Source organism: Cnephaeus nilssonii, assembly GCF_951640355.1.
Source record: "Cnephaeus nilssonii genome assembly, chromosome: 11".
In the NCBI taxonomy this organism is placed as follows: domain Eukaryota; kingdom Metazoa; phylum Chordata; class Mammalia; order Chiroptera; family Vespertilionidae; genus Cnephaeus; species Cnephaeus nilssonii.
The window spans coordinates 54,619,952-54,692,040 of NC_137082.1; the positions used below are offsets into that span (position 1 = coordinate 54,619,952).

The following is a 72,089-nucleotide window of genomic DNA, read 5'->3' on the forward strand; positions in this document are numbered from 1 at the left end:
TAACTCAACTCTTATATTTTTCTAGAACCTTCCCAAACCACTTAGCTTGCAACAATTCTGCCCTCTGTGCACCCTTGCTGCAGTTTTTGTTTGGACCACCCGTTTGATACTCACAGCATGGTGCCTTAAATTATTATTTATCTCTTTATTTATATGTTCTGGCTCAACTTGATTATAATAATCTGTGGGAATAGATTGTATCTTACAATCCAATATCTCCAGCAGGACCTCACACAATGCCCTGAAAAATAAATGCTACTAATGCTGAGACTGACTTTGTGGTGGCATGATCTGAATCAATGTTTATCAAAGTATATTTATAGGGTATTAATAAGCGTTATAAGAACAAAAGTGTTCTGTGTTTAATCAACTTTGGAAACCCTGGAGGACTTCTCTGAGTCTTTAAATTAGCCAACCTTCATTGCAAATCCTTAAGAGAAAAACAATATATGATTTCCCCATGCTTAAACTATTTTTAAATACATGGGTTGTTTAAACTACATAAAAATCCCATTGTCTAGGGCAGAGTGGGAGTGGGTTCAGGTTACAGATGGAAATACTACATGGTATGAGAGACACTTATACATGAGAGTTAAAATATTCACCACCTGAAAATCATTCATGAACATGTGTCAAACTTTGTTGGCTGTGCCAATTGAATCTAGAAGAGCTGATGGGATATATAGAGAAGGCAATATGGATAAAAACCTAAATATAAGGTCTGAGACAATGTATAGAAGAAAACATAGGTACTAAATTTATGGACCTTGGTCTTAGAGAACATTTTATGAATTTGACCCCAAAGCCAAGGGAAGTAAAGGCAAAAACAAATGAATGGAACTATATTAAGCTAAAAAAGTTCTTCACAGCAAAAGAAACTGACAACAAAACAAAAAGGCAACCAACCGAATGAGAGATATTTGCAAACAATAACTCTGACAAATTGTTAATATCCAAATGATATAAAGAACTCATAAAACTCAACACCAAACAGACACCTCTCCCAAAAAGACAAATGGCCAATCAAAAGTACAATGGGATACTAACTCACACCTGTTAGAATGGTTAATGTCAAGTAATAACAAGCATTGGAGAGGCTGTGGAGAAAAGGGAGCCCTCATTCACTTCTGGTGGGAATGTAGATTGGGACAGCCACTATGAGAAGCAGTCTGACATTTCCTCAAAAATTAAGAATAGAACTACCATACAACCCTGCAATCCCTCTTCTGGTATCTACCCCAAAATCTTGAAAACACCTATTTGCAAAGATATATGCATCCCTATGTTCATTGCAGCTTGTTCACGGTGGACAAGACATGGAGACAACCAAAGTGTACTTTGATAGAGGATTAGATAAAGAAGAAGTCATACATATACACAGTGGAATACTACTCAGCCATAAGAAAAGATGAAATATGGACATTTGCGACAACATGGATGGACCTTGAGAATATTATGTTAAGAGAAATAAGTCAGTCAGAAAAAGTTAAGAACCATATGATTTTACTCATATGTGGGATATAAAACTGAAACTCAGACACAGATAACAGTGTGGTGGTTACCAGAGGGAAGGAGATGGGACTGGTGGGGGTGGAGGGGGCTTAATATATGGTGACAGAAGATGGTTTTACTTTGGGGGTGTTGGGCACACAATGCAATATACAGACCTTGTATCATAGAGCTGTACAATTGAAACCTATATGATCCTATTAACCAATGTCACCCCAATCTATATATATAAAAGCCTAAGCAACCATTTGATTGTTCGACCATTTGACAGTAGCTATGATGCTCACTGACCACCAGGGGGCAGATGCTCCAACCTGTAGGTTAGCTTGCTGCTGGGGTCTGGCCAATTGGGACTGGGTGAGATGGGCCAGACACGCCCTGGAGCCCTCCCGCAGTCCCTCCCCAGCCTTGATAGTGCACCGGTGGGGTCCCGGATTGTGAGAGGGCACAGGCCAGGCCGAGGGACCCCACTGGTGCATGAATCCATGCACCGGGCCTCTAGTAAATTTAATAAAAAAGAAAAAACATAACAAACAAACAAACAAACAAAATCTCACCTGCTCTCTAATGATAAAAACTGATAGGTTAGCAAACCTCCTGGGTATTTTATATCATTTCTTAGGCTCAAATGGCTTAAAATGTCTTTGTAGGCTTATAAAATTTCAAACTTCTCATAGTGATCTTCACCCTTAACTAAATAAATACAAGGAGAGAAAAATAGCATTTTATTTATTTATTTTTAAATGGAGGAATTAAGGTAGAGAAGGATATCTAGTCTGTGGCAGAAGGATTTGAAAAAACTCCAACTCCATCTCCCTTCCTCTGCTGAAAATGCACCAAGGTCTAGGCCACAGCCATGCCCAATTGTTTTCTTCAAGACTTTATACCATTTTTTTGACTCTTTGAAACCTCAAGCCTCTTATTCTGTGTGCCTCTATTCTTGTAGACTAGCATTTTTTTTAGAATATGTTCCTTGGATTCTGTGAAGGTGATCCCTATTCATAATAAAGTTTGGGAGCCACTGCCTTGGTTTATCCGGTCCTTCAGTCTTCATTTCTTTCCCACCAGGCCTGGATTTTATGGATAGTCATAGTAATGTCCTTAATCCTTGCCCGTTCATCCCTGTACCCAATCAATCTTCCACTCTACATGTGCATGCCTCTCCCAGTGTTTGTGTTCTGCCGTCTATCTTAGAACTACTATATAGAGAAAGCTATGTGACCAATCAGATTGGCATTAATACAAACTCCTGCCAGGCCTTCCACGTAGCTCAGAAACCTTCTTACTTGTCCTTGGTCAGCTTGTTTTCTTTTCTCCCACAGCAGCTATTTTAAAATGTACTACTTTCTTTAGGAATTCTATTCCTTTCATTCTTCTCATTCTCAGCCAGCAATGTGTTCATAGTCCTTCCCTCTTCAAAGAGAAAATAGAGATCATCATCAGAAAGGCATTCTCTTCCTGTCTCCCTTAAACTTGCCTATGGCAGATCCTATCCCTTCTCATAGTCTCATAGGAAGAGGCATCTCCCTTATCTTAAGGTAACATCCCCCCACCTCCTCTATCCTGGGTCTCATTCCTCCCTCTTTTCTATCTTCCATTTCTCTCTTCTACTGGCTCTTTCTCCTCTAGATTTAAAAATGTCCACAAACTAAGAAATAACTTCCCTCACTTTCACTATCTCAATCTTTCCTGTCACTACTTTTTTCTACTTTAATTCCCTTTGATTCCTTAATTCATCATAGTTTGGCTTCTACCTCCAATGCAATTATTTAAAAATTTTTATTTATTGATGAGAGAGGAGAGAGAGAGAGAGAGAGAGAGAGAGAGAGAGAGAGAGAGAGAGAGAGAGAAAGAGAGATTTTGTTGTTCCACTTACTTATGCCTTCATTCATTGCTTCTGTTTGACCTGACTGGAAATTGAACCCACAACTTTGGAGTATCAGGATGATGCTCTAACCAACTGAAGATCCAGGCCAGGGCTCTAATGCAATTATTTTTAGTTTTATTTGAAAATTACTGAACAATCTCAAAAAGTAAAAGTCACCTATAATTTCAACACTTAAAAAACAAAATAAGAAATGATTGTTTCCCTCTCCATTCACCCCCATTAATATTATGATAGAATTGTAAAATGAATTAGGAAGCCTTCTATCTCCCCCCACCCTTCGCTGCCACACACACTTTGTAGTAGTGTGTAGGATAACATGAAATAGAATAACTATCATTGAATTTAGCGATAAATTGCCTGCAAACTTCCTGAATCTGGTGCCATTTTTGTGATAGAGCCTCAGTGTATATATTTTTTCAAATTCTATAGATGTTGGATTGTTTAAGTATTCTTCTTATCATTGAGTCAATTTGGGGAATTTATATTTTGGTAGAACATCTGTGTCCTTCAGATTTTAAGTTTTGTTGGCAGAATAAAAGTGGCAGATATTGTTTGTCAGTAATTTGTGATAGTCATAGAATATATTTTATGAGTAGAAAAAGTTACCATACAGAAACAAGAATAATTTTTAAAAAATTTTTAAATTGGCCTGGTCAGCATGGTTCAGTGGTTGAGCATTGATCTATGAACCAGGAGGTCATGGAGCAATTCCCTGTCAGGGCACATGCCTGGGTTGTGGGCTCGATCCCCAGTAGGGGACATGTAGGAGGTAGCTGATCAATGATTCTCTCTCCCTCTCCTTCCTTTCTGAAATCAATAAAAATACATTTTAAAAACTTTAAGTTGGATCATGTTGCTCACCTGCTAACTCTTCATTGATTTTTTTAAATTACACATAAAATAAAGTACGAACTCCAGACCATGGCCCACATGCCTGTATGAAGGTCTGGCCTCTGCTAACCTCTCCAACCTCATCTTGCGTCACTCTGTCCTATGCTTCAGTCACAAGGGTCATCTCTATGTTCCATCAACACAAGCTTTTAACCCCCATATGACATTTATACTCACTGTTTTTTCTTCAGAGTGTCAGGAATAAATAGCATGCTTTGCTGGAGAATAGCAGTGGGGATCATAATTTAGATAGGCCCTTTTGAGGAGGTGATATTTAACGTGTCACCTATAAGTTTAGGCAGAAGCCAACTATGTAAAGGTCAGAAGAGGAATGCTTTCTAAATTGTGATTTTCCATTGTCAGTCTCAAGGAACGCATGCATACTATTCAATTTCCTTTACAGGAATTATAATAATATAATATTTATTTAAAATATTTAGTAAGCTATGTAAATAACTAATATATTTAGTGCACTAATATATTCAGTATATTTACTAAAAGATTGAGTACGCTATGTAAACACTTACTAATCTCTTATTTCCATATGTATAAGGTGTTGTACTCAGCCGCTGGTACCGGCCAGATTTCCCTGGGTTTCAGGCTTTCCCGTGGTAGGCAGAAGTGGGCCATGGGGCCCTTTCCGGAAACTGAAGAGAAAGTGCGAGTGACAGTGCCATGCACCAGGGGTGGTCATATTCAGAAGTTCACTAAGAGCTTCACAGCCCCACCCATGAACACATTTATAAAATCATACATCGTACACCTCTGCATTTTCTTCTTGAATCAGGATTTAAGTTTTCATTTTGTTTCCCAGTTAGACTGTGAGTTTCTCAAATGTACAGATTCTGTTACACTATTTTGCTTTCTTCACATCAAGTCAGCATCAAGTCACAGTACAGAGAACACTGTATTTGAAGCCAGACAGCTTGTGTTGAAAGGCAGCTCCACTATCAGCTATGTGACTTTGGGCAAATTGGACTCTGTGGGCCTCAACTTCTTATCTATAAATGGGGTAATACTTATTCTATTAAGTTTTCATAAGGAAAAAATGAGATAATATTTATAAAATATTTTGGCAAAGAATAAAATATATAAATGTAAACTGCCATTATTATGTCCTTCATGAGTAATTACTGGTTATTATTGGTGTAATTTAAACATTGCCTGCAGAATGAAAGCATGGTGTAGAATGTAGTGCAAATTACAGTTTTTAGCCATGGGGCTCAAATTTTATTTTCATATGTAGTAATCTCAGGGCCAGCTACAAAATGCCATTATTCTGCACCTTAGTCATTAGGAAAAATCCCTGGACTCCACCAGGGAGGAATGGGGAGAAAATTTCTTCACTACGTGGGACATGGCTATGTTCTGGGTTTTGAAGCTTTCATTAGCCCCCAGGCAGGTGGGTTGGGTTCAAATCCTGGTACTGTCTATCTCTGTGTTATTTCCGAACACAGTCATCACAGCAGCCAGCTCAACCTTTCCGAAAGTTACCATAGTGCAAGGTTTAATGCCGTCACGAGGCCTCTACCTAAAGAGGGATCCAACAATAATATTTGGTCTTGATGTAATGAGGAAAAATTCCATCCTCTTCCAAGTTAAGCTCAAGAGTAGGAATGAGGTGCATATGAAGAGATAAGGAGAAATATAAAGAAAAAACTAACTGGGACAAAATGGGTAGAAATTAGCAATTTTATAGCAGGTATTATGTACCAGGCGCTATTTTAAGTGCTTTGCAAATATTGATTCATCTAATCTTCTACAATCCTATGAGGTTGTTATTTTCATTTTTGCTTTACAGATGAGGAAATGGAGACATGGAGAGGTAAGTATGCAGTTATTGGGATAACGAGGATTCAAACCCAGACAGTGTGTGTTCAGACTCCATGCTTTTAACCCCTATTTAGTGGAAAACATTAGAAATCAAGACTGTTTGCAGGTGGGAAAGTAGATAGATGGTGGCTCTTCACAAATTCCATAGCTACAGAGTGATTTTTATGTACTAACTATCCTTTTATTTCAAAGCAATGCAAAAAAATTAAATTAATTGACCGATTGAACAGCTGTCTGGAAAATATATATTTTTTCCAAGTACTACGAGGAAACAAGAAATTACTTACTCATATTTGACCCTCAGCAGAGTCAGAAGAACATGAGGCCCTCTAGAAAGTAGGTGGAATTATTTGTGAAATTTTCATGATTAAACTTGAGCTTCATACTCTCAATATTAAGATGGGCTCTATGGAAATTTAGGAGAGTGAGGAGAGAAAATAGTACCAGGTCATAAAATATTGTGGGTTCAATGATTGATTTGTGTGTGTGTGGGGGGGATTCTGTGGTCTATCAGTTCTCTGATCCTTTGTTTGTAGGTGAAGCAGTCACAAAGATGTGATTATCAAGTGAAAAATAGTGCGAGTAGCAACTTCCAGAATGTCTGGTGGTTTCAACTGATTCAGCCTGGGGTTGTGGAAACCCAGCAAGAGCGGCTTGGTGTGACAATCTGGAATATAGGGGGCAGGTGCTGTGGGTTTTCCCCAGTCGCGCTTACTTCTCCTGGATGGCACTGCGGACTTGAACAGGGGTGCCAAATCTATCAGTTTGCCGCCAGCACTATGCTCAGGGCTTGATTCATGAGGAGGAAGAGAAGGTGATTGACTATATGTCACAAATGGAATAGTACAGGGTCATTCTTTGCCTCAAAGTGCTTCTCTCCTGGGCAATGTGGTGTGGCAGGAAGAGCGCCTCCTGGCTGTGGAGGGAGATAGGCCTGTGCTCACCACTGCAAACTGTTGTCTTTGGATCAGGTTCTTAACCTCGCTGCACTGGTAAGGACTCTGGTTGCAAACAACATACACCCGATTTGAAAAAGAAAATAAAAGGTTTTGGAGAGATCAGAGTTAAACTGAGTTGGGCTCCTGAATTCCATTTCCTTAGTTCATTTAGAACCGACCACTCGGGTACATCTCCATTCAACTGTTTCCCTCTGCCAGGATCACATGGGTCTTGATTATTGTAGGTATAAACTAAGTCTTAACTTAGAAAAGAATAATTCCTCCCACTCTATTATTTTTTTAAAAAATTGTTTTGGCTAATATAGGTCCTTTACCCTCCAATATAAATTTTAGAGTAAGCTTGCCTATGTCTACAAAATTCGTTGCTGGGGTTTTAATAGGACTTGTGTGAATTTGAGGGGAATCAACATCTTTATTATGTTGCTCTTCCAGTCTGTGAACTTTCCAATTATCCCAGTCTTCTTTGATATATTACATTATATTTTGTAATTAAAGCACACAGATCCTGTACACAATTTGTACAGATCCTGCACAAATTCTTTCATTATATTTTGTAATTAAAGCATACAGATCCTGTACACATTTTGTTAAATTTATACCGAGGTATTTCATGTCTCTTAGGAACCTAAGAGGGTGAATTTCCACCTTGGGTGGAAATACATGCAGCTTGCAAAAAGATGACTGCTTTTTAAAGAATAGATTAAAATGTGTCTCTGACCTACTAGAAGAGGATATTTGAAAATATTTTGCACGAGGCTGGCTCTATAATTCTGTTTAAGTATAGTAGTAAAGGAATAGTCTAAGGAATACTTTGAGAGAAGAGAGCGAGAGAAGTCTGAACCTCAAGATGTGATCCCTAGAGCAGAAATCTCCCTGTGGTGGTAGCAGAGTCCAGAGAGTCACCCAAATAAGCAGTTAGCAGAGACCTAGTAAGAGAGGCTTCTGTTTGAAGGCTGTTTAATGAGGGAGCAGGGGTGTGCTTTTTCCATCACACCACATCACCAGGAGGAAGATATATGATTTTATGCAAAGTGTTTCTAAAAGAGGGTTTGAAGAGCATATATTGGTTTGAAGATGAAGAAAGTTGCCTTTCTGTTCACATAAAGTGTCAGGGTGCCCTGTCTCTATAGGTTTATGTGGGACTGTTCCCAGCATTATGACACTTCTTGAGAGCAGGCTGGTGTGATGTTCTGGAGCGAAGCGGGTGCATGTCCTGGGACTTTCTTTTTTCTTTTTTAAATATATTTTATTGATTTTTTACAGAGAGGAAGAGAGAGGGACAGAGAGTTAGAAACATCGATGAGAGAGAAACATCGATCAGCTGCCTCCTGCACACCCCCTACTGGGGATGTGCCCACAACCAAGGTACATGCCCTTGACCGGAATTGAACCTGGGACCCTTGAGTCCGCAGGCCGATGCTCTATCCACTGAGCCAAACCGGTTTCGGCATGTCCTGGGACTTTTAATGCCTAGCCACTTCCCCGGGGTGCTGCTGGTCAGGTGAGCCGGAGGTGCCAGGCCAATCAGTTTGCTGCCAACACCACGCCCATGGACAGCTTTATGGGTAAGCAGAGCAGATGAACTGAGTAGCACAGGGTGGTTCCTTGGTTCAATATATCTTCCTCCTGGCGATGTGGTGTGATGGAAAAAGCACACCCCTGGCTTTTGAAGAGGACAGATCTGTTCTCACTACTTATTAATAACATGATATTGGGGAAATTATTGTTATTATTTTATTGCTTATTTTGAGTCCATTATTATTTCATTTAATCTTCACAACAAACATAGGAGACAGTTGCTATTAATATCCCCACTTTTATAGATGAGGAAACTGAGGCACTGATAAGTACATGTGAGTCTGTTATGGACCAGGTGTGGGACACACAGAAGCATTTTGCCCAAGGAACCTACGAGGGCCTCCTGCCACCGAGCAAGGAGATCTCCCAGGAAAGAGGGTGGAGGTGCACGGTCAGATGAGGAGGCCGTGAGGAGGCTGTGAGGAACCCCCAGAGGAGAGACATTGATCTAATAGTGGTTCCGAAGGAGAAGAGGGATCACCAAGGAAACAGCCGCAGTGCCCCATGGGGAAAAGGAACAGTCATAAACACCAGACGCAGAGAGCACGGACACCGGGCAATGCTGGTACTTGTCAGGTACAATCTTTTCTGCTCCTTTCCCAACAACAGTAATGGTAACCTTACCTGCTGCCTTACTCCACTCTGGGGAGGGTTGAAACCATGAGTGAGTGGCAGGGGGGCAAGGAGCAAGTGGAGGCACCTAGAGAAGAAGGTGATAGTGACCCCCTTTCCCAAGGCAGGCTTCCTGCCTGAAGCAGCCCAGCTTGGGAATGAGAGAAGCATTAAGTCTACATCAAGACTGGGTTTTGATTTTGACTGTTGTATGGGACTGGATATTTAAATTATTGAAATGCGTTGGTTTTGCGGATAAAAGTGACAGCATGACTTTTATTCTGATACTAGAGGCCCAGTGCACTGGAGGGGGGGGGGAAGGGGTGTCCCTCAGCTGGGCCTGCACCCTCTCACAGTCCGGGACCCCTCTCTCCTTACTGCCCACCTGCTCACTGCTCCTTAACCTTCAACTCGCTGCTCCTTAGTGCTGCCGAGGAGGCGGGAGACGCTCCCGCCACTGCCGCTGTACTCGCCAGCCATGAGCCCGGCTTCTGGCTGAGCAGCGATCCCCCTGTGGGAGCGCACTGACCACCAGGGGAAGCTCCTGCATTGAGCGTCTGCCCCCTGCTGGTCAGTGCACATCATAGTGACAGGTCGTTCTGTTCGTTCTGCCATAAAGGTTGCTTAGGCTTTTATTATATAGACTAGAGGCCCGGTGCATGAAATTCGTGCACGGAGGGGGGGGTTGTCCCTCAGCCCAGCCTGTACCCTCTTCAATCTGGGACATCCCTCTCACAATCCAGGACTGCTGGCTCCCAACTGCTCGCCTGCCTGCCTTCCTGATTGCCCCTAACCGCTTCTGCCTGCCAGCCTGATCACCCCCTAACCACTCTGCTGCCAGCCTGATTGATGCCTAACTGCTCCCCTGCCAGCCTGTTTGCCCCAACTTCCCTCCTCTGCCGGCCTGGTTACCCCTAACTGCCCTCCCCTGCAGGGTTGATCGCCTCCAACTGCCCTCCCTTGCAGGCCTGGTGCCTCCCAACTGCCCTCCCCTGCTGGCCATCTTGTGGTGGCCATCTTGTGTCCACATGGGCGCAGGATCTTTGACCACATGGGGGCAGCCATATTGTGTATTGGAGTGATGGTCAATCTGCATATTACTCTTTTATTAGATAGGATAGAGGCCTGGTGCATGGGTGGGGGCCCGCTGGTTTGCCCTGAAGGGTGTCCCAGATCAGGATGGGGGTTCCCTTGGGGCGTGGGGCGGCCTGAGCAAGGGGCCTGTGGTGGTTTGCAGGCCAGCCACGCCCCCTGGCGACCCAAGCGGAGGCCCTGGAATCTGGAATTTATTTACCTTCTACAATTGAAACTTCGTAGCCTGGAGTGGAGCCAAGCCTCCTGCTCGCTCCATAGCTGGCAGCCATTTCTGTTGGGGTTAATTCACCTTCTATATTTGAAACTTTGTAGCCTGGAGTGGAGGTCTAGGCCAGCCAGGGCAGGTGGAAAGCTTGGCTTCCTCCATTACCGGGAGCAACCCTAGCCTGCTCTCTCCAGCTCCGTGGCTGCTATTTCTGTTTGGATATGTTTACCTTCTATAATTGAAACTTTGTAGCTTGAGTGGAGGCTTAGGCCTGCAAGGGCAGGTGGAAAGCTTGGCTTCCTCCATTGCCTGGGAAACCTTGCTCTCTGTGGCTGTAGCCATCTTGGTTGGGTTTATTTGCATATCTGCTCCTGATTGGCTGGTGGGTGTGGCTTGTGGGCGTGGCTTGTGGGTATAGCAGAGTTAGGGTCAATTTGCATATCACTCTTTTATTAGGTAGGATTTTTGTTATCTCTCACCTTCTGGCAGAAGAGACCTTGGGTTTTCAAGGCACAGAGACCTTTTGCTCTTCCTTTTCTTCTAGCTGTTCTTGTGGTTTTCATGCTCCTAGCTACTAGTTGTACAGTTCTGAGACTGGTCATGATGTCAAGTATCAGAGACAGCAATTTTCTCAGAATTAGAAAAATACCCTCAAACAATATCTGAGGAAACAAGGCCTGTAGGTCTTACTGCGCTCTCCCATCCCACCCGATATTAGAGGGTATAACATAAAGTGAAGGGGGACACAGCACTTTATCAAATACATCATAATGGAAATCCAAGCATTAAAGAGACATGCCCTGAAAACATTTTAGGTAAATAAATTCCTCACTTAGTTTAACCTCAGAAGCTTCTGTCTTTACAGGTCTTAGGATTTTTGCTTGGGCTAAAAGCTCTTTAGATTTGTGTTTAGGGGTTCCGAGTTGGGTTTGTTCTCAGCACATCATTCCTCTGAAAGGCCCAAGTATGGCATTACTTCACCCTACAGTCCCCACAGGGTCTGGGCAATGTTCTTGAAAACATTAGGATGATCTCACCCAGTTGGAAGAAGGGTCGCATAATAAAATAATGGTACTTCTCTCTCTCAGGCCACTGCACACTGTTAAAACATACTGCTTCTTGCCCTTTTGGCTAAGATCCCATGGAGAACAACTGAAATATTAGCTTCGTGTCAGCTTTATCACCCTTGAGGCTATAATTTCTGACAGCTGTAAGAGATCTCGTGCTTTTGGGGGCCCAGATGAGCCCCTGTGTGATAGCTGGGCTTGTCCAAAAAGGCTGGACTGTAGACTGTCCAGCCCAGTAATCCATGTCACGCTGGAGTCCTCACTGTGCTGTTGGCGGGCCTCTCCTGGCTGGGGTCGCCCTGCCTGGGCGTGAACACCACCAGAGAAGGTAGGAAACTCAGCGGCAGCTGATCCCCTCTTTGCCTTATTATCTGGCTGACTAGAAAATGTTTTTTCTCCTGTTGAGCTGAAATCTGCCTCCCTAAAACAAGCTAATTAATTTCACTTCTTCCCCCATGGGTCCATGCATAGTAAGTCGAATCCCTTTTTAACTATTTGAAGATAGCTTCTTAGCTACTGTTTGTTCCCTAAGTCTTGTCTTTAGGCTCCTAGTCCCTTGAATACATTCTCTTGGAATTTCTATTCAGGCTCTCATACCGAGCACATCCCAAACATGCTTTAGTATGTGTACCCAGAGTTAAATTCAGTACAGAGTTACCACTTTCTCAGTCTCAATATTAGTTATTTATGAAAGCAACAAAAAGAGCCATTAATCTTTTTTGGAATCATAACACACTTTTGACACAGATTGAGTTTATTATTAATTAAAAATTCTGTTTCTAACGTATTTACTGCAACTAAACTTGGATAGTTAATTTTTGAACCCATGTATAGGATTTTGTATTTATTCATTCTAAATTTTATTTGTTAAATTTGGTCCATTGTTCTAGCCTCTCATGCTCTTTCTGAATCTTGAAGATTAATATTTTCTGTCCTTTCTAGATTGTTATTGCCAGCAAATTTGTTGAGCATACTTTTCATATTTGCATCTTAATCATTGGTATTAGAAGGGCAGAACATAGGAGAGAGGGAAAGTAAAAATGGAAATTATAGTCCAATAATGAAAGAACCTTACAATTTACTCTGATAATAATGAGTTCTAGGTCTAAGCAGAGCAAGCCCTTATGCAGTGTATCTGGTGTGGTGGGAGAGACTGATAATGTCTCAGTAATTTATACTCCTTATGCTGTGTTCTTTTAATTTAAAAAAATGTAAGAAATTAATGGCAGCCTTTAAAGCAAAAGGAAAAAACAGACATTGGTGTATGAAATTTAAAAAAAGGTAGCCCGTGATTTTATTTCAAGCTCTGGTCACTTACTGAAACCTCAATTGTTATTTTATTTTAGAAAGAAAACCCAAACGAAACAAAACCCTCAGTGCTCAATACCATAAACCCTTCAAAGTTGAGTTTCTAGATCATCTGGCTCAGTTAATTGGTGACTAAAGATGTGGTTTTGTATAAACAACCCCATATGTAGACTTTCAGCCCCTCCCCTTAAAACTAATTTTCATAATTCTTAACAGTGACAGAAACATGTATGTGAGAGATAGAAAGGAACTCAATTTCAGTTGGTGCATTCTGACTGAATCAAGAGAAGGGGTGGGCTTCAGAAGATATGCTTGAAGGATGAGTTGAATTTTCCAATTAGGAATGGGTGCAGCATGACTCTCCATGTTAAAGATTTCCAGGTAAGTTCAGGAGAAAATAACTGAAGCTGAATTCCATAAGGAAGTAATAATTCCTTTTCTGATTAATGACTGTCTGTGGGCAACACTGCCAGGACAGACAAATTGCTGCACTACATTCCAACTTCTAAAAAACTCCTTTCATCAGCTGGATGCTTAAACCTCCTTTAGTTTAGTCTAATTAATGCAATGCATGCCTGTATGAATGATCAGTAATGAGCTCACTGTCCTTTATTTTCCTTTTGTTTATGCAGTGTCATAGCTACATTTTTGGCTATGTTTTATGATGTTATGTCCTGGACAACTGCAATCAAATTCCTAGTGAAACAGTTGTTTATAAAATAATTTTGGAGTCTCGTTTGTTTTAACTTCTCATCTTCCTCTGCTACACACACACACACACACACACACACACACACACACACACACAAACACCATCTATCTCTCACATAATCACAAATAGCTTTTTCTAGCACAAATACTGTAACTATAATTTATTAACATTATGGCATATATATTTGGTGCTACCACAGTTTGAGCATAATGCTCAGCAAATATAATATTCATTTAAAATATATACTAGGGGCCCAGTGCACGAATTCATGCACCTTGAAAGGAACTGTGGGCCGAGAGTCTGCAGTGGGCACAGGGGTGGGTCTTGGCCCACCCTTGGCACCTCTGCCCGGCCCCTCCCACCGCGGTCTCCCCACCCCCCCAATCCCCTGTCTGCCAGCAGCCCCACTCCCGCCACCACAGTTCCCACATGCTGATGGCAACAGTGGCACCAGCCCCACTCTATCACCCCTCAGGAGCAGGGGGAGGTGGAGAAACCCTGAGGGGTGATCAGGGCAGCAGCTGCTGGTTGCACCTGCTGAAGGCATGAGCGATTAGGGCTGGTGCCGCGTCGGCAGCAGGTGGGAGCACTGGGTGGGACCGTGGTGCGTGAGAGCAAAGAATTTTCAGTAACCACCAGAGGCTCATCCCAATGATAGCGACCGGCACCCTGCCTTGGTCTGGCGCACCTGCTCACCTGCTCCACCATCCCGCTGCAGCCGATGCCCGCCATATTCCGTGCTCTGCTGCCTGCTGCCTACGCCCACCATGTTCTGCATGTGCCCTCTGGTGGTCAGCGCACGTCATAGCAACTGGTTGTTCAGTCTATTTGCATATTAGCATTTTATTATATAGGATATTTTATTGATTTCAGAGAGGAAGAGAGAGGGAAAGAGAGATAGAAACATCAATGATGAGAGAGAATCATTGATCAGTTGCCTCCTGCAGGCCCCACACTAGTGATTGAGCCCACAACCCGGGCATATGCCCTGACTGGGAATTGAACTGTGACTTCCTGGCTCAACCACTGAGCCATGCTGGCTGTGCCATATAACATTCTGTTTTAAAGTAGGAAGCCTTTCTTATTGTCCAGAGTAGAATAGGTGCTTGCACTATATATTCTCATAGAGCACTGAACTTTTCCTTTGCAGAACTTATCATATTTGTAACTGGGTATTTACTTGTGTAATTGTTTTGTGTCTGCTCCTCCTCTCAGTTATAACTCCTTGAGGGCAGGACCACATCTTTTATCTTTTATTTGTTTTAATTAAAAGAAATTCAATTACAATTGACAATTGAATATTATATTAGTTTTAGGTGTACAGCATAGTGGCTAGACATTTATATAACTTACAAGGTGATCCACCAACATTTTTTTTCTTATCGCCCTATTCTTGTTTCTGGCACAACGTCCAGCCCAGGACATTTCCTTAGTAAGTGAATGACCAATTAAATTAATGGATCCTTGTGAGAGAAATTGATGAGGAAACTGGTGTCCTTAGGTTTTAGTTTAATGTCAGGGGTTGCAATGGTGGGGGTTCTAGGGAAAGAGTGAGAATATAGAGGGCTTATTGAAAACTAACTGTACTACTAAAGGAGAGAGTGGGAAGAAGGCAGCAGGAGTGAGCATGGAGCCAGGAAGGACAGGGACCTGCTGAAAGGAGAGAGGTATGAGGAGAGGGTTTGTGACCCGAGATTGTGTTGATGGGCTACTGTGATAAAGGCCACAGGGAAGTAGGAGGCAGGCAGGATGGAGGTGATTCTGGTTTACCTAACCTTGGGGCTTGAAATAGGACTTTGGCTTAAAAATTTTTTTATGGTCTCAACAACTCCCTTTTCCAAAGGCAGCAGGGCTCTGTAGAAATAATTTTGCCTTTGTTATCAGACAAAACTGGCCGCAAAATGCAGCTACAACACTTAACCAGCTGTCTGACTTTGAGTAAGACATCTGACATTTCTGAGCTTCAGTTTTCTCATTTGTAAGATGAGGACAATCATTTACCTTGAAGAATTGTGTACAGTGAAATGAGATAAAGTTCATAATGCATCAACTCAGACCCTGGCTCAGAGCAATTACTGAACAAATAGTAGAAATTATTAATATTAACCAGACTTAACCTTTACAGAACTTTTGAATGGTTCTGTTCTTGGCCCCAAATTGTTCAGTGTTTTTAATCAATGGGTGAAAGCAGTCTTATCAAATTTAAAGAATACACAAAACTGTGAAAAATAGCTAATATGTTGGCTATCAGGCTAAGGAGCCATAGACATCTCAGCAACTGAGGGATGGGCAGAAACCAACATGATAAAATTAATGGGGACAGATTTAGATTCTTGCTTTTGTGTTTAAAGAATTAGCTGAAACCAGAACAAGGGAGACCTCGCTTCATAGTTTATAAGAGAAAAGCCCAAGGGTTTTAGCTGACTGTCAGCTTAACATTAGCCAACTGGGTGAAGGCTGCCAAAAAGCTCATGTGATCTGAGTCCTCGTGATGGAAATAGAGCATCCAGAAGAATCGGGGTAATTGTCCAAGTGTCCTTGTGCTGGGAGGACATTAAGGGAATGTGCTCAGTTCTTGGCCTGTGCTTTAAGAGAGATAGATCCAGAGGAAGGTTAACAAGAGGGTCAAAGTTCTGGAAACCATGTCATATGAGCACTGGTCAAAGGAACTGGGATGTTTAGTCTGGTAAAGAGGAGATTGAAATGGTGCAGCATTGGGGGCAGAGAGTGGGTGGCATGGAGCAAGCTGCAGCTTTCAAATGTTTGAAGGTTTTTGTTTGGGCAAGGAATAGACTTGCTCTGCAATGTTTCAAAGGATGGAAGAAATATTACAATTGGAAATTGGAAGGAAGGAAAATTTTGCTCAACATATGTCCAAGTCTACTTATGGGAGCTGACATTGATCAACCCTCGAAGTATGCAAGGCACTCTGTTAAGCTCTTCTTATATATTCCTCCCTTAATCCTTACATCAACTCTGCAAGGTAGGTATTAGTGTCCTCACTTTATAGATGAGAAAACAGAGGCATATAATGAAGAATTGATTTGCTACAGCTATGCAACAGGTTAAATGATGAAGCTGGAGCTCTAACTCAGGTCCCTTATGACTAGAAAGCCTGTGATTTTTAGCCCTATGGCGTATTACACCTAGCGTTTCCTGGGACACAGGACTTTCAGTGCTAAAACTGGACAGTCCTGGGCATATTAGATCTGTTGACCATTCTAATTTCATAGTGTGTTTCCCTGCACCCTCAGGTTGAAGGAGACGTTTGCTTCCTAGAAAGCTAAGGTTATAGCTCAGTGCCTCGTTTTGGCTCAAATTTCAAAGGCACTTTGAGAAAATGTTCACTGTTCAAATATGGGAATGGTCTGCCCTAAGTGGCAATGAACATCCTGGATGTAATCAAAGAGGCTGGGATGCCACTTGTCAGAGCTGCGGAGGATGAGGATTCTCTATTGGGCTTGTTGTCAATAAAGACCATTTCCACAGTCCCTTCCCCTGCTGTCATTCTGTGATTCAGACAGTGAGTGCTCCTTGCTTGGACCCTGATGTAATTCCCCAGGCTCTTTATCCAGAACTGAGAGCACACATGTAGGGCTGGTCTGAGATGGTGTTTCAAGAAGCCTGGGCCATGGACTCTGTCTCCCTTCCTGTGGTCATCGCCGCCTGCTCAATGTAGCCAAAAGCCTGAGTATAAATGTTCTCAGATCTTTGCCCTCGGAGCACACATGCTTTGCATTTTCAACCCCAAGCTCTTCCAAGAAAGATCCAGACACCAATTCATTATGTATAGGTCATTGATGTGTTTATTCACTTAAAAATCATTCCAAAGGGGAAACAAAACAGGTCTCAGTCCATCCTTTGGAAAGCACTCATCAGTGAAATTTTGTTTCTTCGGTAGTCTTTAAAGGCCTCATGGCCGAGTGTCTGGGAGCCCATTAGTATTCGGAGAAGGATTTTTAAACTGTTCTGGACCCTTGAAATTAGTCCTGTGAGTGTCTGTGTAGTGTTGCCTTGGAAAAGTCTTATTTTTTCTTGTTCCCTACACTGGAGTAAAACCGACACAGAAAAAGCAAAGTGGCCGTCATAACACATTTGTTCCACACACATGAGGACATCCTTAGTGACCCTCTGCTTCCTTTCCTAGAAAACCAATGGAGCAGTGAATGTGCATCTTCAATGGGGAGACCTTTGTCTCTCAGAGCATTTCTCTTGTCAGCTGAAGGAGATGCCCTCTTGTCGCAGACAATTTTGTGTGGGATGCAAGCCAACACGGGTGGCAAACACAGGGAATTCTCAGTGGAGAAAAGCGAGCACAGAGTAGAAATTTCCAAAGAAAATATGGTAACCTACAAAAGTCCACACTTTATCCCATGTATATCCTTATTCTGTGTATACCTTCTCTATGAGGGCCCAAGCAAGAAACAACAGAGTCATTTTTCATTTAAGTCTAACACTGCTCATTTCTATTTTCCTATATGCTCTACTATTTCTGTTTTCTTCACTAATAGCCACTCTCATTGAAGACCCATGTAGAGTCAAGCACTGTACTAAGTGTATTACATTATTATCTTATTTACTCCTCAAATGACTCTCTGAGATAGGCAAGGTTGCCCCCCTTTTTATCAATGAGGAAAGTGAGCCTCAGAAAGGCTAAATATCTTGTCTGAAGACACATGGCTAGTAAGTGGAAGAGCTGGGATTTGAGCCAGTTCTATCCAAAGCCTGTTTTCTTTTCATAATGCTTCAGTCTAACCTGAATCTGATCTACCCAAAGCCTACCTGAAATAGGAAATATTTTTTCAAGACTTCGTACTTGTTGACCACCTTTCCACAACTTGCTTTCACTGAGATGCTCTAATCCTTAAACCTCAGAGAAGCTTTCACATCAGAGCCTGGACCCTGCTGCCTAAAGGCCCTCACTGGGCGTATGGTCTCCCAAACAGAACCATCACTGTGCTTCTCTAAGGACATATCTGTATTTTCTCTGAGTCCTGTCCTCACGCTCTTCTCACTGAACTTTCTCACCCCGAGATATAAATATAATTACTTAATGTAAGGAATATATTTTAACACCATACCTCTCTGAGATATATTTTTGTCTCTGTTAATATACTTTTGTTAAATCTTAGTTTCTAAGCTCTTTTAAAAAATATTTTTATTGATTTCAGAGAGGAAGAGAGAGTTAGAAACATCAATGATGAAAGAGAATCACTGATTGGCTGTGTCCAGTAAGTCCCACACTGGGGATCGAGCCCACAACCCGGGCATGTGCCTTGACTGGGAATTGAACCCTGAACTCCTGGTTCACAGGTCGATGCTCAACCACTGAGCAACACCGGCTGGGCAGTTTCTAAGCTCTTTTTATTTTAATTTCTTTATTGATTAAGGTATCACATATTTGTCCTCATCCCCCCCATTCCCATCCCAAACCTCTCCCGACGTATGCCCCCCTGTTGTCCGAGACCACTGGTTAGGCTTATATGCATGCATACAAGTCCTTTGGTTGATCTCTCCCCCTTCTAAGCTCTTAAAGAACCAAATCTCTCCACCAGTAAGAGAAGGCACAGATTGACAGTGCTTTCAATGTGGCCTTAGCAAGCTGGTAAGCTTAAGAATTTTCTACTCCTTTTGGGTAATTGAGTGCAATTCTTGTCTATGGGGCAGTTAGTCTGACCTGTCCTGTTTGTCTACACCACCAACTGTGTGGTTGTCTGTCCTATGGATGGATTGGGTGATGGCTATGGAAATGTGTGTGGGTGAGACATCCAGAAGGTGTTGATAGGTGTTTTGTGTGGCAGGTGCAGGAGCTGGACTTTCCCCTAATGTTTCCAATTGACTTCTCAGTATGTTCGTTTAAAAAGCCTTATTCATTGGTATTGTGATCCAAGGCTGAATGTAGACAAAGTAACACAAACACCAGGCTTTGAGGATACATACGTTCTGTTCTTTCTATTCTTTGTTTCTCTACCCTCTTTTTTTCCCCCATGGATGGTGCACTGACAGGAAGCATGCAAACATTTTCTGAAATGGTCAGAACATTAGTCCAATTCATTTCTGAGCACCTACCTAAAGTGTGTGCTAACTGACCTCTTTTGAATGTATTAATAAATATTTTTAAGTATACAGGTCCTGGAAATGGAGGAATAGGATGAAACTTCAGAAGAAATATCAAAATATGTGAAATCTTAGTCTTTGGAAGTTAGTATTACCTCAGATACAACATTCTTACTTAAGTGACACACTGAAATCCTAAACCTTCTTTCCAGGGAACAGGCTGGGAGAACATTCCTTGATGCAATAGCTATGGAGTTGCTGATCTGTGGCCTGAGTTTTGGGAAATAAGTGATGTGTTAAATAGCTGGGACTCTAGGGATGGGGATGGACTGGACCAGCTGTGGACCAAGACTTGTTCAAGTCTCCTTATTCTGGGAAATTCAGTTTCTCAGCATGAGCAACGTGGAAGACAGTAATTTTCTACAGTAACTATCTACAATTAATTTTCTATAATTAATTTTCATTTTTATAACCTGCTATATTTGTACATACTATTTGAAACTTTTTATTGTTTTCATTTGTTTTGAGTGTTTTCATAATTGCTGGTTGAAGCATTTTTATGATAGATGCTTTAACATTCTTATCAGATAATTCCAACATCTGTGTCATCTCAGTGTTGGTCTCTGTTGATTGTCTTTGCTTATTCAACTAGAGATTTTCCTGGTTCTTGGTATGAAGAGTGATTTTCATTTCTATACTGGACATTTTAGGTCTTGTGTTATGAGGCTCTGGATCTATTTAAATATTCTATCTAAGCAGGCCTTCTCTGATTCCACACTGGCTGGGAAGGGGGTCCTACCTTGTCACAGACAAGTGGGGGTGTAAGTCCAGTTCCCCACTCACTTCTGTTGAAACTATGGAGGGGAAAGGACTCTGTTATTTCTGGAGGTGGGTGGTGTCAGGCTTCCCCCTCGGCCTTTGCTGATATCACCCTGGCTGAAAGGGAGGGGTCTCTTTACTGCTACCTACTTGACACTGAGGGGAGTGGGGACTACCATCTCCAGGAGGTGGTGAAAGTCCTGGCTTCCCATTCAGCCTCCTCTGACACCGTGCTAGCAGGTGGCTGGACCATTATGGCAGTAGTAGACTGCCATAATATAATCAAATCTCATACTTTATTCCTTTTTTTTTTTTTTACTAAAAAACTTTTGACATCTACACAAAAGTAAAGAGAAGAATATAATGAACTCCATATACCCACTGTCCAAGCTCAACAATTGTATTTTGTGAGTCCAGTTTTATCTGTCTCCCTCAAACTTTCTTTGTCTTGCTCATATATTTTACAGAAAATTACAGATATTATTTTATTTGGTAATATATACTTCATATGGAATTAAAAACATAATCTCTATTCCATTATCAATGTAGCAAATTAATAACAATTCTATAATTTCATTTTATATCAGTCTTCATTCATATTTTCATGATTGTGTCAAAATTTTTTTCACAGTTGTCTTTTAAAGTTGCAGCTCCCATCTTAAAAACAAACAAACAAACAAACAGACAGACAAACACTCTCCTTTTGGTAGTTGCTTCACATTTTCTTACCCCTCTTTTTTATGATCACATTCTGTAAAGGAGATGTCTAAACTTAGCTGTCTCTATTCCTTACCTATCATTTTCTATTCTTTTTTGTTAATCCTCACCCAAGGATATTTTTTTTTCCCATTGATTTTTAGCGAGAGTGGAAAGGAGGGAGGGGAGGAGGAGCAGAGAGAGAGAGAAAGAGAGAAAGATCAATGTGAGAGAGACACATCGATTGGTTGCCTCCCACAGGTGCCCTGATGGGGCCAGGGATTGAACCTGCAACCCAGGTACTGCCCTTGACCAGGAATGGAACTCAAGACCCTTCGGTGCATGGACTGATGCTCTAACCACTTAGCACACTGACCAGGGCTCAGTTTCTTTTAATTCACTTTGATCAGGATTTGTTCCTGTAAGTCCACTGGAACCATCCTAAGTCACCAATGGCCTCCATATGGTCAAATCTAATGGATCATCTCCAATATTCAACTTCCAAGCAACTGAGGAAGCTAACTTTTTCTCACTTGGAACACTTCCTTCACTTAGTTTCTGGGGCATTATGCTCACCCTGTTTTCCGATTTTACTAGCTACTCCTCCCCTTCTTGATCTCTACCTTTTGGAATACTCTAGGAAATGCTTCATCTTCTTTTCTTCAGTATATGCATATCTTTCTTAGGTAATATTCAAAGTTTGTATGTTCACCTACAACCTTTCCCTGACCGCCAAGCTGTATGTCAAACTAGCTGAATATATGTTTTCTCTTGGATATCAAATAGGCATCTTAAACTTATATTTCTAAATCAGGACTCCACATAAGACTGTGCTCCTCCCTGAATCTGCTTCATTTCAGTAAAAGGAGAGAGAGTAATGAGTTAACTTGGCACTTCAAACAAAAGTTGTCAGCAAGGCCTCTTTGAAGAGGCAACCTTTGAGCAGAAATCAGAATGATGAGGAGGATCCATTCAGGAACCAGTTCAGGTTATAAAACAAGGAAGAAGGAGAGAGGGAGAGAGAGGAAGAAAGAGAAAGAGATACATCTAGGAGTTATTATTTATTTTCTTACCCTCATATCCTTCTATCAACAAATCCTTTTGGCTCCACCTTCAGAACAAACCTGGGATCTGACCTGTTTTCATTGCTTTCACCACTATTACCTTTTCCCGAGTCACTCTCATTTTTCACGGACTACTGTAATACTTTCCCAAGTATCCTTCCACTGGAATGTAATGTCTCTCAGAACAATAGACCTGTTTTATTCACTGATGTATCCTCTGCACTTGCAACAAAGCCTGGTGGATACGGATGCTCAGTAAATTATTATGAAATAAGTAAATGGTCTCTCTACTTTTACCAGCTGGAGTGATCTTTCAATGAAATTAAGGCACTTCTGCTCAATAAATAGATTCTGATGGTTCTGTATCACATATTAAACTTAAAGTATGACTCTAATCTTACACAAACTGACCCTTACTTCTCTCCCCAGCTCATCTCCAACCACCTTTCCTTTTTCTTCCTCGACTCCAGTTACATTGGTCCCCTTGATGTCCCATAGGTATACTAGGCATGCTTCTACTTTATGGCCACCAATGGCTGTCCCTCCTGCCTCGGACATTCTTTCCCCAGCTCCTCATCATCCTAGCTTCTGCCCAAGTGTCTTCTCTTTGGAGCAGCCTCCCCTGACAGCCTTATTTTAGAGTGCCAGCTTAACTCATTGCATTCTTCCCTTTCACTATGATTATTTTTCTTCACAGTACTTATCATCAAAAGACATTTATTAGCTTAACTCTTTATAGTCTATTATATTTAGTAGAATATAAGATCCATGAGGCATCCCTTTATGTAACTATAACTCAACCACTATTGTTGAATTAAGAGATGCAATATAGCAATATAGTCTTCTTGCCTTACAGGTGAGGAAATGGAGGACCACAGAGGTGGAGTTACTTGCCCAAGTCTCTTGTCAAGTTCGTTGCTGAGCAAGGACTCCATTGCTGTCCTCCTGCCTCCAGAACAAGTTTTACTACATGACATTGCCATAGGCCCTGAGAATTCTATTAATCCCATTCCCTGCCCGTTGTAAATATAGAGCTTGCTGCGTGCTATTTCACCTCTTTAACAATAATGCTGGCACTTCCCAGGATTTCCCAAAGGGGCGAGGAGGAGCAGAACACCTCTGCTGGCTTCTCCTCTGAAATGGAGACTTTACAACGTCAGCCGCCGTGCCATTGTTGGACAACAATATGTGTCTCAGAGGCAAGGAAAAGTTCCCACACTCTGTGCTTACCAGACGCCCGGCTGGTGAGCTCTGGTCTCCCCGTTACTCCTGGGTTCCTTGTTTCTTTTTCCTCCCTCTTTGTTATGTCCTCTATTCATGACTGGGGCAAGATGCCATGCTATTCTTTCTCAATTCTGGATCAGTCTGTTATTAGCTATTCTCCTTGGGTGCCCTATTCATGAAAACCTAACCACCCCCAGTTGCAGTAGGTGAATTCCATGGAAAAGTGCAAGGCACATTTTTCCTGCTTGGTTTGTGCTTTTCCTGTGATTCAGCAATCTGCAGAGGGAGCTCTTCATCATAGTATGCCATCATGGCTTGTGTCTGCGGTTCCAGGGAAGAGAAGTCCAGACCAAATTCTGTGGATGTTTTCAGGGAATTCTAAAGCCAGGTTACAGCAAAGTGAATCTGTTTGGTGGGTTTTCCGGATCAATCTGTGGTTTTCAAGTGACCAAAAAGATAGAAATGTTCTTATGGTAAGAGGAGGTGGGTACAGAAGGTTAAACATGTGATGCTCAGGTCACTTTAAGTTAAAGTGACCTAATTCTTCTCCAGCTGCACCTTCTCTCCCATTCTCTCCACCCCCAGTTCTGCCCCCAGTTCTGTTACTTTTCTAGGATACCCTGATTTCTGCACATCAGTTTCTCTACTCAATACATAAGGCTCTGAGTAATAGCAACCTGATAAAAATCTGGTGTTTCGTATTTTGCTTTTAGCAAATTGTAGAAGGGAGCTGAGCCCAGGCAGAACATCCTTTCATCTGCAGAGCTTAAGTGCAGGATGTTGGGAGGTGGGACTTCAATTTATTTAACATGTGTTCGATCTTTCTGCATGTGAAGTCATATATTTTTTCCTAGATCAGAAAATATATATACACATATGGTGATTAAGAGCACAGAACCTGGGCTTTAGAGGCAGAAAGACCCAGTCAACTCCTGCCGCACACCTTGCATGCTTTTTGATTTGGACGAGGTTATGTTTCCTTTCTGAGTCTTGGTTTCCTTACATGCAAAATAAAGTTACCAATAATATCAACCTCATAGGGTCAGCATGAGGGTTAAATAATGATACGTATATAGAAATGTCTAAAACACTCAGTGTAGGTCTGATATATGGTAAGGGTTCAATAAATATTAGCTATAATTATAATTATTAATTCCTAGTAGTGGGCCGTAGAATCAGAGATAAAACTGGTTACTTTCTAATGTACCTTCTCTCTTTCGTATTTCATTGGTGCTTCCTATCTCTGCCTAATTTCATACCTTCCCCAAAACATCTTCATCTTCAACATTCAACTTCCAAGCAACCCCATTCATCCTTGAAAATGCATAAAACTAACCTAAAGTGCATGTGATGACCCCTGGGGAGGGAAAAGAAGCATGAAAGAGTGGGGAGAGGAAAAGGAATGTAGAGAGGGCAGTTTACCATTTGGACTGAATTTGGCTATGTGTAGCAAATTCCACGTAATGGTGCTCAGACAGGAAAAAATTTCTCTCATGTAGAAAAAGTTCGGAGGAAGGTGGGTAATATGGCACTTCCTGGTCTTCTGAGACTTTTCATATTTTCTTTCTATCATCCTTGTTATGTGGCTAAGTTCTCTTCATGGTCCATGATGGCTGCTTCAGTCTTCATGTCCAAATCCTTTGGAACATGATAAAAACATAAGATACAGGGTGCCAGTTAAATTTGAATTTTAGATAAACAACAAGTACTTTTTTAGTATAAGCATGGCCCAAACGGCATACCTCATTTTCTTGCACTTTGCTTTATTGTGCTTCACAGATATTGTACTTTTTACAAACTGAAGGCAAGACCCTCCACCAACAAAAAGATTCCAACTCACTTTGTTGCAGTAATCACTTTATTGCAGTGGTCTGGAACTGAACTCGCAATATGTCTGAGGTATGTCTTACTAAAAACATTATTTGTTGCTGATCTGAAATTCAAAGTTAACTAGACATCCTGTACTTTTATTTGCTAAATCTCACAACCTGACACATTCTAGGCAGAAAGAAGGAAGAAGGGAGGGCAGAAGGTCTCCGGGCTGTTCCTCCCAGTTGAGTAAGCTCCTTATAGAAACTTCACTTATAGCGCACTGGTCACCCTTAGCTGCAAGAGAGAATGAATGGGTGCCTAGAAGAAAACTGACATTCTGTATTTAGGGACGAAGGACAGAATGCATATTAGACAACCAGAAGTTTCTACCACTGGTGGAAATTTATTTCAGTGCTTTTTTGACCCCATTGATTTTTAGAGATAGTAGAAGGGAGGAAGGTGGTGTGGGGGTGGGGAGAGAAACATCGATGTGAGAGAGACACATCAATTGGTTGCCTCTCGCACATGCCCTGACCTGGGCCGGGCATTGAGCCTGCAACCAAAGTACGTACTCTTGACCTGGAATTGAACCTGAGACCCTTTGGTCCACGGGCTGATGCTCTAACCACTGAGCAAAACAGGCTAGGGCTATTCCAGTGCTTAGTATTCCAGTCATAGTATTTTTAGCTTTTGAAATTGGGGACATCTTAAAATCTTCCCTACAATCTCCACTTCTTTCCACCAGGCTAGCAATGTCAGAGGCTCCAAAGAGCACGAGGACATTGTCCATCTTCCTAACTTACTGCTTTAGAGCCTTTTCGTAAGATCTAAAGTAATAGTAATTAAAAGATAAACTACTCTAAGGGTTGTTAAGAATGTCCCTAACTTTGGGGAGAGAAAGGACGTATTTTGGATATATAGTTTTGGACTTTGTACTAAATATTGATCCATCTATATAGTTCTTCACGGCCTTCCCTTAGATAAAATTGTGAAACACAAACAAACACTGACCTTAGACTAGTTTAAAAGAAACCAACACGCTTCAGTGCAATGGAAAACAAAAATTGAACTTTCCAATTTGCCATACTTCCTATTCTCTTGGCTTTTTGGTTAAGTCAATTTTTGCTAAAAGATTTTTTTTTTCATAATAAAATTAACTTATTGTTAAAAAGCAAAGGAACTTTTATGTGCCACAGGAGGAGGATATTCAATATAGTCAAAGGCAACACTAGTCAGCAAACAAGAAAACAAATAAGCTCATGAAAATGGTGTATTTGAGCCCATGGGAAGTTCATGCCTACAAATGTCCAGCTTTATAAAGAACTCTGGCATAGATACAGAGCTGATATAATTTTGGCAGTGAATAATTCAGATGGTAGCTTTGAAGTTGGGTTATATCATACATTGGCTAGGACTAGGCAGCAGCAGTGGCCTAAGGGTAACACCACAGCATTCCTCCTCCATAAATGGTGGCCCAGCAACAAAAACATATAAATTGGGCTGGCAGGAGGAGGAGTGTGAGGCTGGGAGACCTGAAAGACAGTGGCTGGTGGTGAAGCCAAGCAGATAGAACACCTAGAATATCACTGTAAGAGGACTAGCCAGAGAATCAAACCAGGTACTTGCCCAGTATCTAGAGGTTTGCTTCAGATCTGTATGGAATGTGGGGACTAGAACATTTTATATGTGGATGGGAAGATGGACCAGAACATTCCTGTGGATGGGAAGATGCAGCTAAGAGCACTGTGCTGGTTTGGACAAGGGCCAGGAGGCACAGCATAGTGGTAAGAGCGAGGGTGGGTCTCATATGCCTGAAACACAGTCCTGGGACATGGGACTTTCCATGCAAAACTGGGACAGCCCTGGTCACCCTACGAAGAAAGAAGGTATTTGAATTCACAGGTGGACCTTGAGTTTGGTTGGCCTATACAGTGAAAGATCACAATTATCAGAGTTGAAAGGGATCTCCAGAGGCTAAAAGGTAGGCAACCTTACACATTCTAGGCAGAAAGAAGGAAGAAGGGAGGGCAAAATGTCTAGGGGCTGTTCCTCCCAGTTGAGTAAGCTCCTTATTAAAACTTCACTTACAGCGCACTGGTCACCAGTGAGCAAAATTTTAAACTCAATTTAAATCTCTCTAGACTACCTCCAACTGGCGGTCTCTTCCAGAACACTTCTGAATTTTTTTATTTTATTTTATTTTTTTTTTTAGCTATTATCCTGCTACTGGAGAATTTTTTAGATGGCAGGTTACAAGAAAGCAGTTCTCTTTTATTTTGCTCAAATTAGGAATAAAAGTCTGCACACATTTCAGTCCTGAATAACTAAGCACCTACTCATCGTGTTATAATTACTTAAATATCAATTACATAACAGAGATGCACTGGAAAGATGACAAGATTCATAGCCAGAAGTTGTGGGTTTGAGACGCTGCTCCATTATGCAGGAATTCTCTGACCTTGCCACATTAGGAGGCTCAGAGAGATTAGGTGGCCAGTATAGCAAAGCATCGCAACAAACTAGAATCCAAAGAATTTAAAGAGGCCCATATCTCGATGACATATCTTTTCAGCTAAAAAATGTGCATATTATTACTTTGCATGTGCAGCCCAGCCTGTAACTTCTCAGTTTACTTTAACTGCAGTCCCATGACTGACACAGATGTTATTGCTCCCCAATTACAGTGTTTTCTGCTTGGAGGCATCTTGTCTTCTGTAATATATCACGAGCCAGAGTCCCAGTGCTAAACATTAGCTAGTAATTTATGATCATACCTCTGAGGCAGAGAGGGCAGCCATAGCTCACTTTGGACTTGGAAAAGCACTCCAGGTTTTCCCTCAGCTTTTTTTTCTTCTCTTTTCTTTTTCTGCATTTGCTCATTACTATATCTTTTCAATTTAGGGATGGCCTGGTTCCTGCCATGTAAATCAAAGAAGAGAGGGTCTGATTCAGCCGCCTAGCCTGAGTCACCTGGAACCCATTAGGATACAGCATCATAAACACCTCCATTTTCCCTTCGGAGAGAGACCAGACCCACTGAAGTTAAGCTACCTGCATACGAGTTGAGTGTGATCAGCTGTACTTAATCTTTAAATGTCCAACCCACAGATAACCTTTGGTTTGCTTTGATAACTACGAAATAAATTCTCACTGCATTGGATACCAGCATTCTGATTCCTATTCAAGGCTGTGCTGCAGATGTCACGGAATCTTGGACTGGACAGCAGTCCTTGGAGATCTCTGGGGTCAGTTACTGGCTTTTAGGCACTTAATTTCTAAGCCTCCCTCTGCCAACTCTAAATTTTTCTCAGGGAATGACACGGCATTTGTGCATTACCAAGTTTCAGGTACTCTATGGAGGTGAAACCATTTGGAGGTGGGAGAAAAGGGAGAAAAAGAAAGAGCCATCAAATTCAAAGCTTTACAACATGGTATAACAAAAAGAACACTGGTCTAAGTTTCCAGCATCTATCTTGGGTTTGAATCGAACTCTTTTATTCTCGCCCGCCGCCCCCCCCCGCCCTCCCCCCCCCCTGCTCAGCTGTGCAATCTTGGGAAAATGATATTAATAATTTTGGCCTTGTTTATCTCCTCTGTAAAATGAGAAGAATGGTTAGTACTTCTCAAATTTTCCTGAAGATATGAATCACTTGGGGATCACCCAGATTTGTTGTGAAGATTAAGTTAGTTAATATATACAAAGTTGTAAGAAGAATGGTTGGCTCAAAATACTCTATAAATATCAGTTTTATTATTATTTAACATGACTTAATAGGAATTTCTTCATGCCATTTATAAATACTTCAGAAATATAACATTATCTAGACTCTGAAATACCCTCTAGTATGACTATACCTATAATAATTTATCCATTTTATATTTTTGTTTATTATAATGCTGTTTTAAAAAACTTTGTATGTGATCCTTTGCTCATAGACATTGATTTCCTACATGTGGTCGAAAGCAACTCTAGTAGGTTTCACTACAAATCATTGGTAGTGATAACATTAACTTTAATTTCATTTCAACTTAACAGACATGTACTGTACACCCCATTGTGGTTCAGGCACTGTGCTGGGTACAGACTGATAAACAAGACAGACATGAACTCTGTCCTCAGGGATCTTATAATCTAGCAGTAAAAGCAAATGTTAAGAATATAATTACAACGAAGTGTGATGAGTGTTACACCAGGAAGGTACAGAGAGCACACAACAAAGGGACCTAACTCAGGAGAAAATGCTGTTTAACCTGAGTCTGGATGGATGAGGAGGAATTGGCTAGTGAAGGGGAAGAGCAGGAAGCTGAGAGAATAGTAGGTACAGAGATAATTATTCATGTATTTTGGTTTATATATTAACAGCTTATTTCTTTAGTTGGTGGCTGCTGTCTTAATTTGAGTCTGTTAGAACATCAAAACTCCTTGTTGAGTTTGTCAAAATAATAAATTATACTTCTCACTTTTGTCCTCCTCCAAAGCCAATGATAATTTACATAATGTTTGTAAGACTAAAAGTCCCTAATGGGGCAATTAAATAGATCAGGCAGTTAAGCAGATTAGAATCAAGTGTTGACTGGGCCACTCTCTAATGAAATGATGACCATCATAGACCCTAGCAGCAACATGTATGTGCCTTCAAAGCTATTAAAATAATAATGTAATTTAATTTTGAAGATAAAAGATATTTTGAGAATGCCTATAAATAATAATTTATTGGCTTTTGTCTTAGAAAATCAAGTAGCTTAGGCATCAGAGTTTGTACCATATCTGAGTGCAGTATCGTCATGTCACCACAGTGATGTAGCATCAGGGCTTTGAATCTTCTATTTTCCATTTCTTGGGATAAATTCTAGCTGATGATGGTTTCAGTTTTATGTGGTTATATATTCTTCATAATTATTTACTCTAATCAACTTGAGGGTTGAATCAAACTGATACATTACAGTTAACATTCACCAAAATTATAACAAAATACAGATTCAGAGTTCTCAATGCATATGTACACCCCTTTGATGATATTATTTCTGAAATTCAGGAATATTCAAGGCTCTGATTTGTTATTGATATTCCAGCCTGGGCTGGAAATGGAAGTGAGTAGAGGAGCTTATTTCTGTTTTCTTCTCATGCTAAATTATTGATTTATTCAACAAGAACCAAAGGGTGCTATGGGGCACCAAAAAAGACCAGTGCAGTATTATTCTTAAGTTTATCTTCAAGCTGTAAAGGTAAATTCAGAATAAAATAAAGCTGACTAGGTTGGAGTAGGAATCATTGTTGGTAAAAATAGGATATAAATTTAAGCTGAAGGTAATGACTCTACCATACATATCTAGCAAAAGGTCAAAGAATATTTGATAGATCCTCATGGTAGACATTTCTATTATCATCTGTGAGCAATTAATGTTAAATATATCCAGGCACTACCATAATGACTTAGTATTGGGCTAAAATAATCTTAATTTGTGTTCATAATTCTTCCTACAAATATTTTCATTCTAAATTGATATCAAATTATGGAGCCATTGTGGACTAGTAAAACTACAAGTATTACTTATTTATGTATTAAGCTTTTAATTGGTTTTTAGAAAGAGAGGAAGGCAGAGGGAGAGAGAGAGAAACATCAATCTGAGAGTGACACATCCATCGGCTACCTCCTGCATGTCCCCTATCTGGGATCAAGGCTGCAACCTGGACATGTGCCTTTGACCAGGAATCAAATCGGCAACTTCTGATGCACGGGATGATGCCCAACCAACTGAGCCATACCGGCTGGTTGGATTTTTTAGTCATACATACATCAGTTCAAATCCAGGCTCTCCACCACTTAGGAATTATGTGATCTTGAGGTAAATAAAAAATCCTGCAGTGTCAATTTCATTATCTATAAAGTGGATGTTTGTATGTGTATGCACATTTATGAATGCCTATCTATCTAATCTAATTTATATAGATATAAGTAGATATTCTTCTACATAGTAATTAAACTGTGTAATTAATCAAGTGTATTATTAGAGCAATTAGAATGCAGTCTGATATCTAAGAGACTATATAAGCTTGAAATTAGAAGTCTTTGCAATTGGTAAGTTAAAAAATGAATAGTAATGTGTTGACTAAATTTCAGTGATTTAATAATCAATCAAGCTACACTAAAACTTAACTAGTGCTGTAATTGATTTATATAGAAGCATGAAACCAAATCTGCTGAGCTTATTTTATTATAATCCCTGTCTACCTTGGTATCTAAAAATGGAATCAAATTCCTTTCTCTGAATCCATCTCTCTGTAATCAGCCTCCTGCCCTCAACTTATTCAAATGACTTCCCTGTATTTCCAGCAGGACCCTTCCATAATCAGGCCAGTCTGCTCTATGTTTTAGGATCTTCCCTTGCTCATTTTCATCTACATGTAGGTCTCTGTTTTCAGGGAGCTTATTATCTAGTAAAGGAGAAAGATATTAAACGAAGTAATTATTGTAAAGTGAGCTGAGTGTTATGTGAAATTTACAGGGTGCCATAACAACAGAGAGCAGGGAAACCTAATCTAGTATTCCTGAAAATTGCCATTTATACCGTATTCAACAAATATTTGATGCATACTTAGTATGGGTCAGACATGTATGAGGTCTAGTTGGGTATTTAAAGGAAACATAATAGACAATAATATTGTACTACAGTGATGTAAGTGACAAATATTGCTTCAATGTCAATCATATTACAATATATAAATGTATCAAAGTGACACACATACCTTAAATTTACAAAATGTAATGTCAAATTTATCAAATAAAAAAATAAAAGGAAACATAACAGACATAGTTTGTAAAAATGATGTTTAGGCTGGAACCTGAAGGATGAGCAGGAAATAACTATGTGACAGGATGTAGGAGAGGAAGACAGTTTTCAGGGGATAGCTGGAGGGCTGAGTTTAATGTGGGGTAAGAGCAAATATGAGCTGAGTCCAAGCTAGTCCTGGGATTCTGTATTGGGAAGCTGGGAGATGAGAGTGCCATTTACAGAAATGATGAATAGGAGTTTGGTGGGTGAGGGGTTGGATATTCACTTATTTGTTTATTTCACAGTTATTTCTTGATTATATTCTATGTGCCAGGCTCTGCTCCAGGCATTAGGAATATAATAATGCACAAAAGGAACCAAAATTCCTGCCAAGTTCTATAATATAGTGGAGGGAAGTAGATAATAAAAAAGTAGATGGTATGTTAGTTATTTATAAGCGTTATAAAGACAAAGAAATCAGGAAAAGAAGATAAGAAATGCTAGGTCAAAAGGTAGGTTGCAATTTTATATAGGATTTTCACGAAAAGCCTTACCAAGAGGCAATAGTTGACTAAAGTTTTCAAGGATGTGAGAGAGCAAGAGCTTCTACCTGGAAGAAGAGCAGACAGAGGAAAAGCAAGTGCAAAGGCCCTGGGATGGGGATGTGTCTGTCCAGTATGGCTGAGTGGTCTGAGGAAGGGAGAGTAGTAGGAAATAAAGTCAGAGGAGTGGAAGGATGGAGACAGATTATGTAGGGCCTTGGTGGCCATTATAATGCCTTAGGCTTTTACTTAGACAAGGATGGGTAGACATTTAAGAGTTTTGTGCAGATGGTGACATCTGATGGACATTTAAAAAAATATTACTCTACCAAGTTCAGCTTTGGAAATGATGAGTTTGAGGACCCATGGGCTATCCCCATGGGCAATTCAAAGGTAATTGACTATATGGGTCTGGAACTCAGGAAGTCTGTAGACAGACACATGTGCGGGTCATCAATGGTTGGGTGATAATGGCAGCCATGGAAATCAATAAGATCATCCAGGCAGGTGTAAAGAATGCAAGGCACATTGGTCTTGGGGTGGTGTCTGAAAGGGGTTGGTTGAGAAGGGGGAGTCTGTGACAGAGATGACAGAAGGCAATAGGAAACTCAGCAAGCAGTGGCATCAGGAAGCCTAGGAAAGGGCCCTGAGAAGGATGGGGGTAAACAGTGCCCTAAACATGCCCAGAGGGCATGAATGTAGGTAGGAGAGCATGAGGTGTGGGACAGAGTGGAGGGATTCAACTTGGCAGAAGGGGCACCTGAGGGAAAAACAGCAGAGGATGGAAGAGTGGTTGCTGCTTGGTGAAGTGCAAAGCCTTGGTAGTATTTTACCCACAGACGTAATTATTTCAGATATTTGGGGTGACATGTCTTTAATGTGGGTCAAACATGGGGAGTGGGTGGTGGCTAATGAGGCTACTGACTGTCCCATGATAGAGAGAGAAATGACTCATCTACCTCCCAGGGCCCAAGAGGATAGGTCTATTTCCCCCCCCCCCCCCATATTTTCTGTTTTATTTTTTCAGTATTATTTTGTGTTGGTTTCAGGTGTACAGCAAAGTGACTAGACAATCATATATTTACAAAGTGTTCCCCCTGATACTTCCAGTACCCACCTGGCACCATACAGAGGATGGATCTATTCTTGAGGGTGCCTTCTTTTTGCTTGCAAACTGTCAGGTGACCATCTACAGGACCTGGCCTAATACCATGAAAAGAAAAATCATTCCCATCCAATCATCTTGTACTGATTATTTCAATTCAACATATATTTTGCAATAGTGCTTTTTCAAGGATTGATATTACAGGCTCTTTTGAAAAAATTTAATTAAACTAAATATTTTTTACAGAATTTTTACATTAACTTTTGAAACATGACTAATTTGTTAGCTCTATTTATGATTCAGTCAAATGGAATTATTCCCATTTTTCTTTCAAACCCACTCAAAATATGAATATAGCTTAGCAAAGTATAATATATCCCTTCTTTTTGATGCTTCAAAGGTCTCACTTCAACAGATGTAGAGAAGAAAAAAATCTAAATTTAAATGTAAACTTGAATTTGGTTAATTCAGATTGTTGATAAGTATTTTTAATTACTTGGTCTGTATTTTTAAAAATAAAACTTTATTGTTCAGATTATTACAATTGTTCCTCTTTTTTCCCCCATAGTTCCCCTCCACCCGGTTCCCACCCCACCCCCTGCCCTTACCCCCGCCACCGCCACTGTCCTCATCCATAGGTGTACGATTTTTGTCCAGTCTCTTCCCACACCCCTTTACCCCTGAGAATTGTCAGTCCACTCCCTTTCTATGCCCCTGATTCTATTCTATTCACCAGTTTATTCTGTTCATTAGACTTTTTATTCACTTGAGTTTTTAGATTCACTTGTTGATAGATATGTATTTGTTGTCACTTTGTTGTTCATAATTTTTATCTTTACCTTTTTATTCTTCTTCCTCTTCTTAAAGAATACCTTTCAGCATTTCATATAATACTGGTTTGGCGGTGATGTACTCCTTTAGCTTTTTCTTATCTGTGAAGCTCTTTATCTGACCTTCAATTCTAAATGATAGCTTTGCTGGATAGAGTAATCTTGGTTGTAGGTTCTTGCTATTCATCACTTTGAATATTTCTTGCCACTCCCTTCTGGCCTGCATAGTTTCTGTTGAGAAATCAGCTGACAGTCGTATGGGTACTCCCTTGTAGGTAACTAACTGTTTATCTCTTGCTGCTTTTAATATTCTCTCTTTGTCTTTTGCCCTTGGTATTTTAATTATGATGATGTGTCTTGGTGTGGTCCTCTTTGGATTCCTTTTGTTTGGGGTTCTCTGTGCTTCCTGGACTTATAAGTCTATTTCTTTCACCAGGTGGGAGAATTTTTCTGTCATTATTTCTTCAAATAGGTTTTCAATATCTTGCTCTCTCTCTTCTTCTGGTACCCCTATAATTTGGATGTTGGTATGCTTGAAGTTGTCCCAGAGGCTCCTTACACTATCTTCATATTTTTGGATTCTTTTTTCTTTTTGCTTTTCCGGTTGGGTGTTTTTTCTTCTTCGTATTCCAAATCTTTGACTTGATTCTTGGGATCTTCTAGTCTGCTGTTGGATCTCTGTATATTATTCTTTATTTCAGTCAGTGTATGCTTATTTTCCAGTTGGTCCTTTTTCATATCCTTGAGGGTCTCACCATATTTCTTGGAGGTTTCTAGAAGATTCTTGAATAACCTTATAAACGTGGTTTTGAACTCTATATCCAGTAGTTTGCTTTCTTCCATTTCTTTCATTTGTGACCTGTTTCTTTGTCTCCGCAATTTGGCTGTTTCCCTGTGTTGATAGAGTGGCCTTGTGTGCTAGGTGTCCTATAGGGCTCAATGGCTCAGCCTCCCTAATTACCTGAGGTGGACATTCTTGGTGCACCCCTTTGTGGGCTGTGTGCAGTCTTGTCGTAGTTAAGCCTTGATTGTTGTTGGTATCACTGGGAGGAATTGACCTCCAGGCCAATTGGCTGTGAGGACCAGTTGTGTCTACAATGGGAGAACTTCTGTGCTGGAGACACCCTTATGGGGCAGTACTTGCTTCAGTGGGGCTTTGGCGCTCACTAAGTCTGCCCCCTGAGTGTGTCTCTTATGGATGTGAGGAGTTGTAATCTGGATGGTCTCACTCTGACCACTGGGTACACTGGCTCTTGGATCTCCAAGGAGGTGCAAAGTCAGACACTGCCTGAGGCCACCCAGCAGGAGCTACAGAGAGATCTGCAGATTCCTCTTCTTTGTTTTGGGTTTGGAGGTGCCCAGAGGAGGCCCAGCTGTGAAGCAATGCAAGCTTCTGTCAAGCCTTGGGCCTTCTTTTGGAAGCTCTGGGGCTCTCTGACCCAGCTGCAGTTTGTTAGGTTTTAGATTGCAAAAGGCCAGGCCATTCATATGCAAAAGCCTCTGTGCACAGCTTGGGTGGGGTTATAAATTGGGTTGGGTGGAGTCTCAGGGAATCACCAGGGTGGAGCAAACAGCAATGGCTGCCCATGAGCCCTGCCCTGAAGAGGCCTCTGGGTCTCTGTGTCCCGTGGCACTGTGCTGGAACAATGATCGCTGCAAGCGCCTCTGAGAGAAAGCCGCCCTCGCGTTCCGGCCAGATGCCAGACAGTCCAGTTTCTCTCCGTATGAATCTGGGTTTCCAGAGTCTTGCCCAGAACTGGAGTTCAGAGCACTCAGGAGCTTGTATCTCCCTCCTGATTGAAAAAGACAACAGCGTACCCAGTTGCCAGCCCCTTTTGCGTGCACTTCCGTACCTCCACACTTCCACACCTCCGCACCTCCTACTGGACTCAATGCGCCTTTCTCTTTCCTTCTAGTTGTAGAATTTCCACTCAGCCAGCCTTCCCGTGGTTCTGGATGCTATTCGTTTCGTCTTTTAGTTGTAGTTTTAATGTGGTTGTGCGCAGCAGCAAGTTCAGGTGTTTACCTATGCCGCCATCTTGGTTGATGGTCTGTATTTTTTTTTTAATCAATTTTTCCCTTTTAGTGAATTTACTGAAATCAAATAATACCTTGCTACTTACAGAACAATTACAAAGCGATTTGTATACTTGCTATGCTCACCCAGGCTCCATCCAGAGCTCTATATAAATGGAGACACACATGATATGAAACATAGACTAAAAACTTTTAAAGGTTCAACTCTAAGCTTAATTTCAACAAAATCTCTTTAGGAGTTCAGGAAACTATTTACACTGATGAACTGATCTTGTCAAACCATTTCTAGCCTTGAGTTAAAGTCCTTCAACATGGTTGGGAGAGGGGGGAAGGCAGATGAAAATTAAAATTTAAAAGTATGGTGGCTTTTCTTATTTTTCCCTTTAATGAGATGTCTCTTATTTCCTTTTTGTCACTTGGTACAAACTGTTGAATTAAATCACTTCAAGATATATTGAAAAAATTTTCAGTGTGGTTGGCTTTAATGCTTGGTATAAGAAGGGAAAATGTAAATGGTCGATTCCAAAGACCAAATCTTACTCTTTCTTTTGGCTTCTTTGTGAGAAACTGTACACACACAGCTCTTTTAGCTAATGAAGTGTGATAATTAGGGAGAAGTCCTAGGGTACTGGTGATACCGTCTTTAAAGGATATGTTAGGACCTGCCTTCTCAGGAAAGAGCTAGGAGGAAGTTCACATTCGAACTGCTTGTCTAAGCAGGAAGACTCATGTCACTCTCAGAGAGCTGTGTTGGTTCAATGAAAGTATTATTCTCAGGGAAGGAGACTGGAAGATCCAAAAATAGTTGACCCTTGAAGTGAAGTCATTGCCTCTTTAAGTTTGAAGTCACAGATTCGTAATTATATTAATTACTCTAAGGGGAAGCCTTTACTCTTAACATTAAAAAAAATTATTGTCCTTATATTCCTGTGTATTGGATTTCAAGACTCTTCCAAAGTGGAAATCTGAAAAAAATAAGTTGCTTTATAAATTATTTGGAAGTTTCTCTTTGTAGAACTAAGCAACATGTCAAACATTTCATATATCTTATGACTCAGGCACCTACTTAAAACTGTCTCCTCTTGTGTTTGATTATAAAAAGGAGTCCTTGAATAAGAAAATGAAGACATTTGCTGGTTTTCCCTCGAGCTTTAATCAGTTGATATCCGACAGGTGCTTTTATTTTCCTGGCCTTGAAATCTTTCTGGATGGGATGTGGGAGAAATATTTGTGAACGCCCTCTTGGTTAGCAAATAAATCTTTGTTCTTTTTGTTTTCTTCTTCTTTTATCTTCTTTCTGTGTTCTTAGCTCATCATCCTCCCTTCACCACACACTCATATGCATGCCTCCAAAGCTCCTGTGTCTTTTGCTCCATCAGGGCAGAGACAAGCTTTCAGAATGGGCTGCCTGACTTACAGTCACCCGTCCATGACATGGCTGAGAATACAACCTGAATGTTCCATAACCTATGAGTACAAATGAAGTCCCCTAGCCTTATCACCTCCAGTCTACTGCCCCTAATTGTTTACCCTTGAATCATGTAGTGCCCCACAAAGCTCCCCTATGCATTCCTTGCAGTTCCCAGGGCTGTCTTGCATTTTACCAGATTGCATTGGTGTCAGCTGGAGCGCCCCCCTCTGGGCCTCTAAGTGGTCTGCTTGGGTACTTGCTATATTCAGCTGGGCTCCACCCAGCGCTCTTCTGTTTCCTTCATCATTCCTCTCTGCCAGGCTAGCTCTACCCTGGTCTAAAGGCCATCTTTCAGTTTTATTTTGGATTTTGCCTCTAATCGCATCTCTTCAGATCAAATAAAAAAGCTCAGTTAACAAGGATGTGGTGGAAAACTAGATGTCTTCAATTTTCTGCTTATCTTCTTCTTTTTTTTTTCTTCAGTCTAATACAAAAATCCCTCAGGCAGAGTAAACTCATGCAAAAGATCAGAATCCCACCTGAGGCTTATGTAGGGTACTCTGACACAGCCATTTCTCAGCCTCCTAAGGTACAATGGGAACGGAAATAAGACAAACATTTCTTGAGCACCTACTTTGTGCTCTCCACTGTGCAATTCCATTAAATTCTTAGAGACCTCTGTATTATGTTGTTTATTGTTATTCTCATTTTAGAGAGGAGAAAACCAGGCCAGAAGGGATAAGGAATTCACCAACCAAAGATCACAATCTGATAAAGGATGAGTTAGGCTCTGGTGCCAGGGCCCATGCTCACCTCCTGCGCATTGCTCTCCACTCTGGAAAAGAAGTTACTTTCATCACAGCTAAATACACCTTAGCTTTTAAGAAGAAAAACTGCTCTTAAAAGGATATAAACAACTTAACTTTTTTATAAACCTAAAACTGATCAAAATAAAGTCTATTACTTTAAAAAAGATACGAAGACTCTTGGCTAACGCAGGTTAAGTGGTGTGTTTATACAGCATCATCATTATCACTATTATTTTAGATATTCACTAGAAAAGTTAAATGACATAATTTATGGGAAAGAGCTTAGAAGGCACCGCATTATTATGTGAAGATTACAACATGAGAACAAGTAAGGAATTACCTTTTTACTTGGAATTTACATTATGCTGGTCTTGTAGGTTGGTGAGATATTTGGATAGCATTGCGAATCTTTACCTGCTAGATGAATAAACATAAACTCAGACTTTGTGGCTGCTGATCTGACATTTTTCATCAACACAAAATTGTCTTAAAAGATTTTTTGCCAATGAACTTACTATTTTGTAGATCTTTTATTCTTGTTCCAGAAGCCAACCCCCCTGAGTTGCTGCTCTGTTGAATGAAATATGGTATGAGAGAGTTAATCTTGCAATAGTTCCTGTAACTGGGGCTTGGGAAAAGGAAGGGAGTGGAGCTTCAGAGACAACCCTCAACCACAGAGAATGTGCATGTGAGGGAGGGAGGCTGGAGCCAGTGCAGAAACCGAGGAGGCGGGAAGGACATGGAAGGCAGTCCCGCCAGAACCAGCTGCTTTCCTGACCCGGCACCATGAGTCTGGGCCCAACATGGATCATTTGGGTCCATTCCTCACTGACAGCTGTTAGAGAGAAACTTGTTTCACCTTTCTATGTAAAACATTCTAGTTTTACTTTCTATTTAACTTCCTTTGGAATAAGGAGATATGAGGGGGATCTCTACACTTTATAGCTTCCAAAGGACTTTCCCATGCTGTGTCCCTTCTAATTCTTACAACAAGGTAACATTTTAAACTTCTTCTTCCTCTTTATTTGGGCAGATGGAAAACGTGATTAAATGAATACGTGACTCAGAGCAGCTGCTGGAGCCTAGGAGTCTGTAGGCCGAATCCCTCCTTCCTGTGACCCTCAGCACATTGACAAATTTGGGAGCATTTTTCTCCTCTGTACACCCTGGCTTGAGTGGGTGCTAAAACACCATACTGAATGCAATTGTAGTGAAGTGTTAGTATTTTTCAGACAGCAGTTAAGAGAGATGGCTATGATAAAAAGGAAATCCAGGAGCACTAACAATAGAGCAGCTTTCCAATCTCTCAATCTTCTATCAGGAGCAACCCCACTCTTCTAATCTCCCAGCAAAAAAGTCGTCTTTGACTGTATCCCCTCCTTGCTTTGCCCTATATAGCTAACAGGCCCGAACATGTGAAATGGAGAAAATGTGGCAAATGTGAATGTTGTTCAGTTCAGTGATTACCACTATGGTGCTTACTGTGCACTGGTCCTGTTACTACTTCCTGCTTTTTTTTTTTTTACTACTTTTATGCCAGGGCAGACATAAATAGTATTAGAACAACTATGCCTGGCTTGGGAATTCCCTGATCATAAGGAAGAGTAAGTAACAGATGCTCCATGGAACTCAGAACTGGTGCCATAGCTACAGCTTTTCCTTCTATGCAGAGAGACCAGTTTTGGTCACGAGCTCTGACACATCTCAAAGATGGTGGACATAAAATCACTTCTGACATTGTAGGTTTTCCTCAGCAGTTTAGGACCAACATAATAAGAGAAATGTTGACTGTTCAACCAAGTAGTGATTCAAATGAATCCCACAAGAACAGGAAACCAAGTGGAAATCCAAATATAAGCTGTACCCTAAAGTTGCCATTAATAATCCCTGAAGTGAGAACAATGAAATTAGAATAGTGTTTGGTTGCCCTCCCACCTGATAACCGAACAAGGAATCAGCCTATTTTCATCATTTCCAGTTCTAGAACTAATGAGGTGGAGAAAGTCCAACAGAAACTTGGGCAGTGACGTTTGCTCCTTTGTCAATGACAAAATCTTGTAGCAATTTCCTGGCCTGCGAAAACATCCCAATAAATCTCCTCTGTATACCATTAGGAAGAAGTTGTGTGGAACTGGGTGGACTTCAGAAGGTTGCTAACCTTGGGCGGCTCAGCTGTTATCCTGTTCTTATTACTCAATGGAAATTCAGCGGAATCGCTAAGCAACAGGAGACTAGGTTCAGGGCCATAAATCTCTGAGAGATGCTCAGTGACATCCACCGTGCTCTGCAGAGTGAGTTTACCAAGGTCATTTTTGTGGAGCTTCCTTTGAGTTAGCGGCTCCAGCTCATTGTCAGGCCCAGAGCCAGACTCTTAATCATTGAGGAACCAGAGGGTGAGGGGTGGGGAGGCCATGAGAGGTAACTTTAGGCCTGGTCCCAGTGTCAAATGGAGCCTGGGAGGAAGCCCCATACAAAATGACAGCCCCTTGGGAGCCTACCCCCACCCACCCCCCAATAGCTGAGAGCCTTCTCTGCACCTGCTGCTTGAGTCTTATTACTCAGTCCTCTAGGGACTTCCCACTATTCATTAAATCAGAAATAAACTTCTGGCCACTGTCTTCAGCATTGCCATTATACTTTAACATCTGTGCATATCTTCTATTCATTCTTGGATTTAGCCACAGTGATTTTCTGATATCTGCATCTGGCTTGCTCCCTCCTAAAACTTAGTCACCCATGGAGGGAAAGGCTGAGCTCTCTTCCTTTGAATTTGTTGCGGGTGACAGAAATACCAAGGGGAAGGAGAGACCAACAGGGACCAAAGGCATATTTGGAAGCCCTTTTGTAGTTGCAGTCTTGTGATCCTCAATTATATCTATTTTATGCCAGGGGTTAGCAGTTTCTTTTGTAAAGGCCAGGCTATAAATATTTTAGGCATGGTGGCCACATGATCTCTGTTACAACCACTCAGCTCTGCCATTGTATTATGGAAGTGTTCATTGATACATAAACAAATGGGTATTGCTGTGTTCCAGTAAAGCCTTATGTATACAAATAGGCAGCGGGTCAGATTTGACCCGTGGGCCCTAGTTTGTGGATGCCTATCGTATGCCATAAAGCTATAATTGACCTTATGTCAAGAGGAAGGATTTATAAGCTATTAAATTCTTTTGTGAACTTGTATTTTCAAAATGTGGATATTAAACAATGAAGTATAAAGGAACACAACTTAACCTAATGTGATTTAGACAATGAGGAAAGAACACAGGGAAGTTAGTCAATGTGCAGGTTATTTAATTGTGAGGTGACAGGGGCTCAGCGGATGCCCACACCAGATAATGGAAGTGGGTGATGCTGAGCAGTTGATTTCCCAGAGGCCTCAGCAGTGTGAGGACTCTGGGAACCCCAGGGATCTTTTCTCAACTCTCTGCCTCCCTGAGACCTGGTCATCCCTCAGCTGAGCTTTAAGCCCTGTGTTTTTCTACTTTGAGCACTTCTCCAGAAGCTGACATTTCTCTGATTTGACAAATATCCAGGCGCTTGCTTCGTGGGGAGAAAATGCAGGCTCTTCCCCGAGGTAAAGACCAGAGGCCTTGACAGGGAGGGGAGCTGGGAGATAAAAACTGGTCTTTGCCTTCTTCTACCCACTTCTGGCTCCAGCCTGATGACCTTATTATTGGGTGACACGTTTGCTGTTCATCTAGCTGGCTAGCCCACCACCAAGGCTAGGAGAGGAAATAGGAGAAACCCTAAGACTAGAACACATTCTTTGAACATTGTGAGTTTCTATTTATGCTCAGAAAAATGGACTTATTACCAGACAGCAGGATCTGAGTCTCAAACCCCTTTTTATAGCCCTCAGTGTCCCTGTCCAGTTGTGTCTGATCCTTGTTGCTCCTGCTGTTCTTTCGCCTGGGATGACTTCTCTTCACCCCTCTCTTGCTCTCCATGTGTCAGTTCCTGTCGTCTTTAAGGCCCAATGTATGAAGGAGTTTCTGCCTCTTTCAGGAGCTTTCTCTTTTCAGTCCTCTACGGCCTGTACCATTAATTTAGCATTTAATTTTAAGCGGATTTATGATCTCTGAAGTCAATTAGCTTTTCATATTGTTTTGCAATGATAATGTGGATACTCAAAGGCATTCGCTGGGGTTTACATTATCTGTTTCTTCCAGCACATGCTAGACTCACACTCCAAACTCAGTACACACCTGTTAAAAGGGCTAAACCCATAACTACGACCTTTCCATGGGCCTCTTGGAGATTCTCTTCTCCGTTTCTTAGCTCGTTAGTGTTAAAACGCTGTTATTTGCCTAGCTTGTCACTGTTCCCTTCTCTCTCAGAAACTTGACATAAGTTCCTTCGGGGCCAGGTTGGAAGACAGGAGTGACGGCGCATGTGAAAGTATCACTTCCCACTGATTTTCACCTTGTTCAAATCTCAGTATTGCTCTCTGTACAACCTATGAGAGCAGAGACCGATCTCACCTTTAGACCATTTCTCATTATATTTCCTCCATTTAGCAAGTGCCTGGCACATGGTAGGTGCTTAATAATGATTGGTTGAATAAAAGGATGAACAGAGATCCAAATGCTAAAGTCTCTCTTTAACCCACTAACAAGTTTTTTATTGATCTTACCTATTGATATAACCTACTGAGCTTGCTTCATAGCTCGCGGACATGTGTTTCTGACTTTTGTCCATCAAGTTTCCGCTCTGTGGAAATCCCTCCGCAGAGTGGGTGGGTCACATGTGCAGTGAGTGCTCAGTCAGAATATTGAGGCAAAACCTAATTTAAGGGCCCAAGTGATATATCTGTGGCCACTTGATTATCCACATTGTAACATATTCATTTTCCTGAAGAACACTTAAATAAAAGTACTTTCCTCTTTTGAGTCAGCTATATTTATTTAATTCGCTTTAATGCATTGTTGCCACAAGGTGGCAGTACAGCAGGCCCTACTTGCTTGTTAGGGACTTGGAAATCATTTAAATTGAGATAGTGGAAAGAGATTCCCCCCACCCCCTCAAGTTTCCAAAATCATAATTATGTTCATATAACCTAATTTGTAGCGAGGTAGATTTTGTAATGAAATACATACCCACATAAGTTCAAATACTCACAAATATCTCACATACAACCCATCCCATATGAGAGGATGAGTATTCTGTGTATTCCGCCCAGCACTTAGTTAATCATGTGTGAATCACATGCATTAATAATTAAATAATATCTTGGGTAAGTAGGTAAAATCAATAAAAAACTTGTTAATGACACTTTTAAAGGAGTATACCCAGAATAACCCATTTCAGGGGTGGTATTAATTATTGCAGACAAGATGACAGTAGTTCTGAGTTGGGATGGGGAGGGATTCCATAGAAGGAAGGTTTATATGAGGCTAGAGGGGAGGGGTGCATAAGGGAGCTATCATCATGTTTGGCTACAAACATTTACTGAGCACCAATTATCTAAAAGTTGGTCTTGCCTTTTTAAGAGCTGGCCTTGCCTTTTTAAGACCTTATAAACAATGGAGAAAACCCAGCAAATGTGAAAATATGAGTACCAAGACCATTATCTGAAAAGGAGGGAAATAAAGAAGGAAGAAACACTGATTTCATATGTTTTGCTAAGGAAGGAGGAGTGACAGTAGAAACAAGCACTGTGAATGGTCAGAAGATCATGGACTAACAGGAAGGAGACTGCCAGCTCTGCCCCTCACCATTCCAGGACACCCCAGTTTCCTCAGATGCAGAAGAATAATTTGGATGTGGGTCTTGGAAACATTAACAGAAATATGATTGTCAACAGTGGATGTTAATGGGTACTCATCAAAAAGAATTTGTGTTGACATAAGTCTGAGGAAAGCAAATTATTATATTGCATCTCATCCTCTCCCCCTTACCCTCAGAGAGTCAAGATGTATGTTAGCATATTAAAGGCTTGGAGTGAGGAAACTGGCTTAACTTTGTTCAACCTGACAATTCTAACTTAATTTAGCCATTGAACACAGTTCCTCCCTCCACTGCACCAGAGAAGCAGCAATTAACATTATATAGACTATTAATTATCTTCCATAGATACTTTGGGAACCACAGAATTAAGAAATACTTAAGGCCTGTTTCAGCTCTAGAATCTGGTTCAGAAGCTCTAGGAGAGCAGGAAACCACGTCTGACTTATTTACTCCTTAACCCTAGTGCTCGGCATAAGTGACCAATAATGTTTACAAAATCAATAACTACACTGTGGCAGCATAGATTCTGCCCCCCTCCCACCTCCTTCTAGGAAGCATTGGCTACATCCATCTTCCTTCTGAAGTTATGTGCATATCAAATTAGAACAACTCCAGCTAGTCTGAAGTTATGTGCATATCAAATTAGAACAACTCCAGCTAGAGAAAGGAGACAAAGACTTTTTTACTCTAAAGCCAGGGGAATTATGCTAAGTCTTTCTTGGCAATGTAAAACTGTGATTGTCTTGAAGATATTTGACCTTAATAGGATTGTTTTTCCATTTCCTCCTCGGTTTTCATGAGTGGAAATCTTATCTATGTCCATCTAGTAAAAAACCAAAATCAGATGGAAGGGACTGACCAACAACCCTATTCTGAAGATGTAAGTGAAGAAAGGAATCCTAGGATGGGAGAGACCTGGAGGTTTTTAAGAGACTAAGAGGCTCATGGGTAGAGGATGAAGAGAGAGATTTTGCAGAAGGGGGAAGCTCCCTGAAGAATGGAGACATGGTGATCAAGTGGTTTACCCCAAAATTAAGAAAGAAGGGAGGCTGGTAGAATGAGCTGACCCAGGTGTAGGAATCACTCCATATGCTAGTTAACTCTAGTTAACAATGGGTATCTTGACTCAGTAGTAGAAAACTCCTAGGTGTATATTCTGTGTATATGAGTATTCAGTTAAAAGTAAAACTTTTCTCAGGGACTAGATGGTACCCTTCTGTTATTAAAGGCATCATAAGGGAAGGGACAAAGTTCTAAAAAGCCAATTCTACTGATAGGAAAAGTTCATGGAGATTTCAGGCTGCACCCATCCAAAACTATCTGCTGCCTCTATGAACTCCTTTGGGTAAGACATGCTTTGGAAAATACCTGTTAAAATGCAATATGTGGCCTGGCCAGAGGAGACTAGCATGTTAGTGGTCACATTCACATTTCAGAGGACAGAGTCCTAGGACACAGAACACTGGAAAGATAAATTTTGTTGGGGAAAGAGAAACTGTGCAGCATGGGGCAAATACTGCAGAATTGAACTGCAGAGGCCTGGGAGTCTGGGGTCAGGGCCGTGGGTGCCAAAGTTTGGAGCGGGACTCCAAATAGAAGGTGTGGGAGACACAAAGGGTATGTTTTATCTACTTTACAATTCTATGCAGAGCAGACATAAAAAGACAATATAGAAAACAAAAGGTCTTGGAAGACAGCCCAGGTCCCTCATTTCTGCTTTATATCAGCTTTTCTGATCTTGAGTCATTCATCTGTAATTATCAATGTTTGTAATTATTAAATATTTGTAATTCTTTTAAAAAGTAAATTAAATCAAAATCCAGGTTTGAGGTTATTCTTACAATACTTCATTCTTTCTCACTTTCATTCCAACTTGATTTCTTAATAAGGTGAAAAAGGAACAGAGGTGCATAAAACTTGCAGTCTGTGATATTTTCATCAGAAACTAGTGGGCTCTGTATGGTACTGACTTGAAGTTAATAACTGTAGTGATTATAAGTTACTGCTTGACTTCCCCTCTAAGTTATTTTGAGTTTCATCACCATGTATGTCTTCTATGGAGGCATGTCTTGTGTATGAATGTCACGGAGCACCTAGCGGAGAGCATCTGTAATGCTGTAACGAAGGTCGACACTGGATCGAATCCATCTCTCTCCATCAGTCAGGGGCAACAGCATTGGAGACTTAAAGTGGAACAAATCCTTTACTCAGGTGGATGCCACTTTTAAAGCAACACGAGTTGGTATGAGTACTGGATGAACAAAATTTTCCACCGATTTAGATATGATTTAGTTTACATAGTTGTTTTAAATGGGTTGTAATATTTTTTCCTAAGTTTCTTCAACCTAGGAAAACAAATATAAAAAGCCTTCCCACAACATACCAAACACCACTCGTTATGTGGTGATTCCCATTAAAGAAAGGAACTAACAGGCTTTGAAGCATAAACAGAATATTAAGTACATATTAGTGTCAAGGTGAAGTGTTAATTTTTATCCAACAGGAAATGAGTCTACTCAAGATATTTATTTCATATACTTATTACATTTTACTTTTAAGCAAAAAAAAAAAAAACCTATTATTTTGAGTTAGGACATGATTTATACTACTGTCCTTCCTTACCCTGAAGATTTAAATGTTATGTCAACTTTCAAAGCAGAAAGAAATTAATTTTCATTAAAGGAAATAAACAGCTTTTGTAAGTCCCAATGTCACCATCCTCCTTAGCAAAACAACCAAAAAGTAAGAAGTTTCCATATATTAACTGTTTTTCACTTTCAGGTGATAGATATTTATCATTTTATACAAAAAAAAATGTCACTCAGTTTGGAAGTTTCAGGTTCTAGTAGAAGGCCCCAGAAATTTTATGTGATTTAGATTGACAGATAATAATCTTGTGCTAGCCACATGAGGAAATAGGTGTGGGGTGGTGGTGACAAAAATAGGACCCACTATACAGTATATGTGCAATAGACAGAAAATGGTCCCAGAGATGTTCTTGTCTTAATCCCAGACCTGTGACTATGTTCCCTTACATAAAAACAGGGACTTTGCAAATGTGATTAAATTAAGGATCTTGAGATGAGGTTAAGGTTCCTTTAAGTGGTAGGCCAAAGGATTAAAGGGAAAAAAAGGAAGTGTGGTGGTGGGAGCAGTTGGAGTGATATGTTTGAAGGTGGAAGAGGGGCCATGAGGAAAGGTATATAGTGGTCCCAAGTAGCTGGAAAAGACTCCCACCTGGAGCCTCCAGGACTCAGCCCTGTCAATGCCTTGCAATTAGCCCAGTGAGACCCATTTCAGACTTTGCTAACTTCCAGAACTGTAAGATGATAAACTCTCTGTTTTTTTAAGCTACTAAGTTCTTGGTGATTTGTTATAGCAGTGATAGGAAACTAATACCTATGGGACCCAAAGCTCCTTTTTTCTTCAGAAAAAAATCCTAAGAAGTAGCATGGTGCAGAAGAGAAGTTGGAGTTCAGCAGGTCATTGTTCAAGTCCTGATTTTACCATGTCCTCAGTGAACTTACATAAGTTTTTTAATTTCAGTGACTCTAAATTTTTTCATCAGGAAAAGGAGTTGTAATGGGAGTTAAATATGTTAAGATGTGTAAAAAGCCTAGAATAATTCCTAGGGGATTACCTTCAAGGTGGATAGATCTCCAAGAAATGTTACCCACATTCTCCACCAGACTGCTAAAGATTTATTGCACAAAACCATCTACTTGGCAATTCCTACTCTGTGTTAAGAGCCCCCGAGCCCTGGGAAGATGCCTATCCTATATTCTCAGTGTGAATCAAAGCAAAAAGGCTGGTTTAGAGTTTGTGTCCAAACCTGAAAGCTAAGAAGAGCTGGGGTGAGGGTTTGGCATTCCCTTGTGAACTTCTGATCTTTCCTGTCTCACCTTGTCTAGCTGGGACCCAGGGACCACACTCTCTTATCCCCCAGCAGCCCTGTGCTGATTCACAGTGAGGGTGGGGCATGACTGTACTCACTGCAGCTGCCTGGGTTTGAAGATTAAATCCTTGTGGGCAGCACAAGCCATTGCCCGCTTGCAGGCCCAGCCTGCTGGGCACCTTCAGTGTTAGCAAATTAGGGGCCCACATTTCCAGTCATGGGCCCAGGTGGCCTCGAGAACATCATGGACCACTCTAGGGAGCTATTTTCATTAGAGAATATGGAGTAATCCCAGCAAGCCAATACTTGCTAGGGAGAGAAACAAATTTGAAAGAAACAAACATAAGAAATAAAGGTAGTTTTTTTCCTCATGCTTAAGATCTCATAATCCAAGGCGGGAAACAAGAAGGACAAATATTTGCTGCTAAATAACTTTGGGAGATGCGTTGAAGTTTGTCCCTTTCTTGCCAAGACCGGTTTGCCTCAGTGGATAGAGCGTCGGCCTGTGGACTGAAGGGTCCCAGGTTCGATTCCGGTCAAGGGCATGTACCTTGGTTGCGGGAACGTCCCCGGTAGGGGGTGTGCAGGAGGCAGCTGGTCGATGTTTCTCTCTCATCGATGTTTCTAGCTTTCTATCCCTCTCCCTTCCTCTCTGTAAAAAATCAATAAAATAAAAAAAATAAAAAAAAAAGTTTGTCCCTTTCTGGTATGTGGATTTTGAAGACAATTGGTCTTTGCCTACAATGTTTCCTCTAATTTAAAAAAAATTTTTTTTTAGTCAACTTTAGTATATTCAAAGAACACAACTCAGTGCCATAATCAAACCCACAACAAAGTTAATTTAACCTGTATTTAATAATCTGTATAATTGACATTGTTCTACAGGGTAATTAGGTGTAAATGGTATGCACTTCATCTAAATTCCTGTAATTGTTATTACCAAGCTTTTAATTCCTTACCTCAGAGTGGCCTGTAAAGTACCATTGTCACAGTTCAGGTTAATTCATACACACTGTGTGAATTCTGGTCCTTCAAGAAGCGGATTCCAGGGTGGGATTTGATGTGCTAGAGATTTACTGGTGGAAACACCTGTGAAGGATAAAGGGGAGGAGGCAGGAGCAGGCAGAGAGCCTTCAGACCACGATGCAGCTCCAACACCTGTGAAGGAGGAGGGGGAGCAAAGACGATGGGTGGAAAGAATCTCAGACTGGAGAGCAGTTTCAAGAAAGGTTTGGCCAGGCTGATGGCAGTCATGGAGCTCAAGGAACCTGTTTGAGGCGTCCCGATTCTCACAGGAATGGGCCAGCACCAGTTCCCTGCGGTGCCCGGCTGTAGGAGAGAGGGGTTTTAAAGACACCCAAGTCTGCCTGGGCATGGAAGTATTTTAGGCCATTCACCATTGTAATTGCCAGTTGCAGAAAATTCTAGCTTTTAAAAAAACTGTAACTTTACTATTCAAAATATGAGGTAACCCATGGCTCACATCTAAATAGGCAATTCCTCTGATAGCTCTATAAACAGGAATAAATGCTATTCATTCAATATATGTACTTTAATAATAAACCCTTTTATTGCTGGACTGAAATAACTACTCTTGTTTAGCCCTTCATGGTTTACTAAATGTTTTTTAAAAATATATTTTTATTAACTTAAGAGAGGAAGGGAGAGGAGAGAGAGATAAAACATCAATGATAAAAGAGAATCATTGATCAGCTGTCTCCTGTGTGCCCCATACTGGGGATCGAGCCTGCAACCTGGGCATGTGACCTGACCAGGAATTGAACCATGACCACCTGGTTCATAGGTTGATGCTCAACCACTGAGCCACAGTGGTCAGCTAAATGCTTTAATGTACGTTACCATTTTGATTCCTTATAATTACTCTGGAAAAAGAAAAGAACAAAGAGTTTTGAGCATCTCATCATTTAGTAGTTCCAAGCTGTTAAAGGAATTATTCAACAAAAAATTGGATAGTGGCTAAAAACCTGAGGTCAGATAGACCTGCTTTAATCTCGAGGGTGTGGCCACATGCTGGTGTGTGACCTTGGATAAGTAAATAACTTACCTCAGATTCAGTTTCCTGTCCTGTAAAATTAAGGCTTAACTATTACTCAAGTATTTTCTAGGTAAATGCAGTATAGTTCCCCATTCAGATTTCAAAGAGGGGAAAGATCTTGAATTTGGGGTGAACCTCAAGGACTTTCCTAAGTAGTTCTGACATTCTTTATTTTATCTTATTGATTTTTACAGAGAGGAAGGGAGAGGGATAGAGTTAGAAACATCGATGAGAGAGAAACATTAATCAGCTGCCTCCTGCACACCCCCTACTGGGGATGTGCCCGCAACCAAGGTACATGCCCTTGACCGGAATCGAACCTGGGACCTTTGAGTCCGCAGGCCAACGCTCTATCCACTGAGCCAAACCGGTTAGGGCAGTTCTGACATTCTTATTAGCTGATGGGAGGCATGTGAAATTCTTAACATAGTGACTATCACATACTAAGCATTCAATAAACATTCAACATTAGCTTTACAAAGTGCTTTTACAAATTTCATTCAGTTTTCCCAATAATGCCATCAAGCTTTACTTTACAAATAAAGGAAGTAATGCTCAGGGAGCTTATGATTTGTCCCAGTTACATACCAGTCAAGTGTCAGAGCCAGATCTTACACCTGCTCATCTACTCCCTACAGGCGACCACAGCCCATCCCAGGCAGGGACACCTCACCAGCTGTGGTTATTAAAAAAAAGTGGAATGGGGCGGGGATTTGGCACTACAGATTACCTACTAAAGAATAAGAAAATGGACTTAAGTGGCAAAGATGCCAAGTTCTGTTTTCTCTTTTCTTCAGCTTCAGCGAGCAGATCTATGACCTGAGAATATTTCTACCACCTTTATAAATTCCCAGTAACCCTTGCATCTGATCATTCATGGCACACGTACGTGTTAGAATTAGAAATGAGAAAAACAAATCCTGTTGGTCAGCTGATATTTTGAGTAGCATTTAAGTATATTTAGTTTCCATTTTAGAAGTTAAATTATTATATTACCGAAACTTTGAAAAAAATGATACAGGATCTATAAGATAGCTGACAGTAGAGGTGATTATCATCTCAAAGCCATTGAGCTTTATTTTCCCTTTTGTACTGTGTGCAACCTTTTCATGGGTTGAAACCCAGATTCACACTCTTTTGGAAGTGTTTTTCTACAGTAGTGACAGGGGAGATTATATTTGTTGGTTTGGGAGGAGTTTTCAGGGTCATGTTAACATACTGATATGTGCAAATATATGGGGCAAGTTAATTCAGGCGTTTGGAGGCCTCATAGTGCAATGAGAAAAGGGGCAAAGGGGGCTGCCACAAGGAACAGTGCAGAGGGGCTCCCCTGGAGCACAGTTCAGGGTCACTAGGAAAGACAGGTATACACTCCTTCCACGTTGAGCAATAATCTGGGGATACAAGAAACCATGAGCACTGACTACAAAATTAGATCAAGTATATGAGGTTAAGAGAGAGAATGAAGGAAAGGAAGTTGTACAATTTACTCTGATTCCCTAAGAGAGAAAGATGTTAGATAATCCTTTAAGTCAAGAAAAGCCATAGAAGATAGTCAGGCAAGACCTATTGTTAGCGAGGGAAGATTTTGGTGTGGTCATTTTTTCACTCACTCACTCACTTACTCACTCATGTTATTCATTCAGTCATTCATTCACTTACCCAAAACAGATTATTTGAATACCTGGCGCATACTCAGCATTTCCTCAGGGCCTTAGTTTTGGGAGCAAATGACAATATGGTCTTCATCTGTGTGGGAGGCATCTCGTTGGGAGGTGTTACAAACCCACTCAGTGAATGGAGAGCACATGAATAGCAACCTTTGTATTAATTCAGAAAAACCTGGAGTCATCTGTGCTAAGGAGCCATAAAGAGAAAGGAAGGATGACAGGCAGAGGAAGGTAAGTGTCAAATACTTACAATTTGCCTAAGGTGTCTGTGGAATTCACGTAAAATGCTCAGTAAAACACCGTGTTTTCAATAGCCCTGGAAAAAGGGTCTCTTGTTAGCATCCTTCTGTGATGCCCATGAGAGAGAGTTGCTTAGGTTTTGCCCTTGCCTAGTCTCAGTGGCATGTACACAGTTGTGGCAAACAGTTTCACCAAATGAGGAATCCTCATTCCTTGCTAACAGCCTGCTCACTATGAGTTAATAAATGAAACTAACGCTAGCAGGATGCCTGGACTGTGGAACTAGGAGCTCAGAACTTCCAGGGCCATCGGTAGCTCTCCGTGTTTGACTTCAGCAGCAGAGGTGGTTACACGTGATCCATTTGTAAGGCCCTTTGTCAACATTAGGTTACGGTGTTGAGGAGAAAAGTCAATAAGCCTAGAACAGTGCATTGTTCAATTCAATAAACACCTAATGGATTGAACTGAGGCTGAATAGAAAAGCTTTCAGGTGCCTTTCCTCCCCAAATGACTTTTTCTGTGCCTAGTAACCGAATACTTGAGTTGACATCATGCCAAGGATTAACTGTTAGTCATATATTTTCCAGATAAATGACACTAGCTCCCCCTTTGGATTTGAAAGAGGGAAAAGGATCTTGGATTTGGGATGAGGCCCTGAGGACCTTCTTAAGTAGTGCTGACAAGTCTCCAGATGAGTCAAGGATATTCTTGATATTAGGAACTGAGCAGTACGTCTCCACAAGTGCTCATGCACACTACCAAACCTTATGCGACCATTTGGTAACAATATATTTTGTTATGTTTTTAAGATGTCTTGTTGGGTGGCCAGAATATTAACCATCAACTGTATGCTGGGACTGGGTGATAAAAACTCCATAGCTTCCATATAAAAACAGAAATCAAAGTCAAAGTAATATCTATTTCTTCTAGTCCTATTCCTTCTCCTTGTTCCCTGCTTATATATTTTCATTGCACTCATGGTCACTAGATCTAGTTACATCTTGTCTTAAAGGCCAGTGAGATTTGAAGGCCTATGCCTATCATATTCTGTATTTTAGTATGAATGGTTCCAGTGACTTATCTTAGATTTGAATCCTTTTACAAATAAGGCCACTATCTCTGAGTGTGCCATACCCTTTTCAGGATTTGGGGTTAGAAAGGAACAATGCTGATGTGAAGATTACCCAGTTCCCTTCCTCACCCACCTGCACATCCCTACCTAATGACTCAATGATTTGCAAGTGAGCTATGATGAGAATTGCCGTGTCAGAGGTTTTAAAGTGTATATAAGGATATTTTGCAAGAGCAGTACAACAGAAACAAGTTCAAAAGGACAGAGAAAGTCTGTGGCAAACAGGATTTCACTAAAATTTACTGGATTCCTTGGATATGTCTTTGATTCATGCACTGATTTCTCAATATTTTGAAATGATTTCAACTGATGTTTAAAGTACTGAAAACTTTTCTCTGTAATGAAAAATAAATTATTCTACTTTTATAGACAAACTGAAAGATAACTATTGCTTAATTTGTTTTCTTAAGCTGAGTGCTTTCTAAAAAACAATTGGTGGATTGGTGGGGGGGGCGGATAAGAAACTCTTCCACCCCCTCCTTTCTTATTCTCCCCCACTCCATTTTAACTGCAAATGAAAAACATACCTTATGATTTAGCCAATGGACGTTAAGGATGAGTCTTTGGGGAGAGGAAGCAGTGCAACCGGTTACCATGCTAATCTTATAGGAGTCTGCTCAGAGCCAGTTTTGCTGCTTATAGCTAATGATCAGAAAATTGAATGGTGAAAAACAAATCTCCCCAATCTATGTTTTCCAGCCTCCTTTCCCTTCACAAATACTGAATACCTAAAGTAAAATTTAAAGAAAATTAAAATCAGGTTATTAGATGTGAAATGCCACCTCCTTATTCCCCTTCAGTAAATGTTTCTGTATAGTTAATCATCATTGGTGGTAAACCACCTCGAAATTGCACTTTCATGTCAGTTTTTCTGGATAGTTCTCTCTGCTTGGTCTCTGCTTCAAGTTTCCTATCTGTTAATAGGAACAATAAAAGGAAAACTGAAGGGGTATTAGGAATACAATATAATGATGATTTTTAGTATGGCATAGAAGTAGGGATGTGGTTTGAGTGGTGGAAACCGTGCTTCCCATTTTCTTCATGATTCTAGGCTTAGTTATTGGTTTGAATGTCTGAAATTCCTCTTTTCATTAGACCTCAGTTTCTTTGTTTGAGTTGAGATCAGTAATTTAGCTCAGTGGTGGTAGTGTAAGTATATATTATTTTATTGTTGAAAAATTCTAAGAAGAAAGGAATGATTTAAAAAATAGGAAAACTGGGGACAATAGGAGAGGCTATGACATCTATTTTCTCTACCAGTAACCAGCTGTGAGTCTTTCAGTAGGTCCCTCCATGGCTCTAAGTTTGTTTTCTCAAACATGACATGACCTCTAAGGTTTCTGAAAGATTCAATTGAATTGACATTATTCTGCCTTCCAGCTCTTGGCTCACAATAGCTTCATTTAAAAAATTTGTTCAGTAGGTATTGACTAAATGTTTACTCTATGCCAGGCCTATTCTAGTAGGTGAGAATTCAGCAGTGAACAAAACTGATAAAATTCCTCTCTTATGAAGCTTACAGTTTAATGTGGGTAGACATACAGTGAATGTATAAAGAAAAACATGTATATGTCATTGGTAAGAGATGTTAGGAAAAATAGAGCAGCATATGTGACTAGACTTGTAGCATGGGAGGAGCGTGGGGGGTGGAGGAGTTGGAGCTCTCTTATACAGGGTGGCGAGGAAGTTCTCTAATATAAGGTCATATTTGGGCAGGGTTGTTAAGACAGTGAGGGGCCAGGGCCTGCAGAGAACCGAGGGACCAACAATCTAGGTAGAAGGAACAGCAAATGCAAAAGCCCTATGGTGGGAATATGCTATATTTGTTCAAGGATTTGCAAAAATGCCGGTGTCTAGATCAAAGTGAATAAGGAGAATAGTGACAGAAGAGGAGCTTGGTGAAGCATGGTGGGTCAGGACAAGGTCAGTCACAGAATGACCTCTGAGTGAGATGGGAAGCCACTGGAGGTTTTTCTTTCTTTCTTTCTTTCTTTCTTTCTTTCTTTCTTTCTTTCTTTCTTTCTTTCTTTCTTTCTTCTTTCTTTCTTTCTTTCTTTCTTTCATTCTTTTTTTAAAGTTAAATCTATCTTTATTGTTCAAAGTATTACATATGTTCTCCTTTACCCCCTCTAACCCTCTCCACCCTGCACCCCCCACCCCCAGGCCTACAACACTATTGTCTGTGTCCATGGATTATGCATATATTCATATAAGTTCTTTGGTTAATCTCTTCCTGTTCCCTTCTCCCCCTTCCCTCTGAGATTCCTCAGTCTGTTCCATGCTTCCATGTCTCGGGATCTATTTTGTTCATCAGTTCACTGGAGGGTTTTGAGCAGTGTGGTGACATGATTTGATACATCTTTTCAAAGCATCACTTGATTGGTCTGTTGAGAAATGGCTGAAGGGGAATAAGGGCAAAAGCAGTGATATCAGTTAGGAAGCTACGGTGACAATCAGATCAAAGATGATGGTGAGTTGGGTCAGGGTGGTAGTAATGGAGGTGGTGAGGAGTGATTGGATCCTGGATATAATTTGAAAGTCGGGTCAACAGGCTTTACTGATGGATTGAAATGCAGTGTGAAAGAAAAGGAGGTGTCAGGGATGACTCCAATGATTTTGTGTTGGGCAACTGGAAGATTGGGATTGCTATTTTCTGAGATGCAGAAGACTACAGAAGAACCAAATTTGGGGTGAAAAGAAATCAAGAATTTGATTTTAGGCAGGTTAAGTTTGAGATGACTAATAAACATACAAGTGGAGAGGTCAAGATGGTAGTTAAATAATTGAATCTGGAGCTCAGGAAAAAAATTCAGGCTAGATATAAATATGAATTGCCATTGTATGTATATTATTTAAAGCTGGGTGAGATCACACAGAGCCCAGACCATCTGTTCTTAACCTTGGCTGCACATTAGAATCACTGTGAGAGCTTAAAACATGTGTGGATGGCTGGGCCCCATGCTAGACCAACTAGATCATAGCTCTGGGGGTCAGCACCAGGCATTTGGGAGTTTTTAAAAGCTCTACAAGTCATTCTCACATAAACCAGGGTTGAAAATCACTGACCTACACTGAGTGTAGATGGAGAAAGAGAGTCCTATTTCCTGCTCCCCCACAGTGTTTAAAGATCAGGAAATTGGAAGGAACCAGCAAAGGAGACCACATAGGAGCTGACAGTGAGGTAAGGAGAGTGTTACGTCCTAGAAATTAAATAAACTGTTTCAAGAAGGAGAGAGTGATCAACTGTGTAAAATGCTGCTCTTGATTCACCCTACCTTCACTTTTTTTGAATAACATCAATTCAGTTGAATCTTTCAGGGACCTTAGAGGTCATTTACTACAACTTTATCATGTTATGTTTGGGAAAACCAACTTAGAGCCACAGCTGGTTACTGGTAGAGATTAAGTTAAGAAATGAGAAGGGATCACTGGATAAGATAACATGGAGTTCACTGGTGACCTCAACAAGAGCATTTTGATGTGGTTGGAGTGAAACCCAATTCTATTGTTTTAGAGAGAATGGAGGAGTGGAATTGGAAACAGTGAATAAGAGTACAAAGAAATGAGGAGAGTCCGGCCAGTGTTGCTCAGTGGTTGAGCATCAACCTATGAACCAGGAGGTCACAGTTTGATTCCTGCTCAGGGCACATACCCGGGTTGTGGGCTCCATCCCCAGTAGAGGATACGCAGGAGGCAGCTGATCAATGACTCTCTCTCATCATTGATGTTTCTATCTCCCTCTCCCTTCCTCTTTGAAATCAATAAAACTATTTTTAAAAAGAAAACATTTTTTTTTTAAAGAAATGTGGTGAAAGGTGGAAGGGTCAAGGGAGAGTTTTTTAAAATGAGAGATATTACAACACATTTGAAGGTGATGGTAAGAGGGAGAAAAACTGATGCTATAGGAGAAATGTGACAATTGTAAGAATGAAGTTCTCAAGAAGTCCTGAGGGCCCGGCCAGTGTGGCTCAGTTGGTTGGGCATCATCCCATGTACCAAGAGGTTGCTGGTTTGATTCCTGGTTAAGGACACATGTTTGGGTTGTAAGCTTGATCCCAAGGAGGAGACATGCAGGAGACAGCTGATCAATGTGTGCTCTCACATTGATGTCTCTCTCTCTCTCTCCCGCTTCCTCTCTCTCTAAAAATCAATAAAGTATTCTTAAAAAAAAAAAAAAAGAGGAAGTCTTAAGGGGATGGAATCCAGAGCACAAGTGAAGGGGTTGGACTTAGATCAGTTTATCCTTTGTAGCAGCAAGAAGGCAGAATACATGTGCACAACTGTAGATAAACTGGTGGATTTGGTAGTGGAAGTATGTAGAAGTTAACTTTATTCTCAGATTGGGAACTTTTGTCCTTGGAGGTTAGGAACATACTATATTAATACATTACATAAGGTCTTGAGACTATGGATGCTTATAGCCTTTGGAGGCATATAAATAGCATGTCAGAGAAACAGAAAGTAAAAAGGTGCTATCCTATATAATAAAAGCCTAATATGCAAATAGACCAAAGTGTGAAATGACAGGCGGGACGACCAGTTGCTATGATGTGCACTGACCACCAGGGGGCAGATGCTCAATGCAGGAGCTGCCCCCAGCCTGCAGGCCCCAGGCCAGCCAAGGTGGGTGCCAATAGGCTCCCCCCGTCCTCCCTGCCCCCCCGCATCACCCCGGCGGTCGCCCCACAGATCAGCCCTGATAGCCGGCCAGGCCTAGGGACCCTACCTGTGAACGAATTTTGTGTACTGGGCCTCTAGTATTAATATAACTGACTACCGCATAGATATTTTTAGTTTATTGTTAAATGAAAAAAAGCATGTTTCCCAAAGGTATGAATAGTATGCTCCAAATTAAAAAAAGCAACAACTTTAGTTACACATAGAAAAAGACAACAAAATTTTATCAGTTCCATCTGGCTGGTGGTAGTATAGATAGCTTTTATTTTCTTATCTGTACTTTTCAACATATTATTAACTCTACATAATAATTCTGTTTTTAGAAAAAAACCAATTCTATAAAGTAGAATATATTCAAAACAAAAATACAAAAAAAGATAACCTTTCCCCTCATTTCAGAGTTGTTATTCACAATGGAAGTATAAAACCATAGAATCTGACTTGGGTTAAAATGTACAATGGTGTCACACTTCAGAGGAAATATGCTCATAGGTTCTGATTTGGTTTATTCATATTTGATAATTAAATTGGTACCCAGCTAAGTTATCTTTCACCTCAAAAAGGAACTGTAACCAAATCTATCATAAATGAAACTCTGAATTGAAATTGGAAACTGAACTTAAAAAAAAATTTTTTGTTGATATAAAATCTTCAGTGTCAACTAAGTGTGTGTTTCTACTTCCTTCTACTCCTAGGGTTTTGAGATATTTCTGAGATTCTCTTTTTTATCCTCATCTTAGTGTAGATGATGGCACTGCTTCTGGAATAAATGAGGTGACCACAAATAGGAGACTGGACTTTCCAATTTTATTTGTTGGTAAAATAGAGCTAGCACTGAGGCGATGTCATTGTAACATATCAATCATGGCTAGCTGGTTGTTGGATGTCACTACCTTTTGGTGTCCTGATACTTGTAAGCAACAGACAGTTATTCTGCCCAGGATATGGTCTGATAATTGATTCTACAATGAAACCCAAGAAAGTACAAGAATGTGCCATACAGATGACAGCTTGGAGGACTATATGGACAGAGAGGTATTTGAAGAACTGCTTGAAGGAAAAGTTCTTATTAGGGATAAAATATGACTGCATAGAGAGAAGAAAAAATAATGGTGACCTCCAGTAAAATGAATATGTTCTCCCTTATTTCTCTCATAGAACCTGAAAGGGGTATAGACCTGGTATCACAAACTGAAAAGTTTCAGGTAAGCAGTCAACAATTGGTGCCATAGATCCTTCAAAGATGGCACCTGTAATAATTCATAGACTGAAGGTCTAGAGACTGTTGCCATCAGAGAGGTGGAATTTTCTAGACAACATCAAATAGAACAGCAGGGAAACTCCAAAGTCTAAATCAAGAATCAGTTGGTTGAACGTCATCCCACGCACCAAAAGGTTGGTGGTTCAATTCCTGGTCAAGGCACATGCCCGGGTTGTGGGCTCAATCCCCAGTAGGGGATGTGTAGGAGGCAGCTGATCCATGCTTCTCTCTCATCGATGTTTCTCTTTCTCTCTCCCTCTCCCTTCCTCCCTCTCTAAAATCAATAAAAACATTTTAAAAAAATAATCAGCATGAAACTCCAAGAAAGTAATGTTTTACTTTGTGTTTTTCTCACAGAGATAACTTAGAAAAAGCAGTGTGAATTTAATGTTGGATAAATAAGTACTATATAACATATTTGGATACATACATATATATTATATTGTGTGTGTATATGTATATATACACACACAATATAATATAGCCTTAGAAATAAATACAGAAGTCTGTAAGTTTAGAGGGTTGAGCAGAAGGGTAGTCTTGGAGATGTTGCTATCACAGGATAAATATTACTCAGTGAATTAAAAGGCACTGGAGCAGTGAGCTCTGTACTTAGTGTGGTCATTAAAGCTGATTGCGCTGTATTGCTGCCAGCAGACCTCTCCACACCAGCAGGTGCCAGGCACGGAGAGCACCGCTCCCTCAGACATTGACCCCAAGTTAGGGAATACGCTGACGCATTGTGTTTACTCCAGGAATGAACAGGGAGGCTAATGCCCCACTCCTTGAGGAGCAGCCCACGTACCATAAAGGTTTTATAGCTGCTCAAGATAGACTTCAGGTTCATTCTTTCCAGATTCATTCACAGAGAGGGAGAAAGAAAAGGAGGGGATGGCAACAGTAGAGCAATGTTTAACTCAACAGATTCCAATGTCTCGTGGTGAAGATGATCAAACCCCCCTCTTCCCCACCCTATTGGCTCCACAAACAGAAAACGTCAAGGGTGGGCACCCTGCCAGGTGTTCCAGCCAGCAGCTGAATTGAAACAGACCTGCCCTGGGAAGGGAGGGAGAGAAATACAGCCAAGGAAACCTAAGAAGGAAAAAATAGCAAACTACCCAATGGCTTTGCTACTGACCCATCTAAATGTTTGTTAAAGTGAGAATTAGAATGTATCTGAAATGTTATTACTATTATTATAGCTCTGTTAGGTAAAATAATAATTATTATGTGCCCGACAGCAGGTTAAGCACTTACATGAACTTTCTCTTCTGTTCTCCCCAATCTATGAGCTAGGTTCTAATATTCTCTCCATATTTTAGAAAAAAAACTGAAGTTAAATAATTTGCTATTTAGTAGAAGAGTCAGAATTTGAAGGTAGGACTGTTAGATATGATTAAAACTGGAGTGGTGTGTGTATCAAGAATTGAGGAACAATGTGCACACTGAAGTTGCTTTGAGTTGTAGGTCCTCAGGATAAAAAGAAGTCAATATTTTGGCTACCATGCACTTTACAAAGATTATTTTACATTTTTCCTATAAAGTAGATATTAATTTCTGGGTTTTAAAGTAGAGTCAGGAATTAAATTTAGGTTTGCCTGCACCCAAAGCCTCCCTGTTTCCATGACATCTTTCTGGGAAGAAAAGGAAATGGAAGGCAATATCCATTTTTAGTGAAAATGGTGCAGTGATGTGTGCCACAGAAGGGCCAATTTCTTAGATAATTCATATCTCATCAACTCCCTCTCATGAGAAATACTGCTTGATTTGAAGTTCAATTTCTTTGAAGCTGCTAATAAACAATAAAAATCTTAAGATACATAGAATAGACAGAATAAAAACCCAGTTTAAATTTGTAATTTGTTTTACAGTTTATAAAGCACTTTTTAAAACTTAACAGTCTCTGCCAGTCCAGTTTTATGCTTTCTCAGTCTCCATTTTTTATGAGGAAGCCAACACCAATCTATAAATATTTATTACATTGTTTTTACATGTTAGTAGCCCCTATTATTTGTGCATCAGGGACTTAAATCGGCATTATCTTGTGGGCCCTTCGCAACAACACAGCTTTAGCGTGGTTCAGTGGCTTGCCCAAGGGCACAAAGCTAATAACTGAAAGAGCCAGGACTTATCAAGTTTGGCCAGTGTTCCTTCTCCTACATTATAACAGTTTTCCCTTGAGGGTCAAAGCAAGAAAGCTGGATAATCAGCCTCTCCATAATTGAAGTTGGCTGGAGAATGTGAAGCACTTGGAGATGATGTTGATCTCTTTACCCACTTTTACATATACATTCATGTGCCACTTGTGTTCTGAGAAATGCAATGTTAGGCAGTTTTGTCATGGTGTGGATATCATAGAGGGACTTACACAAACCTAGATGGTATAGCCTGCTATACACCTAGGCCAAATGGTATCAACTATTGCTCCTAGGCTACAAAACCATACAGCATGCTTCCATATTGAATACTGTAGGCAACTGTAATGCAATGGTAAGTATTTATGTATCTAAGTATATGTAAACATAGAAAAAGTACAGTAAAATATGGTATAAAAGATAAAAAATGATATACCTATAAAGGGTAGTTACCATGAATGAAACTTGAAGGAAATTGCTCTGGGTGAGCCAGTGAGTGAGTGGGCAGTGAACGTGGAGGCCTAGGACATTACTGTATACTACTGTAGGCTTTATAAACACTGTAAACTTAGGCTACACTAAATTTATAAAACACATAAGGCTAAATCAAGCACAAGAGAAAATGATGCAATCAAGAGACTCAGTAAACTTGAGAGGTATAAGGCTGCTGCTGGTGTAACATGGATACTGTTTTACAGTAAACTTTTTTTTTTTAATAAGTAGAAAGACTACATTTTAAAATAGTGATAAAAGTATAGTACAGTAAATACATAAACCATACCAGTCACTTATTATTATCAAGTATTAGGACTGTACATAATTGTATGTGCTATACTTTTATGTGACTGGCAGTACAGTAGGTTTGTTTACACCAGAATCACCACAGATGTGTAACACATTGTGCTATGAAGTCACTAGGCAATAGGAATTTTTCAGCTCCATTATAATTTTATGGGACCACTGTCATGTGGTCCATCATTGACTGAAAAGTTATTATGTGACACATGACTAGATTGAAGGCAGAGAGCAAATAACGTATTCATGCTAGTTCTTTCAACAAATTCTTATTTTAATATTACATTTTTATTTTCAAAAAATTTTGGTCCTAATGACTGATTTTCCTGAAGACATGTTTCTGTAACAAAAGGTGAAGAAAATATGGCAAATGAGAAAAGAGAGGGGGGAAAAACAAGAATGAGAAATAAAAGGACAGGAGAGCAAAGCCAAAAGATCAAGTGAATCCACAATGAATAGACTAGAGAAAGTAATTACCATTTACACATGCATTCCTCAGAGATGTTGCAGGTTTAGTTCCACCATAATAAAGTAAGTATCACCAAAAATGTGAATTGTTATCATTTTGCTGATGAGGGTATCTTGCCTTTAATTTGTAAAAATACAGCATCTGTGAAGCTCAGTAAAGCGAAGCACAATGCAGGAGCAGATGTGTGAAACCCCTTTGAAGATATTGAAAAGGACCTGAAGATAGGGCTTTTGTCCATGTCCCAGCTTTACAGTTTTACCACAATTATCCTAGTAACAGATGAAACATGCACTAGAGACACCCTCAGACACTTTAGTAACGTTTCCCCATTAGTGTTCATTGAGTTTAGTGGCTAATGTGTTCTTGTAGTGGTGGGTAATTTCATGCAAAGCTCTTGCAAGTTTCCATTTGAGATTCTCCAATACTTTAAGCAACCATTCTTAGAGATTATCCTTGTGAATTTTATACCTGAATTTCTCCAGTTGCCTTTTTCTGATTCTGGATCCAATGACTGGCATCTTATAAAAGTCTGAATCCTCCCTTCTGTCCTCCAACCCCCGCCCTCCCCCGCCAAGATTTAGTCTCTCAGGTTATCATTAGGGCTAAGATCTTAGTGAGCACAGCTATCTGGCATAATGTAAGGGAGAAATAGGATTTTATATGAAGTAAGCCTATTTTCTAAGAAGCAAGAAGCAAAACTATACAACATGAGGAACATTAAATTTAACCCTTTGCACTCGCTTGCTTTTTTCTCGAGCTGCTACCGATGCTAACCGTGTCGAGTCACACTCGACATCCGAGTGCAAAAGGTTAAAGGAGACCCTAAAACCAAGTTGGCAGACATCGGCACTGGTTTAGCTGCTGCTATTATAGAGAAGATGGGAAGGCTTTTGCCACTGGGTCAAGAAGGAGAGGTTAGTAAGCTATTAGTCTCTCATAATTTCCGTTAAGTTTCAGTCTAAATGTCAAGAGCCTGTCAAGATCTCTCATGTACAAATAGACAGAAAGGTTTATGATAATTAGGTTTTCTCAGAGTGAAAGGCTTTTGAAAAGCGATCGTTAATCAGATCTGTTCATGTTTACATCCCCAAGGAAGTGGTTTGATTACTGAAAATTGGTTGTCATATAGTGAAGTGGCAATTAGAAAAGCTATTGAGAATCCATTGCTCTTGGGTTAGTGAGACTGAAGAATCCTCTTTTTTTTTTAAAATATTTTTATTGATTTCAGAGAGGAAAGGAGAGGGAGATAGAGATAGAAACATCAATGATGAGAGAAAATCATTGATTGGCTGCCTCCTGCACGCCCCCTAATGGGGATTGAGACCTCAGCCCAGGCATGTGCCCTGACTGGGAATTGAACTGTGACCTCCTGGTGCATAGGTCAACTCTCAACCACTGAGCAACGCCAGCAGGGCCTAATGAATCCTCTTAATTGTCTCTTGTCCAGTGAAGTTTTGATGGCCTTTAGTTAGTTAAGAGGAAGGGACTGACTTCCTTGGGGAAAATCATATCCTAGATCAGGGCATAACTTTTTTCTTTTTACGTAAAGGACCAGATAGTAAATACCTTATACTTTATGGGGCATACAGTCATAACTATTGAACTCAGTTGTAGTGTTAAAGTAGTCATAGACAATATATAAACAAATATACTATTGACTGTGTTTCAATAAAGTTTTATTTACAATAGTAGGCAACAGGCTACATTTAGTTAGTGGCTGTAATTTGTCAATTTCTGTCCTACATAATGAAATTACTTCAACAACAGTTTACCTTCTCTTTGGAAATACGCCTTTGCTGAGATAAGACAGTAAGTAGATAGATGGAGTCAGTCTCAGCGTTTACCTCATTTTAGAACATAACAAAGGTCCTTGCAGTCTTGGTTGAGGATTGGCTGAGGTTAAGCTGTGTGGGTGTAAATGGTTTTCCTTTCCACTATTCATGCCTAAATTCCTGGCTTGGATGCCACAGTAAATCCCTGGGGCATAACAGTCCAGGTATATTTTCCTTAGAGAAGGCAAACAAGTATTGACTATTTTGACCTAAAAGGACACTAAAGAAAGCAGAACACATATCTACAACTGTATGATATGTAGTCTCAGGAGGCACCTAACAAAATAGAATTGGGGTTTAGTATTACAGGGAAGCCCAATGACAATTTTATTTATGGCCCTGAAGGCCTGCCTGGTAAATCTATATCCTTGCCTGTTAGGGTTTTCACCTGGTGGGACAGCAGTGTTACAAAGACTTTCTACAATCAGATCTGTTCATGTTTACATCCCCAAGGAAGTGGTTTTGGTCTTCTCTAAATTTTCTTTTAAGAAAGTTTTGTGAAAATTTGGGGGAAAATGGGTTAAAATGAATCTTGGGCCATGACAGTGAGAAGGGCTCATCTGGATTTTGATGGATCGCTAATATTGTCAAGTGCCAGAGTCCTGAAAATGTCATCAAGATAACTTGTAAACAAGATAAAGGTGAGGCTAATGCCGGGTAGGCATGGCTCAGTGGTTGAGCACTGACCTATGAACCAGGAGGTCACAGTTCAATTCCTGGTCAGGGCATATGTCTGTGTTGCGAGCTAGATCCCCAGTGTGGGGTGTGCAGGAGGCAGCCGATCAATGATTCTCTCTTTTCATTGATGTTCCTATCACTCTATCCCTCTCCCTTCCTCTCTGAAGTTAATAAAAAATTAAAAAAAAGATAAAGGTGAGGGTTTTTCCTTATCTAATAAGAATATCACTACCTTCACAAAATTTTAGTAGTATTCAGAGGGTGGGAAGACAAAGTTGGAATATTTATGAGTAGTATTTGGAATGTGGTTTAAGGAGGGTCTTATAATAGGAGGGCTTGCTTAGGATTAGGTAAAAATCTTGCCTAACCTGGTAATAGTTTAGGATTGATGGACATAGTAAAATACAGGTTTAGAGATGAGAGAGGATTCAAATAATTTTATGAAGTAAATTGTCATCTGATACTACCTATTGTAGGGATGCACAAGTTGATGTTCACTTAAATAATATAGTTGTTTGAATGTTTATCTTTCTGAGTAAGAGGTTCCTGGAATAGTGATGTCATTTTGATGATGACAAAATGGAATAGTAGAGCCATGTTAATGTGATCAGTAAGCTGTGTGGGTGTAGATGGTTTTCCTTCCCACTGTACATGCCTAAATTCCGGGCTTGGTTTCCTGTCTGCTATCCTGCTAGTTAAAGGATTTGGGTGCTGCCATGCTGCTAGGACTATATCCTACCTTTTATGCCATTCCTAGTAGTTCACTTTCCATGGTTTTCTACAGCACCACACTTTTCACCTTTCACCTGGCCCCATCCATAATCCTTTTTTTTTTTTTTTTGCTGTAACTTTATCTATTCTTCTTGCCTGCATTTCTTTGTCTTTGACCACCTGACTATGAGAAATTCTGCCCAAACCTTTGCCCGTATAATATTCTTCCAGGATCTGAGTCTGGGCTGTGTTATTTACCAGGTGCAATAAATTTGCCTCTGCCTCTTTCTTTCCTTCCTTCCTTCCTTCCTTCCTTCCTTCCTTCCTTCCTTCCTTCCTTCCTTCCTTTCTTTCTTTCTTTCTTTCTTTCTTTCTTTCTTTCTTTCTTTCTTTCTTTCTTTCTTTCTTTCTTCCTTTCTTCCTTTCTTCCTTTCTTCCTGTCTTCCTTTCTTCCTTTCCATAGGGGGACCTTCCATGGTTTCTGATTCACCCAAATAGCTCTGTCTGGTTTCTGATTCATAGCCATCCCACACTTGGTCAGCCTTGCCCAGACAGAGCTTCTGTGCAGAAACTGATGTTGTGAGCAAAATATAAAGTCTAGAAAATCAATCTTGATCAATATTGGAATAAATCCTGTGTTTTTTTTTCAATAAAGTCTCCCAACTCTTAGGTCTTAATTTCAGATCTGCCATTATCTATCTGCATGACATTGAACCTGTCACTGTTTCCTCTCTAAATTTTACTTAATTTCTCAGGTTTAAAATTTTAATGGCAATTTTGAATGGATAGGAGGATATTGCTGCAATTCAGGTAACAGACAATGATAAGGTAGAGTAGAATGGTGATAGGAAGATGGAGATAGAACCTGTGAATCGGCATTTTGAACGGGTTTTCTAGGTAATTTTTATGCTTGCTGAAGCTTGAGATCCTTTATATATTTTAATTGTTTAAACTTTAAAAATTTATATTTTCCAATTACAATTTACATTCAATATTATTCTGTATTAGTTTCAGGTATACAACATATCGGTTAGATAATCATATACTTTATAAAGTGATCTCCCGAAATTTCAAGTACCTGCCTGGCATCATACACAGTTATTACAATATTATTGACTATATTCCTTATGCTGTACGTTACATCCTCATGACTATTCTGTAACTACTAATTTGTACCATATATATATATATATATATATATATATATATATATATATATATATCGGGCTTCTAGTGTGTGTACACACACACACACACACACACACACTAGAAGCCCGATGCACGAAGATTCGTGCTAGAATGGGCTTTCCTTTCCCTGGCTGCCGGCACTGCCTTTCCACTCTGGCCCAGCCCCTTTCCGCTCAGGCCCTGGAGCTGCCTCTTTCCGCTCAGGAGTCACCTCTTTCCACTCCAGCCCCTCCTTCCCACGCTGCCCAGAGGCCCTGAGAGACTGGGGGTGGGGCAGAACACCTGTGTTGTCACCATGGTGACGACACAAGCTTCCTGCCTGCCCCTGTCACTCAGCGCCTGTGTATGCAAATTAATTGCCATCTTTGTTGGGTTAATTTGCATATCACTCCTGATTGGCTGGTTGTGTAGTGGAGGTACGGTCAATTTACATGTTTGTCTATTATTGGGTAAGATATTTAATAGCTATGCTTTTAGGTTTTCAAAGGTTCAGACTTTTACATTTTCTCTTTGGAGTAAGGCTTTTGTCTGTATGAAATATTCCTCTTTTCACATTTAATACTCTTTGCTTTAAATTTCCTATTGTATAATGCTAATATTTTATACCTATTTTCTCTTTGTTAACATTAGCATGCTATATTTTATCTTTGTTTCAATTTTTCTGATTTTTGATTTAAAATTGAAATTCAAATCTTGAAAATAATTTCTTCTTTTTTTTTTTTTAATATATTTTACTGACGTTTCACAGAGAGGAAGGGAGAGGGATAGAAAGCCAGAAACATCGATGAGAGAGAAACATCGATCAGCCGCCTCCTGCACACCTCCCACTGGGGAGGTGCCCACAACTAAGGCACATGCCCTTGACTGGAATCGAACCTGGGACCTTTCAGTCTGCAGGCGGACGCTCTATCCACTGAGGCAAACTGGTTTCGGCTGAAAATAATTTCAAAAATTATTTTGTTTTATGTGTAACACATGTACATGATATGTAATTGAATTTTATCTTCCTACAATCTGATTGAAAAATTTAACACAGCTGCATTTCTTATGATTAATGTACATTTGGATGTGTTCCTGACATCTTGTTTTATAGTTTCATTTGTTATGCCTTTCTCCTAATTTTTCTCATGCTCCTCTCTCCCTTTCTTCTTCTTCTCTTTCATTTTTCATCTTTCTGTTTTTTTAATTACTTTCCTGTTTTTCAATATATTGATTTTCTTTATTCCATTTCCTTTCCTCCAGTGGTTTGGATGTTCAATATCCTATTCTTAATCTTCTAATAGTTTCACTTAAATTTAAAGCACATATTTAAATTTATCTTATATAAGTATCTTGAGTTAATCGGTGCAAATATATCAGCCCCTGTTGCATCAAGAAAAGAAATTTGTCATGCTTTTCATTCTCTTCTCCTTTTTCCAGGCTCCCCGTAAACTTTCATGTTGAAATTATCCAGAAGTTTTAGTTATTAAAGTTCTTGTTCCAATTATTATTTATGTACCAATTTTACATATTAATAATTATTTAGATACTTGCAAAATATACTGCTTCATTTGTTCTTCACATTTTAATTTAAATATTGCATTTAAAAATTTTTCATTTTTTTTTTATTTTAAATTTCTTTATTGATTAAGGTGTCACATATTTGTCCTCATCCCCCCATTCCCATCTCCCACCCCTCCCCACGGATGCCCCCACACCCCTGTTGTCCTTAACCATTGGTTAGGCTTGTATGCATGCACGCAAGTCCCTTGGTTGATCTCTCCCTCCGACCCCCACCCTCTCCTACCCTCCCTCTGAGGCCCGACATGAGCGAGATCATGTGTCACTAGAAATACACTTAGAAGAACCAAATGTGAGACGAGCAACAATAGTTATGCTGACAGGCAAATGAATCAGTCTGTAGTAAGTTTCTTTCTGGACCAACAGTTCTTTTGAGACCCAATTTCAATGTCCACCAGTTCCTTATGTGTACATGTCGGCACTGACTTTTCAGCTCTGGATGGTGGACAAATGGTGGTAATGCAGGTCCGACTCCCTCTGGTTTGGTCTCGCCGGGGGCAGGGGCGCGGTTTCACCCGGACTTGGGACGCAGCATCACCCAGGCCCTGGGGCGCGTGGCCTCACCCGGACCCAGGTTTGTGCGGCCTCACCCGGTCCCGGGATCCAGCCTCATCCGGACCCAGGGGAGCGTGGCCTCTCCCGGACCCAGAGGCGTGGCCTCACCCGGAGCCGGGACCCAGTCTCACCCGGACCCAGGGGCGCACGGCCTCACCCGGACCCGGGACCCAGCCTAACCCGGATCCAGGGGCGCACGGCCTCACCTGGACCCGGGACCAGCCTCACCCGGACCCAGGGGCGCACGGCCTCACCCGGACCCGGGACCAGCCTCACCCGGATCCAGGGGCGCACGGAAAATTTTTCATTTTTATGGAATATGTAATTAAATAATTCTTTCAGAGAATGTGTATGGTAAATACATTGAGTATTTGTAGTTCTATAAACTTTTAATTTTTACACCCCCACTTTGATGCTAGTTTGTCTGGGTATAAGATTCTAGGTTCAAATTTACTTTAAAACCTCTGAAAAAAATGAATAACAAAAATATGACAAAAACTTAACTACCTAGAATTTAAGATATACTCTTCTAATTAAACAAAAAAACGTAATATAAAGGAGAACTCGTCTTATCAGAACTTAGGTTATATACTAGTAGATAAAGCTCAAGTCAAAGGACATTTTATAGCCTTAAGTATATTAATTAGTAAAGAAATAACATTGTAAAATAGCAGAGGCAGTTGGCAGTCGGATTAGAGTTGAGAAGGGATGGAAGCATGAATGCATTCAAGTCACCATCTTTCTTCCTGTTACTACTTTTACTGTTTAATTTTTGTTGGAAGAATACCAGTAATTCTCAGGAATGCTCAACAGGAGGGCTGAAGAACCAGATATGAAAAATAAACAGGAACTATAGAAATCTAGGTAGCCAGATTACTTCCTGTTACTACTCTGGTCCAAGCCACAGGTCATGCCACACTTGAGGAGTAGCACAGTTATGGTGTTTTGGTGCCATCCTCAGAGAGAAGATATTGTCATTGATGTTGCTGCCACTGGACACTGGATACTGCCATCTATATCAGTATCTAGAATCCAGAGGCAGCAACATCAATGAATTAATTACTTATTTGCAGATCTTTCTTCAGATTTAAATTCCTAGGCAAGAACATCTGATTAGTTGAGCTAGATGCTCATGGTCTCAATGAAGTCAGGGAGAAAAAATTATCTGGCACTTTCATTTTCCATTAAGGTGAACAAGGCCTTGCCTCCCACCAATATCACACAATAGCAAATTCTCCATAGTTACTAGGGGATACAGATGCTGGGCAGCCAAAACAATAAATAATTGGCAAATAACCACCATAGTCCACCCCTTTGGCTATCTAACATTTACTTACATGCTAGCCCAAACTCACATTGTTCCTCAAAAACATGTTCATGCTAAATATAACTAACTCACAAGCAAGAATGTATGCCTTCTCAATGTGAGGCAACCCAAAGTTTCAACAGTTACTGCATTCATCTACACGTGCAGGATCTTCGGCAGATATCCACTGATCATTCAGTTCTGATGCAATACTGTCTCAATAGCCTGTGCTGTATGATAAATTTAACCCACACCCGTAATATCTGAGACACATCTTCTAAATTCCTTCATATTCTCTCAATTTAATCTGTCTCAAGTGCCCTTAGCCATTTTCTTGTTCTTAACTATGCTTCAGCACCAAATTGTATGTGGGCTCAGACCGACTTCACATGAGTGTAACCCAGTAGGGAGAAATGGCCTGTCGTAGAGATATACTGTACAAGGTTCCTGGGTAGTGGTGAATGACTTGGCTCATTGATCAGAGGCCTGATAGAATACTAGTAATAGAAAATAGGGGGCAAATAGGAGAAGAGGATATAGACAGACCCATGAAAATAGGCATAAAGCATATGGATCTTTATATATCATATTAAAACCCCCAAATAATGTCTACTGTAAGTGGGTCTCTCAGTCTTGGAGCCATCCATAATTCTTCTCTTTTTCTGATACTCTACTTCCAATCCATCTGGAGATCTTTTACATCTACTTTCAAAATATATCTAGAATCCAACCACCTCTCATACCTTCCTGTTACTACTCTGGTCCAAGCAAACATAATTTATACTCTGGATTATTGAAGTAGTCTCCTAAATAGTTTTAGTAACTCCAAATTTGCCATCTCCTTTTTTTTTTATTCTTCAATACAACAAACAGATTGATTTTTATGGTAAGATGTAAGTCAGATCTTGCTATTCTTCTACTCAAAATCCTCCAAGGGCTTCTCATGCCATTTAAAGTAAAAGTAAAACATTTTCTAAAGCTCCTACAGGACCCTATATATTTTGGCTCCCTGTATACCTCTGTCCTCATCTTCTACTCTCCACTAATTCCCTCTGCTCCAGCCATTGGCCATTTTGTACTCCTAGCCATGTTTCCACCCCTTGGCTTCTGCAGTGGCTCTTTCTTCTACCTGGATCACTCTTTCTAAGATATCCTTATGGCTCACTTTTTCACCTCCTTCAAGTCTTTGCTCAAATGTCACCTTTGCAGTGAAGCCAAGCCCAAACTTACTATTGAAAATTTCATTCTCCACCAATATTCCAGCACTTCTATCTCATCCCTTACTCTATTTTTCCATAGATGTTTACACCTTCTATATATTTAACTTATTTGTGTTTATTGTCCATCTTCCTACACTACAAT

General features: G+C 40.5%; 1 long non-coding RNA gene across 1 annotated transcript; it reads right to left on the reverse strand.

The window, feature by feature from the left end:
- Positions 1-21,030: 21,030 nt before the first annotated feature.
- Positions 21,031-39,454, reverse strand: LOC307107289. The gene is made up of 5 exons (XR_013814211.1): positions 39,353-39,454; positions 39,178-39,254; positions 33,763-33,848; positions 24,940-25,155; positions 21,031-23,948 (listed from the first exon to the last, which is right to left on the reverse strand). It is a non-coding gene; the product is annotated as an uncharacterized lncRNA (long non-coding RNA).
- Positions 39,455-72,089: the final 32,635 nt, after the last annotated feature.